The 72,089-nt window shown below is 40.1% G+C and overlaps 3 protein-coding genes across 4 annotated transcripts in view; 2 read left to right on the top strand and 1 right to left on the bottom strand.

Moving 5' to 3' along the window:
• furinb (furin (paired basic amino acid cleaving enzyme) b) overlaps positions 1-25,463 on the bottom strand; it is a 187,729-nt gene extending 162,266 nt beyond the window's left edge. Inside the window, exons 1-2 of the mRNA XM_061969958.1 lie at positions 24,832-25,463; positions 4,426-4,693 (exon numbers count right to left, since the gene is read on the bottom strand). Coding sequence (XP_061825942.1) covers positions 4,426-4,599 — 174 coding nt within the window. The 5' untranslated portion in view covers positions 4,600-4,693; positions 24,832-25,463. The remainder of the gene's footprint in view (positions 1-4,425; positions 4,694-24,831) is intronic.
• Positions 25,464-35,433: 9,970 nt separating this feature from the next.
• On the top strand, positions 35,434-53,931 carry accs (1-aminocyclopropane-1-carboxylate synthase homolog (Arabidopsis)(non-functional)). 2 transcript variants are annotated; one of them, XM_061969961.2, is made up of 16 exons: positions 35,436-35,597; positions 35,654-36,332; positions 41,484-42,223; positions 42,304-42,363; positions 42,444-42,514; positions 42,600-42,669; positions 43,796-43,862; positions 44,276-44,373; positions 44,698-44,769; positions 44,891-44,991; positions 45,413-45,502; positions 45,610-45,655; positions 45,786-45,927; positions 48,748-48,890; positions 49,047-49,200; positions 52,451-53,931. In XM_061969961.2, exons 2-16 carry the CDS (start codon positions 35,687-35,689, stop codon positions 52,867-52,869), a joined length of 2,919 nt encoding a protein of 972 aa, XP_061825945.1. In that variant the 5' UTR covers positions 35,436-35,597; positions 35,654-35,686; the 3' UTR covers positions 52,870-53,931. The 2 variants fall into 2 exon arrangements, with proteins under 2 accessions (XP_061825944.1, XP_061825945.1); XM_061969960.2 differs by having other exon boundaries at positions 35,434-36,332.
• Positions 53,932-60,175: 6,244 nt separating this feature from the next.
• Positions 60,176-71,327, top strand: LOC133612131 (uncharacterized). The gene is made up of 4 exons (XM_061969300.2): positions 60,176-60,310; positions 60,392-60,591; positions 65,505-65,696; positions 70,019-71,327. The coding sequence occupies exons 2-4, from the start codon at positions 60,405-60,407 to the stop codon at positions 70,351-70,353; spliced, it is 714 nt and encodes a 237-aa protein (XP_061825284.1). The 5' UTR covers positions 60,176-60,310; positions 60,392-60,404; the 3' UTR covers positions 70,354-71,327.
• Positions 71,328-72,089: the final 762 nt, after the last annotated feature.

The following is a 72,089-nucleotide window of genomic DNA, read 5'->3' as shown; positions in this document are numbered from 1 at the left end:
GTAAGAAGAAATGTTTTACCGTAGTTAAACTGTGAAAATTACAAACGTTGCTTGGAGTGATAAATGAAGAATCTTTTTGAGCAGAAACATTATGGATGATTTTACTTCTGGTTCAAGACATCAAAACAGGAATTATATTTTCAACACGCAATACCTGCAGTAAGTGAACTGGTATAAAAAGTGGCGCCATAGCAATACAAATAACACAATTTCAGTCCTAAGATTGGGTGTAATGCAAACAATTGAACACAAAACATTATGAGCGTTGACAGAAAAAAATACTATAAATTAGCCGTACCGTTTTATAAACCGCAGGATTAAAAGTGTAGGAAAAAAGTAGCAGCTTATAGCCCAGAATTTACGGTAATTAGATTTTTATAGACAGTATACACAGCACTTTCCAGGAGGTTTAGGGTTGTAGGGCATTGTATAACAAGCTGTTGTGAGGCAACATTTGTAGTAACAAAAAATTGTGTGTATTTATTTGATCAACCCAGAACCTTAGTTTGGCACATTCTACATAATGTAATGATATAGTAATCAATGTAGAGAGTAAAGCTTTTTTTGTGATGGATACCTTGACAAAATATACAGGCTTTTTTGATCAGTACCAATCAGATCGGCCAAAGAATTGCATAAATAAAGAGAGGAAAGGGAAGTGTTTAAAAGGAAGAGGGTCTCTTGATTCTCCTTGGAACTACCGCTTGCTATGACTCCAGCAAGTCAAAGGCTTGGCTGCACTGTTTTTGTGCATCTAGATCGCCGCTTTTAAGCCAAATGCCTTGCCTTTTCGTGCACTTTCAGGTACACTAACTGGGCTTGTGAATGTGCATCATGAAGACGAATGTAGATTACTTGTCCCTCAGTTGAAATGTGTACCTTGTAGAAAATTGGTGCACAGCTGTACCAAACCGAAGGCTGTAACTTTACATTACACTCCTAGAAACGAGTGAATTTGATACCACGTACCATTTACAGATCTGATCCAGCACTGTACAGTGCAAACATTTTAGTCGCGTTAATTAATGGTATCGGGACAACCCTAGAGGGGTTGTCCCGATACCAAATAAGATGCGGTTAAAAATGGGGGACATTAAGATCATGGTTGGTCTCTACCATGCCGAGTCTCTCAAACCCTAAGTGTCTAACATGCAATTTAAATTGATGAGTGGACAAGCAGGGGACAAGTTAGGAGGACTGGAGCCCCGTAGAGGCATCTTCATCCCACCCGCCATGCCTCCCCGCAGGACAATCCCTCAAAGTCTTATATGTGTGTGTGCGCTGTAAGTAGGAGGAGCAGAAGGCCTGGACACAGCAACCCCCCCCCCCCGAACCCGGCCCCCTTCCCCAGTCCATGCAGGAGGCAAACAAGATTTACGGCCAGGAGGCCAAACCCCCCACCCCAGCCCATGACAACGCAGGCGCTCCACACCAGGCCGACACGACGCCACGCGAGTCCGCCCCTTGCCAAACAAAGCCAGCGCCCGTCCGTCCCAACCTGACTCTGCGGGATCCACACCAACAACACCATGCAAAAAGACTGCACAGCCCCCATGCTCAATCATATTTAATTTCGTCCTTCGGCGGGTGGTACAAGTTAATAATCTATTCAATCACAGTAGGACAAGGGCGGGGGATAAATCACAGAGGGGTCCAATCAGAACTACTGCCTTTGTAATCCACTGCGTTTGGATTTTTCACTGGGAAAACAAGACAGTATATTGTAGGGATGTAACGATAAATGGTAATAATGATGACCGTGGCAAAACTCCCGACAATTAGTACTACCCTTTAAAATAAAAATGATCAAAAAACCCGAGACCGATAACTGCAATTTGATAAACTCACGGATAAACTTATTACTGTCTGAGCAACTAAGATATTCAATTGTAAACACTAAACAAACAAGCTGTGTTCTCTTGAACGGAATTATGATTGATCTTTCCTCTGAGGAAGAGAGATTAAGGTGTTTTTAAGCTGTGTTCGAGGACCACTGAACAGTGTAGAACGAAATGCAGAGACCAGAAAAAATATACATAATTATAATTGATTTTCTGTATAAAGCACTTTTCATTTTAATGAATCTTAAATTGCTACGGTACAAACCGATATTTAAAACAATAAAAATAATTCATACAAATAAAATACTAAGACTAAAACACTATCAGTGATGCAAAGAGAACACAAGACATGCAAAATAGTGGGTTTTCAAACAATGTCTATTTATTTTAGTTGCTGTATGTTTAAAAAAATATAACTTGATCAAAAAAGTTCAACTACTTTTTGAGCACATTCAACAATACCACAATAATAATGATAACCATGATAATTATGGTCAAATAACCGTGATATGAAATCCTCATATCGTTACATCCAAAATGAATTGTTACACACCTCAATACAATATGTCTTCTACACCTGGAAGAAAGAGAATCCATATGGACGCACTGTCTGCAGACTAACCAGCCGAACATCTACGCAACAGTAAGTAGGCCTTAACCAATGACTCATTCTGTACAGAATTACTTTTACTGTCAAAGACAGTAAGGCAGGATCAAGATCAGGATCAACTGCTTACTACTTTTGTTGTACACCATGGGCGACCTCATCCACCAAATAAATAAACAAGATACCTGTACAGTACACTTCGATCAATGTCCTTGATAATTGCACAAATAGACAACCCAAAAGACCAGATTTATAATTTTTCAAGCTATCACAGAAAGAAAGACAGCTATGTGAGATATATATACCTTCTAGATTATTTAAACAAGACTGTGGTCAAGATGCCAATTGTGTACCCCCAGTGTAGTTATACACAACATAGATTAAAAATAGTTTTTTTTTGTCATACAATGTGACCATTTTAGTCATGTACAATTAAACATTTGAAAACAATGCTTAATTTCATCTAAAATAATAAAACACACAATGGTTAGTGTGAAATATACTTACTGATGTATTCATGGAATGCAGGTCTTGTGAATTTATTAGTTTTTGAGAAGCTCTGCAAAAATCTTCATAGAAGTGGTTTCAAAATCACTTCAAAGATGCATTATCCTTAAACTTTATATTTTAGTCGACAAAATGTACAGTAATTTTATTCTATTAAAATGTTGAGGAATTTAGTTGACTAAAACTTGACAAACTAAATTAATTTAGATGTCTAAAATATGACTAAAAGTAAAATACATTTTCGTCAAAAGACTAAATGAAAAAACTATTGTCAAAATTAACACTGCTCCGCTCCAATCCTGTGTGCATTGCTTATGTCATCAGAACATTCGGTTTCGCTGTTTCGGTGATCAAATCTTTTCAGTGGCCGTATTTTCACTGCATTACTAGTTAATAGTGCGCAGATAATAGGTTATACATATCAGTGTTTTTCAACCACCTTTCCGCAGCACACTAGTGTGCCGTGAGATATAACCTATTTGGGTTAAAAATATTGTTTGCAAACCACTAAATATAGTCTGCAAATTATGTGTTGTTGTTGAGTTTCGGTGCTGTCTGGATCTCGGCAGAGTAACCGTGTAATACTCTTCCATATCAGTAGGTTACAGCCGGTAGCTAATTGCTTTGTAGATGTCGGAAACAGCGGGAGGCAGCGTGCAGGTAAAAAGGTGTCTAATGCTTTAACCAAAAATAAACATAAGGTGAGTGGCCCTAAGAAAAGGCATTGAAGCTTAGGAAAGGCTATGCAGAACAAAACTAAAACTGAACTGGCTACAAAGTAAACAAAAACAGAATGCTGGACGACAGCAAAGGCTTACTGTGGAGCTGAGACGGCGTGCACAAAGTACATCCGAACATGACATGACAATCAACAATGTCCCCACAAAGAAGGATAAAAACAACTACTTACAACAATTACTTTTTACTGTCAACTGAGTTTTTGTTTTTTAATGATTTCTGCCGGTGGTGTGCCTCTGGATTTTTTCAACGCAAAAAGTGTGCCTTGGCTCAAAAAAGGTTGAAAAACACTGATATATATCCATTCATACTGTAACGACCTGCTGGTGTTAATGTGTCGTGCCTGAAAGTGTTGTTGTGTGTCTGGTAGTGAAGCACAGAGATGGACGTGTGTGCATGGGAGGGAATGTTGGAATTGGGCCTGTTGTTAGCATAAGAGTGGAAAAAATCTAAAACACGTCTGACTTTGTGTGACTTCTTTTGGACCCTACATTATCTTACTTTAATTTCTTTTCACATTAAAAAAAAACCCTCAATTTTAAAGTGTGGCAGACTGCCACAATCAATTACACGTAGGGAAAACCCTGTTTGAAAAAGCTTTTATGACTGGTTATCTTGTTGAGGTCTCCTTGAACAGTGTTCATATTGAATCAAATTAAAAGGGAAATTTGAACAATATTCGCCTTGACGTCAAGCTCAAACATACTCTGATACATTGTAAGATTAACTTACGTTTCCATGGTTGATGAAACCGTGTTCTTTAGCGATGCGGTCAGCCTCCTCAGGGCCCCCATTAATATGGACAGCCCAGTCATTTGTGTAGACCTCTGCGGTATCAATCCAATTCAGTTCTGCTGTCAGGACAAGGAATGTCCATAAGTGCAGCAGAGCCACCCTGGAATCCATGAAAAGTAGAACACGGGGCAGTGCGTCCGTCCGTCTATCCAGTGTTCCAGGCAAATTGGAGCTCTCCCTTAGGGTGGTTAAGTGGAACAGTGGCCTAGAGATGACAAAACACAGAGCAAGCTATGAAAATAAACGTTTTTAATGGTCTCACTTCTAACAAACCCTGAACTAGGCAGCATAGCCAAAATAATTAAGGCCTTTGCCACCAAACATCAAATTGCCTAAGTAACTACAAATGCATGGTTGTAGATTATCAAATAGTATCCATCCTATTTATAACACATGTCCATGTATTATAAAAAATAAATTAGATATTGTTTATTAACAGTTTCCATGCTGATTTCTAATAAAAATACTGCCTTTATTTCAGCTAAATCAGTATTATCTCACATGGGACATTTAGGATAAAAATACACTATTACTCGTAGATCTATGTGCGTCATAGTTGTAATATTGTGGTAACATTAATTTCCCCAAACATCCTACTTTTTGATTACAATTGCTTGGTAGTTGTCAAACAAAGCAACATTCATAAACAATGGCGATTTGATATGAATCTCCATAAATGAGTTACAATACGATTCACTAACAATACTTGATTGGCAACACAACACTAAATTGGCCCTAGTGTGTGAATGTGAGTGTGAATGGTGTCGTTCTGTGTTGGTCCTGCGATGAGCTGGCGACTTGTCCAGGGTGTACACCGCCTACCGCCCAAATTCAGCTGAGATACGCTCCAGCACCCCCTGCAAACCCAAAATGGACAAGCGGTAGAAAATGGAAGGATGGATACTTTTTAAAACATTACAATTCGATGCGGGCAGCACGGTGGGAGAGGGGTTAGTGCGTCTGCCTCACAATACGAAGGTCCAGAGTAGTCTTGGGTTCAATCCCGGGCTCGGGATCTTTCTGTGTGGAGTTTGCATGTTCTCCCTGTGACTGCGTGGGTTCCCTCCGGGTACTCCGGCTTCCTCCCACCTCCAAAAACATGCACCTGGGGATAGGTTGATTGGCAACACTAAATTGGCCCTAGTGTGTGAATGTGAGTGTGAATGTTGTCTGTCTATCTGTGTTGGCCCTGGGATGAGGTGGCGACTTGTCCAGGGTGTACCCCGCCTTCCGCTCGAATGTAGCTAAGATAGGCTCCAGCGCCCGCGCGACCCCGAAGGGAATAAGCGGTAGAAAATGGATGGATGGATGGACAATTCGATGCAATTCAATGCAGATGTAAGCTTTAGATGGTGAAAAGAAAATCAAATGTACCATGTCAGAACAATGTCATGTGTTTATTTTTTAAATAGACAGAACAGGCGGTTCCTGTATTATTGGCAAATAGTAGAACTATCAACTTCAAAGCATTGCAATTCATAAACTTAAAAAAAATAAGATGCAAATTATAATTAAAACTGTAAATGTATTTTCTTCTGTTGATTCTTAGTTTAGTTGTATTTTTTTAATTTCATATTAATTGTTAAATGTTAGAGTATCAAATTTGATCAAACTACTCAAGGGTTGTGATATTCAAGAACAAACCAAATCTATTGACTGGCTCATAAACATGAACGATGGGTTTGTTTTTACTTGAAGCGTGACAGTGACGAAACATTTAACACAAACAACAAAATGTGTTATCAGTACAAGCTGTTAAAGAGCAGACATTCAGTAGACAGGGGACTGCCTGTGAGGAAAGACTCATAGCAGCACCGATTGTACGTTAAGGACATTAAGAGTGTTCCGTGCTTTCAGATCTACAAAAAAAATAAAAATAATTGCTAGATTGTCGCTGGTCGCTTTTAAGAAAGAAAGTCAGCAAGAGAAGTTGAAAAGATACTACATTAGCAAGACAGTGAAAGTGTGTTCGTGAAAAATAAAACTCAAAGACCAGCCTTACTTTGCTTTTGATTTGTTTACATTGTGTGGTGCCTTCCGTGGTTGGCTAGATTTATGGTCCAATAACTTATGGATTGGTCTGTGATTGCTTCTTTTGGTAAGTAAATCAGAATTACTCAAACTTCAGCAGGCCGCAAGGAAACAAGTTTATTATTATGAAAAAATAAATATAGAGTAGTAAAGGGGGAAATATAAGCGTGAGGGATGTCAAGTGTGGCGTGTGGCGGGAGAAAGGGTTCAATTGCGTGACTCGCGAGGTCTTCAGCACAATGAACAGTGTAGCAGATGCTGTGATTACCTCGCAGAGTTGTGGCTAAGATGGAGATGAAAGTCTTTCAAATCAGTGTCCTCTTGTCTTGGCAGTTGGTAGGTCTACTAACATTAGCGTCTTTAGCCCCCTCATCGCCGGCTTGAGTGTCTCGATGCCGTCACAGCAGTGCTCAGATTAGCCGCTACTTTATCACTGCTTTCCAAACGTTACACATGTACTGAATTTTTTCAACCGATCATTCTTTGAAAAAAAATAATCCAAACATTTACCACACTTTATATTTATATTCGGGGGTGCATTGTTTGTACATTATTTCGGTGCTGTCTGTTATGTTGCGCTGTGGTCAGTCGTAAACAAGAACAGTATTCTCGTATAATGTCATTACAAAAGTCTCGCAAGATTCGAGCGGCCATATTTTGTATCAGATCTACAATCAACCTATTGATGACCTTCCAACCGGACATCGACTGATCCATACTATATATAGATCGATCCAGAGGCTCACCAAACGATGTATTCACATTTCTAAAGTTAAAATCGGTAATCGGTCATATACAGTCGTGGTCAAAAGTTACACTTGTAAACTTGTAAAGAACATAATGTCATGGCTGTCTTGAGTCTCCAATAATTTCTACAACTCTTATTTTTTTGTGATATAGTGATTGGAGCACATACTTGTTGGTCACAAAAAACATTCATGAAGTTTGGTTCTTTTATGAATTCATTATAGGTCTTCTGAAAATGTGACCAAATCTGCTGGGTCAAAAGTATACATACAGCAATGTTAATATTTGGTTACATGTGCCTTGGCAAGTTTCACTGCAATACGGCGCTTTTGGTAGCCATCCACAAGCTTCTGGTTGAATTTTTGACCACAATTGGTGCAGTTCAGCTAAATTTGTTGGTTTTCTGAAATGGACTTGTTTCTTTAGCCTTGTCCACACGTTTAAGTCAGGACTTTGGGAAGGCCATTCTAAAACCTTAATTCTAGCCTGACCACAGAACTTTCCTCAATAAGGTCTTATCTTTGTCCATGTGATGTGAGATGAAACAAAAATGCAGCTGTTTGGCCACAATACCCAGCAATATTCTTGGAGGAGAGAAGCTGAGGCCTTTAATCCCAGGAACACCATTCCTACCGTCAAGCATGGTGGTGGAAGTATTTATTTATCTTTTTTTTTTTTTTTTAGCCTTTATTTAACCTTTATTTTCGTTTCAGCACTCCTTCCTCCCTTGTTTTACTTCTTGTTGGAACGCTGTTTCCACCTGTCCCAGCTTGGTGCTTAGTTTCATTTACCGGGAAGACTATTTAGGATGCTTTTTATGCCCAGCAGCGTCCTTCTGACATTGATGATTTATTGTTTCTCGTATGCCACAGTGAATGTATTGTCAACCCGAGTTCCTGCACAACCTGTGTAGTTATTTTTGCCTGCTGTTTCTAATGAAGGGACCATTTCAGCTGCACGTCACTTGCAGTCTTTTCATTCTGGGGTCAGGCCAACAATCGCAATGCACCACTTTGACACCATTTTTTTTTTTGATGCGTGATTATGTCTGCGTCCTGTGTTACTACCCTCAGTCCATCCGGTAGCATGGGAAAATGCAACTGTATTTCAGTTGATTAGCCACATGTGGAAAAAACAGCGAGCAGAAATCGAAAAAGAAAAGGGTACACCAAATAACAAGTCCAGCTCCAAAGCCCCGGTAGGTCACTCTACCAAACCCATTTATGTCCACGGTCGCTGTGAGCACAGTCTCCACTGGAGCAAATTTCACCCACCAGCTGCTCGCCAATGCAGAGAGAATCTTTCCACCTCGACAAAGGCATACCACGACATCAATGCACTGCAAAAAAATTGTATGTTTTTATTGTCAGTAGAAATGTGTCCATTTTGTGTTGAGCAGTTTAAAAAACGCATAATGCTTAATAAACAAACATTTGCTAGAGTAAACAAATCGTCCACTTCCACGTTGATAGTATTAAAAAATTGATATATTATCTGTCTAACGCAGTGTTTTTCAACCACTGTGCCGCGGCACACTAGTGTGCCGTGAGATACAATCTGGTGTGCCGTGGCGAGATGATCTAATTTCACCTACTTGGGGTAAAAAATATTTTTTGCTAACCAGTAATTAAAGTCTGCAAATGATGTGTTGTTGTTGAGTGTCTGTGCTGTCTAGAGCTCGGCAGAGTAACCGTGTAATACTCTTCCATATCAGTAGGTGGCGGCCGGTAGCTAATTGTTTTGTCGATGTCGGAAACAGCGGGAGGCAGCGTGCAGGTAAAAAGGTATTTAATGCTTAAACAAAAAATAAACAAAAGGTAAGTGCCCCTAAGAAAAGGCATTGAAGCTTTGGGAAGGCTATGCAGAACGAAACTAAAACTGAACTGGCTTCAAAGTCAACAAAAACAGAATGCTGGACGACAGCAAAGACTTACTGTGGAGCAAAGACGGCGTACACAATGTACATCCGAATATGACGTGACAATCGACAATGTCCCCACGAAGAAGGATAAAAACAAAGTAGATGCGGGAAATATCGCTCTAAGAAGACATGAAACTACTACAGGAAAATACCAAAAAAAGAGAGAAAAAGCCACCAAAATAGGAGCGCAAGACAAGAAGTAAAACACTACACACAGGAAAACAGCAAAAAACTCAAAATAAGTCATGGTGTGATGTGACAGGTGGTGACAGTACACCTACTTTGAGACAAGAGCTATATTGATGCATGCTTGGTTATGGTTTAAAGTCATATCCAACGATTGCGACAACAACTTTTTACTGTCAACTGAGTTTCGTTTTTAATGATTTCTGCTGGTGGTGTGCCTCCGGATTTTTTCAACGCAAAAAATGTGCCTTGGCTCAAAAAAGGTTGAAAAACACTGGTCTGATGTAAATAAAATAATGATAAATGGGTTATACTTGTATAGCGCTTTCCTACCTTCAAGGTACTCAAAGCGCTTTGACAGTATTACCACATTCACCCATTCACACACACATTCACACACTGATAGCGGGAGCTGCCATGCAAGGCGCTAACCAGCAGCCATCAGGAGCAAGGGGTGAAGTGTCTTGCCCAAGGACACAACGGACATGACTAGGATGGTAGAAGGTGGGGATTGAACCCCAGTAACCAGCAACACTCCGATTGCTGGCACGGCCACTCTACCAACTTCGCCACGCCGTCCCTAATACACTTATTAAAGATTAAAAACAACTATCTGCAATTATAGTAAATAAATAATTTATTTAGATAGATACAATGGATAAATAGATATATAGATAGATATATACACACTGAACCTAAGGACTATGCTGATAAATAGCACTTAACCAACAGCTGCTGGTGCGCAACTGCTTTTATCGACATATCTTGCGCAGTCATACAAATGTGTATTTTAGATATACTGTATTTGGAAACTATAACCATGAATACATGACAATAAATCCAGCTATAATCTGATCTTAAACTGGCATTTGAACCACTAAAAAGTAAACACGGGAGAGCACGTCACCTTTACCAAAGTACTTTCTTTCAATGCAACCTGAACAAGAAACCATTTACATTAGGAGCAGGATTCATTTCATGAATGACAATGGAACTTACCTACGTACATTCCATTCACACTTTCATGCAATTCTCAAATGTAGCAAACATACTCTTCATACAGTGGGAGGAAGTATTTGGACAAGTCCCACACAAAAAGGTGAACAGGTTCTAACCCAGAACTTTCTTGCATTAAGGCAACAGAGCAAACCACTTAGTTACTTAGTGGGTTGCTATTGCATATTATTCCATTGTGCTCAGTGATATTAATGCATATGCCTTATTGGGATAGTTTAAAAAAAACATTATCCTTCCAACAGACCTGCAAAGAATAGCTTTAAAAATATAACTTATTGGCTGAGTTTGAGTCAAATGCAACATTACCAGCACTCCAGTTCTATTTCAGGCTGCCCCCAAGTCAAATCAACACCCACCATGTGCTTTGGGCTGCCCTCTAAAAGGAAGCACAGCAGTGTATTGCAGCAAGTGTGCGGTACCCCTGACAGGTGAGCATTCTCTCAAAATGGAGAATGGCACTCAGTGTGACAGAAAAAACAAGTATTACATTTGTGCTGAGTCAGTGCACTGACACACAGCAGGAAAACACCTGTTATCGGATATGAACTGGAAATTGTGCATGAAAACTAAAAATTAATAGTTCCACAGTCGGCTCCATCTTTGCTCTTAGTGTCTATGCTGTCTGTGATGGAAACACTCGATATAAAGACTGTCTAGGGAAGTAGCAATGGTTCAATAGTAAATAATATCCCACACTGCGATTCAAAGTTTAAACAAACAGCACTCTAATGTTTGCATTTTTTTCTGTGTAAAACACAAACCACGCTCTTGGTCTTTGTGATTGATGACTTACTCTGACAACATTTTTATTATCTATGCGAGGTGGTTATGTAATCGCTGCCATAAACTATCTATTAATTGAGTAATCGGATAAAACGTATTTCCTTGCCTCAATGTGTCTTTTAGGGAAAATAATACATTTGTGGACCCGAAAACCATTTCCACTGTGCTGGATTCCATCTTCCACTCCTGGACCACCAGTGGTTTGGCCTTATACTGAGCATTCAGGCTTTCACATTTTTATCCTGCCGTTTTACTGCAATTTAACTTATTTTGACCCTTCTGACTATTTATTTTGTGCAAGTAAGGTGTCAACTGTCATTATTTGCTTGTGAGAATAGTGATTGCATCAATCAAATTACATGTCTTGACTTATTTGAGGTCTATTTACTTGATTTCTGTTATGAAATGTGTTGGTGATAATTACTTGCGAGGAGAGTTGTTCTATGACTCAGCTCGGGTTGCAACAACTATTAAAATCGATTATAAAAATAGTTGGTGATTAATTTGGTCATCGATTCGTTGAATCTATGCTATGCGCATGCGCTGCGGCTACGTCTCATGAGGTGGCAGTAAGCCAGCCAATGATGTGTCATGTGCAGCTCACGTGACGATGCCGTCTCCTTTACCTGGAAACATTTGAAAAATGGCGGAGGAACGCAGTACCGATAGTTCAGCAGAGAAACATCTGGAGGTTAATGCTTCAATGGAGAAAAGTGTACGACCTAAGTTGTCAAAAGTGTGGGAACACTTTACTTTAAGCACTTCAAAGAAGACAGTTTCCTGCAAAATGTGCGGCAAGGACCTCGCATGGCATGGGAGTACAACATCACTTCGGGAGCACCTGAAGAGGAAACATGTTGGAGCCATGGATGAAGGGAACTCACAGTATGTAACTTTTTAAGTCCATAGTCCGGGTACATTGAGCCGTTGTGTTTTTAATAGTGACCTACTCAGTGGCCGAGTGGGTAGAGTGTCCGCCCTGAGATCGGTAGGTGGTGAGCTGAAACCCCGGCCGAGTCATACCTAAGACTATAAAAATGGGACCCATTACCTGCCTACTTGGCACTCAGCATCAAGGGTTGGAATTGGGGGTTAAATCACCAAAAATTATTCCCGGGCGCGGCACCGCTGCTGCCCACTGCTCCCCTCACCTCCCAGGGGGTGAACAAAGGGATGGGTTAAATGCAGAGGACAAATTTCACCACACCTAGTGTGTGTGTGACAATCATTGGTACTTTAACTTTAACTTTAATCTTTTGTTAATGAGGAGATTTTTTTAAGGAAGCGCAGCAGCAACTGTTGTGTATTAACTTTCAGAGTGTTACTAACTTTTTAAAGCAAGATGGCGCCCCCCGTGGCTGACGTCTTTGTGTCGTCCTCCCGACAACAACTACGTTTTTTATTTATGATCGTCCTAAATGCAAAGTTATTGTACGCAACAATGAGTTATAACAGAGATGCACTTCTGGACATCGGAAAAGCTCACCATGAGCTCACTTATAGTCTGACGGACTTCAACTTTCTGCTACGACGAGACCCCGCTAACCACAGCCAGACCAAAACAACAACAAGGCGGTGAGGCAAGAGAGCGGGGCTACATGCTAGACTAAAGGCTAGAGCTACACGACCACCACTACCTAGCCTGCTGCTAGCTAACGTGTGCTCGCTCGACAACAAGCTGGATGAGCTGAGAACCAGGATTACATCCCAGCGTGAACTGAGAGAATGCTATGCTCTTACTTTCACGGAAACCTAGCTTTCGGACAGCATCCCAGACTCTGCCATCCAGCTAGCAACGCACTCAGTCTACCAAGAAAGGCGAGAGGCGGCGGCGTCTGTGTTTACGTGAGTAACAGCTGGTGCTCGGACGTACAGGTGGTTGAAAGACACTGCTCGGACAACATTGAGTTTTTGATGGTGAAATGCAGACCCTTTTACCTGCCAAGGGAGTTCAGTGCAGTGTTTATACTGTCTGTTTACATCCCGCCACGGGCGGTCTCCACAACAGCGCTGGGGCTGCTGCATGACATTATCAGTAAACAAGAGACCGCACACCCTGATGCTGCGTTCACGGTAGCTCGGGATTTTAACCACCGCAACCATAAGAGTGAAATACCATCAGTACGTAAACTTTCCTACGAGGGAGAAAAAACACTCTGGACCAGGTGTACTACAAAGTGAGGGGAGCCTACAAGGATGTACCCAGACCACACTTTGGACTCTGATCACATCTCAGTTTTTCTATATCCAGCTTACAGACAGCGCCTCAAGCAAGCCCCCCCAGTGAGTAAAATTGTTAAAGTGTGGAATGAAGACTCTGAACTAGTGCTTCAGGACTGCTTTGGCAGTACAGACTGGGACATGTTCAAAACTGCTGCTCAGAGGGATGACGGTACTGTGGACATAGAGGAATATGCTTCCTGGCTACATCAGCACATGTGTGGAAAACACTGTGCGCACAAAACAATACAAGATATACCCAAACCAAAAACCCTGGATTAACTGTGATGTTCGGTCCAAGCGACATGCCCGCTCCACTTTGTCTCAGGCAACGCTGAGGACTACAAGAAGGCCAGATATAACCTACGTAAATCCATCAGCGAGGCCAAGGGACAATACAGACTAAAGCAGATTCCCGGCGCATGTGGCAAGTCCTGCAACACATCACAGATTAGAAGCAGGGGAGCACGGGGGTCACAAACAGCCAGCCCTCACTGCCAGATGAGCTGAATGAGTTCTACGCCCGCTTCGAGGTCCTCAACACCAACCAACAGAGAGGGGTTCTGACCATGGAGCGCACGCAGGACCCACCACTCACTGTGACAACAGCAGAGGTACGTACAGTTCTGAGGAGAACAAACCCACGGAAGGCAGCCGGCCCAGACAACATCCCTGACCGGGCCCTCAGGGTCTGTTCATCAGAGCTGGCTGACGTACTTGCTGACATATACAACTTGTCGCTAGCACAACCTGTTGTGCCCACCTGCTTCAAGACCACCACCATCGTGCCCCCGCCAAAGAAAAACACTGTGACCTGTCTGAATGACTATCGCCCCGTTGCACTCACCCCAATAGTGATGAAGTGCTTCGAGAGGATATTCATGTCACACATCAAGAAGACCATCCCAGACACACTGGACCCTCTACAGTTTGCCTATCGGCAGAACCGGTCCTCTGATGATGCAGTCAACACCGTCATCCACACCACCCTCACCCACTTGGAGGGCAAGGACACCTACGCCAGGTCTGACACCGGCTCTCTGTGACTGGGTGCTGAACTTTGTCACAAACCGGCCCCAGTCAGTCAGAATCCGCAACCAGACATCAGGCACAAAGGTTCTAAGCACAGGGACCCCCCAAGGCTGCGTGCTGAGCCCCCTGTTGTACACCCTCTCCACACACGACTGTGTGGCCTCCCAGAACAACACTAGTATCAAGTTTGCAGGTGATACTACGGTCGTCGGACTGATCACCGGGGGAGCTGAGGCAGCGTACAGAAGGGAGGTAGCGGAACTGGTGGCCGTGTCACGGTAATGATCTCTCCTTGAACACAGACAAGACCAAGGAAATGATTATTGACCCACGGAGAAGGAGTGCACAGTACACACCTCTGTACATAGGGGAGACAGAGGTGGACAGGGTGAAAACCTTTCAATTCCTCGGGACCCACATCAGCCAGGACCTCACCTAGCTTCACAACACCCAAGAAACAATAAAGAAAGCCCAGCAGCGACTGTACTTCCTAAGAAGGCTGAGAAAATTTGGCATGCCACCCAAAATTCTCAGCAACTTCTATAGAAGTACGGTTGAGAGTGTCCTTACCAGCTCAATCACGGTCTGGTATGGAAACTGCGCTGCTAAGGACAGGAAGGCACTCCAGCGAGTGATTAAAACTGCTCAGTATATATCAGGAGCAGCCTTCCCCTCACTACAGGACATGTACTCTACCAGGGCCACCAGGAGAGCACACAACACCATAAAGGACAGTACACACCCCCAGCACAGTCTCTTCAGCCTCCTACCATCAGGCAGACGATACAGGAGCCTGAAAGCCAGGACTATGAGACTGACAAACAGTTTCTACCCACAGGCCATCAGGCTTGTGAATGCTAACTCGTGAATGCTAGCTGCCCCAGCTACACCCCACCCCCTCTTACTTTTATCTTTTGAACAAAAGACAGCTACCATAACCACCCCCGAACTGTGAACCATCACTGTAAACACTTTTCACCTTTGATCACTGAAGACAGTTTTAACTGCTGCTGTGACCCAATGTCACCTCCATATTTATACTGTTGACTGTGAATCAGAATGTTCAATAATGTTATGTTACTCACTGTGCCTTGTATATAATTTTTTTTTTTTTAGCTAAGTACCGTGTGACTTGTTGAAGGGTGGACTAGCAAAGTAAGATTTTTATTGTACGGCAAACTGTCTGTTTAACTGTGCATATGACAATAAACAATCTTGAATCTTGAATCTTGAGAGTGCGACGACTTCATTTTCTGTGTTGTTTTGAGTGGCAACAGGCATTCACTAAATTCAGCACGCCAGCTCTTTTATGTGAGTAATGTTAACGTGATCCCTTTGTTGCAAGGCGGGGCTGATAATGTGTCTCCGGCAGATTTGACTCCGTTTTGAGAGAGAAAACGCACGGTTACCAATTTCAAAATAAACGTAACGGACAGAAATATCTCACGTTCGTTTCATAATCGATCAATGTAAAAAAAAAGTTAAAGTACCAATGATTGTCACACACACACTAGGTGTGGCGAAATTATTCTCTGCATTTGACCCATCACCCTTGATCACCCCCTGGGAGGTGAGGGGAGCAGTGGGCAGCAGCAGTGGCCGCGCCGGGCCCAATAAAGCTATATAAGTCTATTTAGATTTGAGTGATGCTTTAGTATAACTAAACGTTATGAAGATGCTGAAATATTTCATGCCATTATTCAGAGGCAGCCTAAAATTAATCCTTTATTATTCACAACAGAAATGTGTACAATATCTGATCCAGTTCTGATCTGAGTTACATCTCTGTGTTATTATTTAGTGGTGCAAGGACAAATTGTGAAGCAAAATTAAAATTAAATCTAGTGGAAATTGATAGAGTATATGAAACTAAATTCTTGGGAATAATAATTGATCATAAATTATGTTGGAAACCGCATATTGAATATATAAAGGGAAAAATATCCAAATCCATTGCTATTCTTTATAAAGTAAGACACATGCTGAATAAGAAATGTCTGCATATGTTATATTATTCTTTTATCTTTCCATATTTAACATAGTGTGTTGAAGTGTGGGGAAATGTTTATAGAACAAACATAGACCCAATAATTAAACTTCAAAAAAGGGTCATTAGAATAATACACAAAGCTTGCTACTATGAACATACCAATCCATTATTTATAAGTTATAATGTGTTAAAATGTTCAGATATTGTGTTTTTAAAAACAATGGAAATTATGTTTCAAGTAAAGAACAACAGCCTTCCAGCTTGTATTCTTAAGTTATTTCAATTAAGAGGAGAAAACTATAATTTACGGGGGGTATTGATTTTTGAAATAGGTAAAGTAAGAACGAATATAAAATACAAATGTATTTCAGTTTTAGGAGTTAAATGGTGGAACAAGCTCAGTGATGAGTTGAAGACATGTAGTTCTTTGTTAAGGTTTAAAAAAACCTTGAAAGGTGAAATAATTGAAAATTATAAAATATAGTAACAATTACTTTCATCCCATTGATTTTTTTTTTTTTTACGTTGATGTTCTAGACAATCTTATTTTCAGTGGAGGTATAGGGTAGGCAAATATAAGCTTTGGCTTCAGAATATTCCTTTTTCGGTCATTCTTTTTATTTTATTTTAGTGTGTAAATGTGTATGATTGTTAAATATATATAATGTGTACTGTTAAACTGCTCACACAAAATGGTTAATGGTTGATTATATGACCGAAATAAACTTATTTCATTCATTCATTCATTATTGGTGTATGCTGCAGCCCCAATGTCCATTTATTTAATTTAGTTTTTTTTTTAATGTGGTGGCGTATTTGCCTTTTACGTCAGATATTATTAATTAAATCAACTAGGTATATATTGAGTTACATGTAAATGATGTTACTATGTACGTTCAATATATGGTTTATCTCATTCCAGAAAAAAACAACCCAGCATTAGCGGCTTCGTACAAAGGAAGGTCTGCACACCACAGCAAGCAGCTGCATTGACTGATGGTATCCTGAATATGTTGGTAACTGACATGAGGTCACTATCAATGGTGGAGGATGAAGGTTTTAGACAAATGATTCACATCCTCAACCCTGGTTACACTCTTCTGGTTACACTTTATTTAAAAAAAAAAAATTTTTGTAACATTTGCTTTGTTTTATTTGGCAAGTTGAAAGAACATGGTGCCAGTATGCTGTTTTGTTTTTTTAAATAAAATACTGGAAAGGATATAAATGTAGTTTGTCTCTTTTATCCAATTATTAATCGATTAATTGAAGTAATAATCAACAGATTAATCAATTATCAAATTAGTTGTTCGTTGCAGCCCTAGACTCAGCGACGCTGTGTGTGTGCATGTGCGTGATGGCCTCATGTGATCATAAGTGGGCCGACGCATGGTATGATTCTCCAAGTGTGAGTACGCCCTTAGAGTGAAACCTCAATCTACAAACCTAATTGGTTCTTCAACATGGTTCGTCAACCGAAACGTTTGTATAGTGAAGCAGAGTTTCCCATAAGAATCAATGTAAACATGAATAATTACTTCTACAGTAATGCGTTACTTTGTAATGCGTTAGTCCCAACACTGCTCATCACACAGCAAGCTTAAAGGGGAACATTATCACCAGACCTATGTAAGCGTCAATATATACCTTGATGTTGCAAAAAAAGACCATATATTTTTTTAACCGATTTTCGAACTCTAAATGGGTGAATTTTGGCGAATTAAACGCCTTTCTATTATGTGACGTCACATCGGGAAGCAATCCGCCATTTTCTCAAACACTTTACAAACACCGGGTCAAATCAGCTCTCTTATTTTCCGTTTTTTCAACTGTTTTCCGTACCTTGGAGACATCATGCCTCGTCGGTGTGTTGTCGGAGGGTGTAACAACACGAACAGGGACGGATTCAAGTTGCACCAGTGGCCCAAAGATGCGAAAGTGGCAAGAAATTGGACGTTTGTTCCGCACACTTTACCGACGAAAGCTATGCTACGACAGAGATGGCAAGAATGTGTGGATATCCTGCGACACTCAAAGCAGATGCATTTCCAACTGGACTGGACAGATCAGCTTTCAGGAAAAGAGAGCGGATGAGGGTATGTCTACAGAATATATTAATTGATGAAAACTGGGCTGTCTGCACTCTCAAAGTGCATGTTGTTGCCAAATGTATTTCATATGCTGTAAACCTAGTTCATAGTTGTTAGTTTCCTTTAATGCCAAACAAACACATACCAATCGTTGGTTAGAAGGCGATCGCCGAATTCGTCCTCGCTTTCTCCCGTGTCGCTGGCTGTCGTGTCATTTTCGTCGGTTTCGCTTGCATACGGTTCAAACCGATATGGCTCAATAGCTTCAGTTTCTTCTTCAATTTTGTTTTCGCTACCTGCCTCCACACTACAACCATCCGTTTCAATACATGCGTAATCTGTTGAATCGCTTAAGCCACTAAAATCTGAGTCTGAATCCGAGCTAATGTCGCTATACCTTGCTGTTCTAACCGCCATGTTTGTTTGTATTGGCATCACTGTGTGACGTCACAGGAAAATGGACGGGTGTATATAACGATGGTTAAAATCAGGCACTTTGAAGTTTTTTTTAGGGATATTGCGTGATGAGTAAAATTTTGAAAAAAACTTCGAAAAATAAAAAAAATCCACTGGGAACTGATTTTTAATGGTTTTAACCCTTCTGAAATTGTGATAATGTTCCCCTTTAAATGCCAAACCCTGAACATGCACACAGACATAAGTCTTGTTGGTGCCCTTAAAAAAAAAAGTAAAATGATTTTACCTTGTGTCTGGAAATATACGCATAAAGTACGAGCAGTGGATTCACGTAGTTGCCACTAGCGTTAGCACAAACAAGCAGTGTGAGGCAATCCCTCAGTGGCTTGAGTCCAGATAGTGCCTTCTTTTTTTGCTGTAATAGAGGTCCGCTGTGGCATCTTTTTTTGGTTTCATCACAATTAAAAACTTGCTGCGGAACAAAGCCCCCTTTGCTGATAAAATCTCCGAAATGAAGGCCCCGCAAGCCAAAGGACCTCTATTACAGCAAAAGAGAAGGCACTACCCGGACACAAGCCACTGAGAGATTGCCTCACACTGCTAGTTTGTGCTAACGCTAGTGGCAACTACGTCCGAAATGTAACAAAAATTGTGCATATATTTCCAGACGCAAGGTAAAATAATTTTACTTTTCGCACGCCGAGACATGGTCCATACAGAGAGGCATATCTGGCGCGATAGAAGCATTTGTGAATCGAGGATCCATTGTACTTTTTTTGTAGTTGGTCCCTCTCAGGAGAGATTTTGGTCCAATACTACTTTACAAATCCTAAGGGTTTTGAAGCCGTTGGTTTGGCAACTTGATCTTTCAGCTATTTCCATAAAATTTCAACTGGATTGCGGTCCGCAGACTGATTAGGCATATTCTTGAGCTACTCCTCTGAAATTATGTTGGGAACTTGGTCTTGCATTCTGGACCAATGTCATAAAGGAAGATTCATCTGTACTGTAACTGTAGGGATGGTGTTCTCTGGGTTTTATTAGGCATTCCTCTGCCTTCAACCATGGTGAGTCGAGTTGATGCATGGCTCAGTTGGTAGAGTGGTTGTAACTTGTCTCCCTTGCGTCATGTGGTCCCAGCTCCCTGGACATAATTAAAGTAGCAGTAGAGAGGAAAAAGAAGTTGCCTCTATATTGAAGCTATTATTATATGTATGATTTATGACACCAAAACACTTTCAAAGTTTGCAAATAAATAGATATGATCAAATTAGTATAAATCCTACAGATATTCCCTCACCATTTTGAAAGATAATGATCTTGTGACATCAAGCTAGGAACCAAAGATTCTCTTCCCATCAACAACAATGCTAATCAAGCAGACTTTGTGAGAGCCAACAACAATTGCTTTGGGAAAAACTATGAGAAAATAAACTTATATTTTAGAGCCCGAACACAAAGAAGATCTGCAATAGGTTTTTAGAAAGCCGACTGCTATGGATGCAGCTTTATTACAACACTCGCATCCGCAGCATTGCGAGATGCTGAACATACAAACTAACCACATTAAACCATAACCATATTAAACCATAATAAAACAAACACTTACTGTAATATTTCCACTCTCGCTGGGATGTCCACCGACAGGACGCTCCCACATATACCGTTAAGATAAAAATTCAATCACAATCCTCATGAAGGGTTACAAAAGTTGCTTCAACAAGCGCCTTTTTGTGTCTTTTTCGCCACTTCGGGGACGTGAAAGTCGATTGGCCTGTCAATCCATGACCACATTTGTCTACTACCAGGTGAGAGATGCATGAATTATAATCAAAAATTTACTTTTAGCAAGTTTAATAGGAAGCAAAAGCAGCCACCGGCTTATAGTGTGTCAACAATTAGTTCACGGTTACCAATGGCCGCTAAAACAGTCCGTCTGCGTTGGCGCTTATAATAACAATATCACTCATATTTGGTTAATTTTCAGGTTAGGACATGTAAATGGAGTATTGTTAGCAGTTTCTGGAAGTTTTTAGAGAGGGTATAATGAGCGCAATAGAGGACCCTCGATCTGTTGACTCAATTGTTAGCCACTTATTTATGATTTCGAATGCATAAAAAAAGCCAAGCATATGGGTTCTTGTCTTACATGAGGATTGTCAATGACAAACCACATCTCTTTCAAATGCTTGCATATTTCCAGCATGACTGATATGATGATACGGTCAGAGTGCAGAAGCGTTACTCGAATGACGTAGAATCTATGGAAAGTGCAGAAGGCGTTCGGAGTGGAATATTCAAGATGGCTAACTGAATTTGTGGCATTTTAGAAGGTATTTTCACATACTTTGCGGATTGTAAATACAATTGGATATGGTTTAATGGATACAATGAAACACAAATATGCATATAAAGTCAACTTGGTTTTCCACTCTACTGGAACCGTATTTTTCGGACCATAGGGCGCATCTGATTATAAGACGCACTGCCGACGAGCGGGTCTAGTCAGGTCTATTTACATACAAGAGGTGCAACAGATTATAAAGCGCATTAAATGGGTTGTATCATGATTTTTTTTCTCAATTTAAAACACTTTCTTGTGGTCTAAAAATGTTGCTCAGATTATGTTTTACAGGTCATCTTCAAGTCGCTTTCTGACCGTCGCTTTAGGATGCGCCGTTTTGTGGGCGGTCTTATTTACATGGGTCCACTTCGACAGTCTTCTTGACGTCATTTTTGTTGTAGCGGTGTAGCGTGCAAGGACAGGGGTCAAAGAAGTGTCAAAAGATGGAGCTAACTGTTTTAATGATTTGATTTGATTTCTATTAAGTATCCCCATTAGCTGGTGGCCTCAACAACCCACTAGTCTTCCTGGGGTCCACAATTCAATACAATTACAAATAAAAGCATATAATTATAACTACACAATACAGAAAAAAATTAAAAATAAAAGCATCAATAAGAAAACAAGCAAACAATTTACAGTCACAGAATAATAATTACCATATAAATATAACTACACAATATAAAACCAAACAAATCATCAACGAGCAAACTAATTTAAAGACTCAGATAAAATATTACTCTCTTTTTAAAAACCTGTTTACTTTCAATGCCGGTGAGAATTTGAGGCAGGTTATTTCAGAGCGATAAAGATCTATAAATAAAAGATTTCCGCAAAGCATTCTTCCTAGGACGAGGGAGTACAAAATGCCCCTCACTGGACGCCCTGGTGTTATGATTATGTATAGTGCCACTGTGAACTATTTGGGCCATGAGAAAAGCAGGAGTTTTACTACCGGTTACTGATTTGAGCAATATAAGAGTATTAGCTGACAACCTGTTCTGCACTGTTAGCCATGAAAGAGAAGCATGCATTTGGTTCACATTGGTTCTTTGTGAACAACCAAGAACCAGCCTTGCTGCCCTATTCTGGACAATCTGGAGCTTACTGATCTCACCATTTGCAGCAGACGTTGATATTCAGACTTTACTTAAAATCAATAACGGAGCAGCGTCTCCTCATCCGTGGCTCACTAGTGCAACAACAACGCCAGAAATGTGTCCCGTGAAAAACCGTGACAACTGGAACGTTCTAATAACTAAAGTTCCGTGGGTGAGTTATGTAAACCCCATATACCGGTAGTTTTCAGGGCTTCCGTAGCGAGTCTACTGACAGATATAAGTTAGAAGTTTATGTTACTTGCCAATGCCAATGCGGAGAACAGATACTTATGGTCTGGGAACTTAGCAGGTTAATTTATTGTTAAAATGTTACTTGCACTTTTATAGAAAATGTATTAAATATTGAAAATGTGAGCAGAAAGTGTTCCTCTTGTTAATTCAAAGTAAAGTGTTGGTTGCACTTTTTTCAAATAAGATGTAAATGCATTGGCCATCAATTGTTGTTTAGTTGCTTGTTTGTATTCATAATTAATTTATACCTAATTCCCTTACAATAAATAACAGAAATATAAGAAACTTTACCTATAGTATTTTTGTGGCTTGTGCAGCCCTTTGAAACATTTGCGATTAAGGGCTACATAAGTAAACTTTGATTGATTGATTGATGAGTGTCCACTATTTATTTCAGTTACATTGCTTGGTTATTTTGATAAAAAGTTACTGAATAGATCTTAACTAATTCAATTGTTTCGTATCATTCTAAAAAATATTGTCCCTGATTCATATTGACAACCACACATTTTGAAAAGAATCGGATCATTGTTAAAATGCATCGTTACACCCTTACTTATGTGTGATCATCAGATTTGGTTTGTTGGTTAACCCAGTCCTAGATCTTACTTTGTACAAAATATTTTGACCAACCAGCTCGAAGACCTCTATGAAAAATAAAAACACAGGGGCCCCCCTCTGGAGCCAGGAAAAAGCTTCTTCCGCCGGGTGGCGGGGCTCCCTTAGAGATAGGGTGAGAAGCTATGTCATCCAGGAGGAGCTCAAAGTAAAGCCGCTGCTCCTCCACATCGAGAGGAGCCAGATGAGGTGGTTCGGGCATCTGGTCAGGATGCCACCCAAACGCCTCCCGGGGAGGTGTTTCGGGCACGTCCGACCGGTAGGAGGCCACGGGGAAGACCCAGGACACGTTGGGAAGACGATATCTCCCGGCTGGCCTGGGAACGCCTCGGGATCCCCCGGGAGGAGCTGGACAAAGTGGCTAGGGAGAGGGAAGTCTGTAACCTGACTCTCGCCAGATCCTTGTAGTTCGCTGAGCTCCACAGAAGGATCTGGCCTCGAGGGCAATGCAAACAAAGACCCGTGGTGGACCTCTCATCTGTGAATCAGTTGGGGACGTCTCTGCGCTGCTGACCTGTCTCCAATCAAGATGATCTCCTGCTGGCCCCACTATGGACTGGACTTTCACACTATTATGTTAGATCCACAATGGACTGGACTCTCACACTATTATGCTAGATCCACTCGACGTCCATTGCACCGGTAGCCCGGGGGGTGGGGTCTCTACATCTGCGGTCCCCTCCAAGGTTTCTCATTGTCATCCCATTGGGTTGAGTTTTTTCTTGCCCTGATGTGGGATCTGAGCCGAGGATGTCGTTGTGGCTTGTGCAGCCCTTTGAGACACTCGTGATTTAGGGCTATATGAGTAAACTTTGAAACTCCTTCAAGATAGCAAAAAATAATGAACCAAACAGGATCGCCGGGCGGGATTTCATAGATGCGATATAGCGCAGAAGCGACTGTTTGATTAAAACAACAACGCAGCGAGGAGTCATGTGCTGACATTGATTCTGCATATTTTCTTTGCACAAACGACATCGATCGTCTACTGACATTGCTGCGTTGTTTCAGTGAAAGTTATCTAACTTTTCGCTCTGTCGTTATCCAATATGTCGGCTGTTCTGTTTTGGATTTCCCAGAGTCGCTCTCATCAGCGTCATGGGTTGATTTCGATGTGAGTGGTTGAAGTAGCACGTCATTCAAGATAACGGACAAGTGGTTTATCCAATCACATACAATGATTTTTCTACAAGGCCCCGCCTTCTGAAATACATCTCCTATTGAGAAGTCTCAGGTCCTTGTGTGGAGCTCAGCGAACTACAAGGATCTGCCGAGAGTCAGGTTAGGAAGTCTGGGCTTCCGTGCTTGGGCTGCTGCCCCCGCGACCCGACCTCAGATAAGTGGAAGAAGATGGATGGATGGATGTTGACCAACGTGGTTACTGATAAACACAATTCTGATTTTCCATAAATCATACCCACCTAATGTGCACTACTTTACACTGATAAATGTCTTTGATGAGATAGGTGGGGTGAATAAGGCGAATACCTATGAGCAATGCATGCATTGTGTGCGTACAGCTAAGTATTAGGGGGAAAGCAAACCCCTAAATCTAGGCGATTATACATGCAAAAAAACGTGCAAACAAGTCTTACCTCCGACAAAGTTCACAGAGAAGGTGCAGCGGACTCGAGCTCAGTCAAGTCCCATGGAAGAAAAGAGATCCACCTTCCGTGGGTCACATCGCCAGTGATCCACACCGGTGTTGGTATCCCTGACACCGGGAAAGGTTTCCGCTGACTGGGCAGAGTAGTGCGCGGCTTGTCGGCAGCGTTGACGGTTAAAATAGAATGGTGATTTTTGCTAACGCTTCAGTTGCTACCACCCACTTTTCCGTGCCTGCCCACCCCGCTGGGCATACGGTTGACTCGCACTTTCTACAAAGGGAAACCAATACGTCCCACCTTCTACTCTCCTTTTGTTGTCCCTTTGCCATTTCCGCTTTAAATTGAGCCTAACGCTTTGAAAGCACGCACCTTAAACGCCAGCTGGTCATCCACGGCCAACTTCCCCAGCATGGTTCTTACCCGCTGCTCAACTTCACCATTCCAAGAAAATATATTTTGCTCGGATCGAAGGACGTTCTTTTAACGTAACAGTCTCATGGACAAGAACACGCGTTTACGCAGCGTAGTGAAGGAGCGATAACATGTGGAGGAAAGGAGCAGTAAGAGGCGAGATTGCCTACGCGTGGAGTGTCGCGTGGACGACTGGATGAATGACAACAAAACAGCTCCTTTGTCCAGGAAATACGTCACTCTTCGAGCGTACGAGACGTCGAGCATGCTTTATCGTGGCTTTCGCTGCCGACGAAGGAACAAGATATTATATCCCTGGAAATTTGGGGGAAAAAATGTATATGTTTATTGTTGGAATTTTAGAGTTTTAATCAATTTAATTTCGCTGGCAGGCAGAAACGTGCACAGAGATATGGGGGGTGGCAGGTGCTCACACATCGCGTAATTATTCATAAAATTATTAAATCATTATTATTATTATTATGCTAAGTATTACAACAGGATGTAGCTGGGATAGGCTCCAGCACCCCCGCAACAAATAGAGCAGTGGTCCCCAAACTACAGCCCGCGGGCCGGATTCGGCCCAAGTTGAATTAATTTTTTTAATTGTATTTATTTATTTATTTTTATTTTATTTTATTTTATTTTTTAAATATCCATCCATCCATTGATGTTCTACCTCTTGTCCCTTTCGGGGTGGCGGGGGGTGCTGTAGCCTTTTAAATATGTCCTTTCTAATCCATTTTCTACTGCTTGTTACTGTCAGTGTCTCCGAGTCGCTCAGGCAAATCATATTGTCTTAAAATAAATTCTTCCATCGATAACGTGACATCAAGTGTGCACTCAGTCAATTAATGCGTGAGTAATACACCCACACATATATATATATATATATATATATATATATATATATATATATATATATATATATATATATATAATAGTGTGTGAATGTGAGTGTGAATGTTGTCTGTCTATATGTGTTGGCCCTGTGATGAGGTGGCGACTTGTCCAGGGTTAAAGTTAAAAGTTAAAGTTAAAGTATCAATGATTGATGATTGATGATGATGATTGAGGTGTACCCCGCCTTCCGCCCGAATGCAGCTGAGATAGGCTCCAGCACCCCCCACGACCCCAAAAGGGACAAGCGGTAGAAAATGGATGGATGGATGGATGGATATATATATATATATATATATATATATATATATATATATATATATATATATATATATATATATATATATATATATATAAGCAAAGGGTGGCTATTTTGAAGAAACTAGAATATAAAACATGATCTTAATTATTTCACCTTTTTTTGTTAAGTACATAACTCCACATGTGTTCATTCATAGTTGTGATGCCTTCAGTGACAATCTACAATGTAAATAGACATGGAAATAAAGAAAACGCATTGAATGAGAAGGCGTGTCCAAACTTTTGGCCTGTACTGTACATATACCTATATATATGTATATATATATCTATATATATATAGATATATATATATATACAGCCCGGCGCCCTGGCCAAATTGTTTTAACCCAATGCAGCCCCAGAGTCAAAAAGTTTGGGGACCCCTGCCCTAGAGGGACAAGCGGTAGACAAGGGATGGATAGTTCCAATTCAGTAACAAATACTAAGTCAAAACAAGTTTGGAAAAAAAAAAAAAAGTGTACAGTCAGATCGTTTCTTATTTATTGCGGTTAATTGGTTCCGGTGGAAACAAAGTGGGAATCTTGGATAACAAATTTATAATTTTTCATAGTTCCAGCATTAAATGCACGTTTAAGACCTTCTAATTAAGTTTTTCAACATTATGAGAGCCCTCTAGACATGAAAAAACACCCTTTAGTCACCTTTACGCTCTCTTATGCCAATAAAGCAGGGCTATTTGACAGGCGGCCGGAGAAACAAGTCCAACCTGGGAATAACACTATAGCTTCAGTTCTAAACTTGGGAGACAAACATCTTTGTAGCAAATAAAAAAAAAACATTACTGTGCTCCTGTTGTACCACTGTAAACACATTGGCATTTCACCTTACGAGCAAACTAGACACCCGGGCTGAGCCACACTTTAATAATTGAGGCGTTCCTTAAAGGAGAACTGCACTTTTTTTTTAATGTTTCCTATGCTTCACAATTACTATGAAAGACACAACGACAGATGGATTTTTAATGCATTCTAAATATTAAATAAACATAAATAAAGTCCGCTTACAGCGGAGCCAATGGGGGATCCTCTATTCCGCCCATAAAATCCAATAAATAACCATTTAAAAACCGCCGACATTACACAATTTACATTTTGTGACTTGAATGTTAACCAAGTATTAGTGATATTGGTAGTATAAGCGCCAATGTAGACAAACTAGGATTATGAGACATTCTTCATCTTGGTATCTGTCATTAGACAGCAGACATTGTACAGTAAGTGATATTTTATTATGTTTGTTAGCTCTTATAAAGTCTGCAGTGAGTAATAATCAGTGATGGGGAAAAAGCAAACGCTGTTAATGTGCTGAGTATGCTTAAAATTATCAAAATACGTAAATATGAAATGTTGCTATACATGTGCCAGTTGCTACATTACATATATACATACATCGTGTATATAAAACATTAATGGAGGATGCTTTTTCAAGGGCTTTAAATGCAACATTTAGCGGCTACCGTAGGCTCCATTGTAAGCAGACTTTTGATCGCATTTATTTAATATTTAGAAAAATAACATCCGTCATCATGTTTTTCATAATTATTGTGGACGATAGGCAAAATATTTTTAAAAAGTGCAGTTCCCCTTTAATGTACACCCTTAAAGTACCAGTAGAATGAAAAAACTAGTTGACTTTATACGCTTAATAATTTATATGCTCCTGCACATCGGAGGAGCAAATGTGGAAACGGTCCTCAGCTTCAGGTATTTGGAGTCCATCTATCCAGTGACCTCACCTGGAGTCTGCTCACGAAGGAACACTGCAGCATCTCTACTTCTTCAGGAAGCTGCAGTATGCTGGACTAGGTATGTAGCTCCATTCTTAGAAGCTTCTACAGATTTGTAGTGAAGAACTGGAGACTGAAACTATTATTGTTGTTGTAGTTATATGTTGCCTTATATTTACTCATTAAAACATTTAATAATACATACATAAGTTACCAATGTGATAATGAATGCCATAATAGAACATTCAATGTGACAAAAGTTAATGTGGAAACAAAATATTAATAATAAATTGTATACTAATTGTCTTCCTGATGCATAACACCAAGGTTTCGCATTGTCATCCCACCGGGTTGAGTTTTTCCTTGGCTTGATGTGGGATCTTAACCGAGGATGTCGTTGTGGCTTGTGCAGCCCTTTGAGACACTTGTGATTTAGGGCTATATATAAATAAACATTGATTGATTGATAGAGCATATCTATGTGGAATGTACATGTTCTCTCATGTTTGTGAGTTTTCTCAGGTACTCCCACATCCCTCAAAACATGCATGACTTATACATGAGACTGTAAATTGTTAATGGGTGTGAGTGTACAGGTTTGTTTGTCTTTGTGTACACTGTGATTGACTGATGGTGACCACTACAAGGTGTAATAGGCTCCAGCTCATCAGTGACCTTGTGTATGGAAATGGATGGATATTAAATTGTTTTAACCATTAAATAGACCTAAAATATTATTTATTTTTGTGTAGTCCTTCTGTTAATCAATGGATACAGTGTGTTGCGAAACTTATGAGATGTAACGCAAGCCACTGTGACACTATTGTTTTTTTGTTTTTTATTAATGGCTGTAATTGCGATGGAAATGATAAGTGATAATAACAGTGATTTGTTTGATTGTTGTTGTTTAATTTTTAATCAATTATGTTGGTATTCTTATTATTATTGATACTGTTGTTGATAATATACATTTTTGTTTGAATTGTTTGTTATTTGTGTTTTGTTTGTGTGTCTTTTCAATTGCTGTGTGGATTGCTATTTGTATTGTTATTGTTTTATCATGTATTATTTTGTTGGAGTGATTCATTTCCTGTGTGTTTTTTGTACATACAATAGAGTAATTAAAAAAGAAAAAGAAAATGGATGGATAGATTTTCTATATCTGGAAAGATTTGTGTGTTATGTGTCTGTTTTTTATTTAATAACACATCTATGAGAGTTTTTGTATTCATCGGGTGTTTCTATTAGAAATAATTAAAAAAAAAATTAATGTATGGATTATATGACGCTTATTTCTACTGCAGTGGGAGAGTGCCATCATCTGGATTTTGGTGATTTGTTTGATAGTTGTTGATGTTTAACTTTTTAATCACTATTATGTATGTATTCTTATTATTATTGATACTGTTGTTGATAATATTCTTTTTTGTTTGAATTTTTAGTTTTTTGTGTTGTGTTTGTGAGCCTTTTCAGTTGCTGTGTGGATTGTTATTTGAAATGTGGCAGGGCTAAGATTCGTTTGGAATTGTATTGTTATTGTATTATTTTGTTGGACTGATTAATTTCCTGTGTGTTTTTTGTAATTAAAATAGAGTAATAGTTAAAAAAAAGAAAATGGATGGATAGATTGTCTATATCTGGAAATATTTGTGTGTTATGTGTCTGTTTTTCTATTTAATAACACATCTATGAGAGTTATTGTATCCATCGGGTGTTCTTATTAGAAACAATTTACAAATTAATTATGTATGGATTATATGACGCTTATTTCTTCTGCAGTGGGAGAGTGCCATCCTCTGGATTTTGGTGATTTGTTTAATTGTTGTTGTTTAATTTTTTAATCACCATTATGTCGGTATTCTTATCATTATTGATACTGTTGTTGATAATATTCATTTTTGCTTGAATTTTTTGTTTTTTGTGTTGTGTTTGTGTGTCTTTTCAGTTGCTGTGGGGATTGCTATTTGAAATGTTGCAAGGCTAGGATTCGTTTGGAATTGTATTTTTATTGCATTATCATGTATTATTTTGTTGAACTGATTCATCTCCTGTGTGGTTTTTGTAAGTAAAATAGAGTAATTAAAAAATAAAGAAAATGGATGGATAGATTTTCTATATCTGGAAAGATTTGTGTGTTATGTGTCTGTTTTTTATTTAATAACACATCTATGAGAGTTTTTGTATTCATCGGGTGTTTCTATTAGAAATAATTAAAAAAAAAATTAATGTATGGATTATATGACGCTTATTTCTACTGCAGTGGGAGAGTGCCATCATCTGGATTTTGGTGATTTGTTTGATAGTTGTTGATGTTTAACTTTTTAATCACTATTATGTATGTATTCTTATTATTATTGATACTGTTGTTGATAATATTCTTTTTTGTTTGAATTTTTAGTTTTTTGTGTTGTGTTTGTGAGCCTTTTCAGTTGCTGTGTGGATTGTTATTTGAAATGTGGCAGGGCTAAGATTCGTTTGGAATTGTATTGTTATTGTATTATTTTGTTGGACTGATTAATTTCCTGTGTGTTTTTTGTAATTAAAATAGAGTAATAGTTAAAAAAAAGAAAATGGATGGATAGATTGTCTATATCTGGAAATATTTGTGTGTTATGTGTCTGTTTTTCTATTTAATAACACATCTATGAGAGTTATTGTATCCATCGGGTGTTCTTATTAGAAACAATTTACAAATTAATTATGTATGGATTATATGACGCTTATTTCTTCTGCAGTGGGAGAGTGCCATCCTCTGGATTTTGGTGATTTGTTTAATTGTTGTTGTTTAATTTTTTAATCACCATTATGTCGGTATTCTTATCATTATTGATACTGTTGTTGATAATATTCATTTTTGCTTGAATTTTTTGTTTTTTGTGTTGTGTTTGTGTGTCTTTTCAGTTGCTGTGGGGATTGCTATTTGAAATGTTGCAAGGCTAGGATTCGTTTGGAATTGTATTTTTATTGCATTATCATGTATTATTTTGTTGAACTGATTCATCTCCTGTGTGGTTTTTGTAAGTAAAATAGAGTAATTAAAAAATAAATAAAATGAATGGATAGATTGTCTATATCTGGAATTATTTGTGTGTTATGTGTCTGTTTTTCTATTTAATAACACATCTATGAGAGTTATTGTATCCATCAGGTTTTTCTATTAGAAATAATAAAAAAATGAATTAATGTATGGATTATATGACCCTTATTTGATTTGATGATTTGGCTTTGATTCATATCTGTATTCCAGTGACGTGCAGTCACTATGGGTTGTACTTGTATAGCGCTTTTCTACCTTCAAGGTACTCAAAGCGCTTTGACACTACTTCCACATTTACCCATTCACACACACATTCACACACTGATGGCGGGAGCTGCCATGCAAGGCGCTAACCACTAGAGGCAGGTGAGGCCCCGCCTCACCTGCCATCATAGAAAGAAAATTTTTTTTATAAAATTAAATTGTTATATGTATCCAGTGATTATACTATAAAGTTATTTTCCATTTAACTTCACCAGTTTTAGATTATTTTTATTCAAAATCGCTGAATTTTCACATTTGCCGTTCAAATACTGAGAAGAGACGGTTGTGGGAGTACCTGAGAAAAGTGACACACATTTAAAATTACTTTTAAATTGTCTTGATGACATACAAGCATGGTTGGCAGTAAACTTTCTAAACTTAAATGAGAACAAGACGGAAATTATTTTATTTGACTCAAAAGTAAAACAGACTGCTCACCCCAGTGACCTGGACCCCCTGATGCCTTATTTAAAACCAACAGTCACAAATCTTGGATTTAAGTTCGACAAAGATGTTTAATTGGAGCAGCAGGTTAACTCCTTTGTACGATCTAGTTTTTATCATCTAAGACTCTTAGCAAAAATTAAATCAGTTTCATCTTTTAACGACTTTGAGCGGGCAATCCATGCTTTTATTTCATCACGTTTGGACTACTGCAACTCCCTCTACGCTGGAATGAACCAGGCCTCAATTGCTCGATTGCAGTTAGTCCAAAATGCTGCTGCTCGCCTTTTAACTGGCACTAAAAAAAACATGAACACATTACCCCAATTTGAGAATCCCTTCACTGGCTCCCAGTTCATTTTAGAATTCATTTGAAAATATTGTTGTTGTTTTTTTTTAAATCTCTTAACGGATAAGCGCCACAATACATGTCAGACCTTTTAAAAATGCCCCCCCACAAGGTCTCTGAGGTCAGCTATGTACCATGAATTGATTAACGTGGACCCCGACTTAAACAAGTTGAAAAACTTATTCGGGTGTTACCATTTAGTGGTCAATTGTACAGAATATGTACTGTACTGTGCAATCTACTAATTAAAGTTTCAATCAATCAAGCTGATCAGTTTCTTCTTGTCGTCCCAAAAACCTGTTTAAAATGCAGAGGTGATTGTGCTTTTTCTGCCGTGGCTCCAAAACTTTGGAACAATATCCCTCTTGCTATTCGGATGGCTCCCTCTTTAATTACTTTTTTAAATCGCGTCTTAAAACATATTTTTACTCTTTGGCTTTTAAACCAGCATGAGAGTTGTGTGCCCATCCATCCATCCATTTTCTACCACTTGTCCCTTTTGGGGTCGCGGGGGGTGCTGGAGCCTATCTCAGCTGCATTCGGGCGGTAGGCGGGGTACACCCTGGACAAGACGCCACCTCATCACAGGGCCAACACAGATAGACAGACAACATTCACACTCACATTCACACACTAGGGCCCATTTAGTGTTGCCAATCAACCTATCCCCAGGTGCATGTCTTTGGAGGTGGGAGGAAGCCGGAGTACCCGGAGGGAACCCACGCAGTCACGGGGAGAACATGCAAACTCCACACAGAAAGATCCTGAGCCCGGGGTTGAATTTAGGACTACTCAGGACCTTCGTATTGTGAGGCACGATAGTTGTGTGATTTTAGTCTATTTTGTTTTCTCTGATGTGTTTTCTGTAGTTACTCTTTTATATTTGGATGTTTTGTATTGCTTACTCTTCTAGTATGTTTGTCTTGACTTCTGTGCAGCACTTTGTGAAACTTCTATTGTTTTTTGAAATGTGCTATGTATATATATATATAAGCATTCACTGCAGCGCATCGTACGTGCTGCTGAGAAGGTGATTGGCTGCTTACTATTATGTTGGATCCACTATGGACTAGACTCTCACAATATTATGTCAGACCCACTCGACATCCATTGCTTTCGGTCTCCCCTAGAGGGGGGGGGGGGGGGTTACCCACATATGCGGTCCTCTCCAAGGTTTCTCATAGTCATTCACATCGACGTCCCACTGGGGTGAGTTTTTCCTTGCCCGTATATGGGCTTTGTACCGAGGATGTCGTTGTGGCTTGTGCAGCCCTTTGAGACACTTGTGATTTAGGGCTATATAAATAAAGATTGATTGATTGATTGAAGCTCCCATCCCTCCAGGACTTGTTCTCCTCCAGGACCAGGAGGCGTGTGGGTCGGATCACAGCTGACTTTTCTCACCCTGGACACAAACTATTCTCCCCTCTGCCCTCAGGCAGGAGACTATGGTCCATTGCAGACCCACACCTCCCGCCACCTGAACAGTTTTTTCCCCTCGGCCATCAGGCACATGAACAATAACTCCTAACAGTAGCTCCTTTGAATTCCTTCTTAGTCTATAACACAGTGACGTGCAGTCAGGGGAGGCAGGTGAGGCGGAGCCTCACGTGCCATCATGGAAAGAAAAAAAATGTAGAAAGAAAAAAAAAAAAATTAAATTGTTATATGTATCCAGTGATTATACTATAAAGTTATTTTCCATTTAACTTCACCAGTTTAATATTATTTTTATTCAAAATTGCTGAATTTTCACATTTGCTGTTCAAATACTGAGAAGAGACTTGCGGTGAGTCACCAGCCAGTTGAGGCACCACTGAGTTGAGCCTCACCATGGATTGCGCAATGACTCGGCTAACTGCAGGCCTGCTGTGCAGTGAGACCGTATTGCTATATGAATTATATTATACATTTCCATAGTTTAGTTAGCTGAGGTATATAATGTACAGTGTATTTTGTCAACAACTGTATATGTGTAACGTATTTCTTGTGCTGAGCAATCATAAAACTGCTGCAAAGACACACTGTGTGAGGCTCGCAGTAATCCCGCCTCCTGGTGGTAGAGGGCGGTAGTGATCCCAGAGATCATTCTTGCGACTACTGGGCTGCAGAAGAAGTGACAACAAGCAGCAACAGTTAGCAGCGATCGTTTATTTTTTCCTCTTGCCTGGACTTTTAACATGGAGGATTACATATCTAAAATAAAACAGTTTTCTAAACTGGACTTTCAATCGAAGCAGGAGGTAATATTTAAAGGAAGATCTCCATCGAGACAGAGAGACTTTTAAAACTGAAGAAAGATAAGGAAGACTTCTATAAACAAGTTATCGATGCTTTTGCTCAAAAGGAGCGGCGCATGGACTTCATTTATAAGTGAAGGTAAGACCATAATCAAGTTTTTTTTTAAATTAAATGTGCTTTTTTGTGTGCTACAGTTTGTATGTGTAAAGTTAAAGTTAAGTTAAAGTACCAATGATTGTCACACACACACTAGGTGTGGTGAAATTTGTCCTCTGCATTTGACCCATCCCCTTGATCACCCCCTGTGAGGTGAAGGGAGCAGTGGGTAGCAGCGGCGCCGTGCCCGGGAATAATTGTTGGTGATTTAACCCCCAATTCCAACCCTTGATGCTGAGTGCCAAGCAGGGAAGAATGCTGGTATGAGCTTTTAAACATAACCCGTTAACTGCTGCCAAACAAATGGTGAATAAGATACTCTTTAGGGTTCATATGTTTGTAAATCTGACTGTGATGAAGTCAGTGCCTCACCAGCCATCAACCTCACCGCACGTCACTGCTATAACAAGATCTGATAGCTCAGTTACAGCTCTTGTTATTACCAAATCTGTGTTATATGTGTTTTATGTTGCACGATTGCACCAAGAAAAAATCCTAGTTTGTGAACCCGTTCTCAAACAATGGCAATAAAACTATTCTGATTCTGATTCTGATAAACAAAGTGGATTGGATTGGATTATTTCTACTGCAGTGGGAGAGTGCCATCCCCCGGATTTATGGTGTAATTACATATGACTTTAATCACTCGCTGCGCTAGAGGGCGCTGTAACGCAGCTCAGTGCTCTGGCTTTACTTTGACTCGCATGCGTGCGCCTCTACCCTGTTCTCAGTTTAACACGGGCCAAAGTTATCCCGGAATAAGACAAGCACGCATGTGCAGCCAACCCGGATGTGGATCCCCCTCAGATAGTAAACACCGAACGCAGGGTTAAAAACGCCCCAAAGCCCATTTTACATGTTATGTTGGCGAAGAGGAAGTACTTGTACATCTATGCGTAGTCACGGTGAGAAGAAGCACAGAACATTGTTTTTTTTAAAAATTTATTTACCCCCCTTTCAGGACCGCCGAGTGAGCCAGTCTAAGTAGCGGACTATGGACCCTCGAGGCCGGAGACACGAGCGAGGCAGCAACTGGACCGACCCGGAGATCGTGGAGCTCCTCCAGCTGTGGTCCGACGAGTCCGTCCAGATAGAACTGGAGAGCTCGCTGCGCAACCAGCGTGTGTTTGACCGCATCGCGCTGGTCCTGCGCGAAAAGGGCATCTACCGCTCAGGCGACCAGTGCCGGGAGAAGATCAAGAAGATGAAACTGGAGTACCGGCGCATCAAAGACAACCACAAGTTGAGATCGTGGAAATTCTACGACGTCATGGACTGGGTGTTGGCTAATCGGCCGGCGGTCACGTACTCAACTTTAGGTGGAAGCGTGGTGGCTCAGCAGGTGTTTCAGAGCCCGTGTGGGAGTGACTCGTACGTGCCAGGGAGTTCCTCCGCAGGCGCCTTCGGTCCGGCTACTTCTGGGGGGTTTCTGTTCGGTCAGCCGCCCAAAATGGGAGATCCACTGGACGTGAAGTGTGAGGATGTTGAGGAAAGTCTGCTGAACACTGATGTTCCACCCCCGGAAATGTACTACAGATCAGGAGATGAGCAAGAAACTGATGGTCAATCCTTACCAGGGACAGAAGACACGTCGGGTCAAGGAGAACATTCTCATGGTCATGCAAGGATGTCACCTTCAGGTTGTTTCTTTTGCATGAAACACACCGATGACTATACAGTCGCACTCGAAATAATATTTGACTTGGCAATAGAACATGAAGAAGAAGAAAATAAATAGCCCAATAGATATTGTGACAGATGTTAATATTAGGATAACATCTGAGTAATAATGGATTAGATTTATATAGCATTAGTGCGCGTGCCTCACTATATAAGTGCTGCACAGAAGTCAAGACAAACATACTAGGAGAGTAAGCAATACAAAACATCCAACTATAAAACAGTAACTACATAAAACACATCAGAGAAAACAAAATAGACTAAAATCTCACAACTATCGTGCCTCACAATACGAAGGTCCTGAGTAGTCCTAAATTCAATCCCGGGCTCAGGATCTATCTGTGTGGAGTTTGCATGTTCTCCCCGTGACTGCGTGGTTTCCCTCCGGGTACTCCGGCTTCCTCCCACCTCCAAAGACATGCACCTGGGGATTGATTGATTGATTGAATTATTTATTTCAAACCTGCACAGTACAACAACACACATTTTTTTTAAACATTTTGGCAGGGACATTTATGCAAGCCTTGAAAAGGGGTTGGGTGAAGCAGATGCTTATAATATCCCAACCCCTCTCACTCACTCCACATTTAACATAAACACTATAATACAAGAACAATACTATACAAACAAAAACAAGAAAAGCTCCTGTACACTAACAATACAATAGTACCACTGTTACTATGAGACAAGACAAGACGAGACAAAACACACACACACATACACACACATACACACACACACACACACACACAGGCCCAAACACTCTCTGACCATACACCTCTCTCTCATCGCTCTGTGCTGAGGGCATCACTCTCTTTCCTCCTCGTACTTCTTCAGTACTTCTTTTTTAAACAGTCTTTTAAATTGAATCATGTTAGAACATGTTTTTAACTCGTCCCCTAAGTTGTTCCACAGACTGACTCCACGCACTGAAATGCACATTGATTTTAAAGTTGTTCTAAATTTAGGAATATATAATTTGTTGTTTCCTCTTAGACTGTAACTATGGTGAGCATCTCTATCCTGGAATAGGTTTTGTATATTGGATGGTAGAGAGTTTGGGATGCCCTAAACATAATTTGAGCAGTTTTAAAATTGATCACATAGGTTGATGGGATAGGTTGATTGGCAACACTAAATTGGCCTTTGTGTGTGAATGTGAGTGTGAATGTTGTCTGTCTATCTGTGTTGGCCCTGTGATGAGGTGGCGAAAATCTTTCTGTGTGGAGTGTATGTTCTCCCAAAAACATGCACCTGGGGATAGGTTGATTTGCAACACTAAATTGGCCCTAGTGTGTGAATGTTGTCTGTCTATCTGTGTTGGCCATGTGATGAGGTGGCGACTTGTCCAGGGTGTACCCCGCCTTCCACCCGAATGCAGCTGAGATAGGCTCCAGCACCCCCCTTGACCCCAAAAGGGACACGCGGTAGAACATGGTAAATGGGTTGTACTTGTATAGGGCTTTTCTACCTTTTTTTAAGGAACTCAAAGCGCTTTGAAACTATTTCCACATTCACCCATTCACACACACATTCACACACTGATGGCGGGAGCTGCCATGCAAGGCACTAAACAGGACCCATCAGGAGCAAGGGTGAAGTGTCTTGCTTAAGGACACAACGGACGTGACTAGGATGGTAGAAGGTGGGGATTGAACCAGTAACCCTCAGATTGCTGGCACAGCCATTCTCCCAACTTTGCCACACCGTCAAAATCGATGGATGGGTTTTTCTAAACACTCAAAGCGCTGCACAAATAAGTGAAAATCCATCATTCATTCACTCACTTTCACACCTGGTGGTGGTAAGCTACATTACAAGCTGCTTTGGGGTAGACTGACGGAAGCGTGGCTGACAGTTTGCGCCTACGGCCCCTTCAACCACCGCCCATCGTTCATTCACCAGTGTGAGCAGCACTGGGGGCAAGGGTGAAGTGTCCTGCCCAAGGACACAACGGCAGTGATTTGGATGGCAAGAGGTGGGGAGCGAACCTGCAACCTTCAAGTTTCTGGCACTTGCCGCTCTACCCACTACGCCATGCCGCCCCAAAGAGAGTAGTGATTAGATTGTGATTTAGAGCAGTGGTGCCCAACCATCGGTCCGGGGACCATACCGGTCCGTGAAGCATTTGCTACCGGGCCGCAGCGAAAAATCCATCCATCCATTTTCTACCGCTTGTCCCTTTTGGGGTCGCGGGGGTTGCTGGAGCCCATCTCAACTGCATTAGGGCGGAAGGCGGGGTACACCCTGGACAAGTCGCCACCTCATCGCAGGACCAACAGATAGACAGATAACATTCACACTCACATTCACACACCAGAGCAATTTTTAGTGTTGCCAATCAACCTATCCCCATTAAATAATTAATAAACAACTGCATTTAGTCCGACATAACTTTTGCCTGTCCCACTAGACACACCATTAAGCTTGTTTATAGATGTACATTAAAAAAATTGCCATTCGATACAACTTTGTGACATGATACAATGCACATTAATGAACATATCAAATATAAATGTGACAGATTGTAGCCAAAGGCTGATTTCCATCTGCATCTCATTGCAAAGGAACAAGCCCAGGGCTCCCACTAATTCAGCGTTATAGTGAGTCGTATTTTTCATGCACTTATTTTTGCTGTATTTATCTGGCACAAGTGGAAAGCCGGTCCCTGAAAATAATGCCTACATTAAACCGGTCCGTGGTGCAAAAAAGGTTGGGGACCCCTGATTTAGAGTGTCCAAACTTTTTTTCCACTGAGGGGACGCACATGGAAAAATCAAAGGGTACAGGTACAGCGTAGCTCGGTTGGTAGAGGGGCCGTGCCAGCAACCTGAGGGTTCTAGGTTCGATCCCCGCTTCTGCCATCCTAGTCACAGCTGTTGTGTCCTTGGGCATGACACTTCACCAACTTGCTCCCAGTGCCACCCACACTGGTTTAAAAATGTAAATTAGATAATGGGTTTTCACTATGTAAAGCGCTTTGAGTCACTAGAGAAAAGCGCTATAGAACATGAAGAAGAATATACTTTACTTCACTACTATTTTGATAGTTTTCATTTTCAAATACATAATTAAATATAAATCTATGTTTTTAATAGAAAATGGATTGATGGATATATGGATTTTTTAACACTAAAAACTGCCTGTATGTCAGCTTTGTGTTATTTTCAACATTTCAACTATTTTCATTACAGTAATCCACTTTTTATGTTTTTTTTTTTGTAACATCCATCCATCCATTTTCTACCGCTTGTCCCTTACGGGGTCGCAGGGGGTCCTGGAGCCTATCTCAGCTGCACACAGGCGGAAGGCGGGGTACACCCTGGACAAGTTGCCACCTCATCGCAGGGCCAACACAGATAGACAGACAACATTCACACTCACATTCACACATGAGGGCCAATCGATTGTTGCCATCCAATATATCCCCAGGTGCATGTCTTTGGAGGTGGGAGGAAGCCGGAGCACCCGGAGGGAACCTACGCAGTCACGGGGAGAACATGCAAACTGTGCCCCGGGCACTTTGGACATCCCGTGATTAGATGCGTATTAAGTGTTATGATGATTACAGGGATTCTGTGATATCATGGCTGTAAAACAGGGCGTTTTAACTAAATTGTTCAAGGGGCCACTATTCCAGAAAACTAAGGACCAGGCACTGGACTTCTCCCTTCACTATTGTTCTTGCTTTGAGAACCAGCATCATATGTAGCTGACATTGTTTTTTTCTGTATTTCTTTTGTCAGTTACAAATTTCAGAAAAATTATCCAGTTTATGGAAAACACACTGGTTTTTAGGAGGTTAAAATGCCATCGCGAGGATGCCAATGTGTTTACACTGGATAAGTTCAGGAGCTATGTAGTGCTTTTAGCCGTGCCATCAAATGAATAATCTGATGTAAAAGATTAATCACACTTTTAATTTTGGATTATTCATGATTAATCATAAGTTTTTACTTACTTGCATAATTGAAATTTATTTAAAGAAAAAACCCAATATTTTGACACAAATGCAATCGTATTGTCATGTTGTCATACAGGGCCTTTTTAAAATGTTTTACTTGAATGCATTTAATTTAATTTAGCTAAAATCAAATTAAGTATATTTTGAGGGGAAATCACCAGCCAGCTTACCAGTAGGAGTGTCCTCACTCATCTTTGCACTGACGTTTGCATTGACCTGATCACTGACTGTAAAGCAACCTTCTCCGCCTTTCAGATAACCATCCACAGTTAAGACAAAGGAGCATGTAGAGTAAAACATATTGTGTGATTAATCTGCATATATATATGTTTAAAGCAATATTTTGTGATTAATCACATAAGAGAAGTCGTTTATTTGATAGCCTTAGTTGTTTTTATGGTAGTAGTGTTTCTGGAATACATAAAACAATTAGCTGTGGGCCCCTTGATAAAATGCTTATTATGAGTTATGATGATTACAGTAATTCTGTGATATTATTACTGTAAAACAAGTCCAACAATCAATACATTATACAATGAACTGAATTCTTGGTTTTAGTCTGTTAGGAAATACCTGTGCTATCGTCCCCCCATTTAAAAGATTGATCATTTTTGAAAATGATTGTGATGATGAAAGGACTAAATAATAGTTTGACCATGCAGTGGGAAAATGGTTGTGATTTTTTTTAGTGCTGTTAATTGATTTTTTAAAATTTTTTAAAATCATATCACATTTGTTGCTAGCATAATTAAAATTAACCTTTAAAAAATACCTCAATATTTTGACACAAATTACATTTTATTGTCCGAATGTCATACACATTTTTTTTGTTTTACTAAATATACGTAATTCATTTGCTCAAAACATGGTAACAGTATTATCCAAAGTACCAACGGGGTGTATTTTGAAGTGAAATTTGTCACAGAATTCTCCTTACTCATCTTTGCACTGACGTATACATTGAACTGATCACTGACCGTAAGGAAGTACAGAAGCATGTACGGTCAAAATCAAGTCAAAATAAATGGGGTAATTAATCTGCATAATACGTGATGTATGCAATATTTTGCATACATTTTTCATAACTTGATATACAGTAAATAGTGTGCATAATGTAATGTCATATTCTTTCTCATCTCCACAACAGGTTTGACGGACCTGAACCTTGCTGGGTCTGCCTCCCAATCTGGCAGTGCACCTGCGCCACATGAAACATTTAAGGAAGCATCCCCTCCCTTGGCTTCCGTAAGACAGAGAAGGCGCCGGCGTGCGGGCAAGACCACATGCGGCCACGGGAGCGGTAAATGTGGCAGCAATGGGCCTCTGGACAAAGCTCTGGCCAGTTTCCTTATCTGGCAGAGGTGCGCTGAAGATCGCCTCCTCTCCTTGGAGGAGGCGCGGCTGGAGAAGGAGTTGCAGGCTGATGAGCGAAGACAACAGCAAGAAGAGAAGAGAGCGGAGCAAGAGCGCCAGCATGAGCTGCGCCTGTTCAGCATGCTTACCGGGGCTTTGGTTGCGGTCAGACAGGGTGATGCGACGACAGCAAACGCATCCATGAACATTTCCGTCTCTCCTCTAGATCATCAGTCAGCTTCAGTGGTGACACCAACGGCCTCCACTGCGCCGTCCTCGTCTCAAACACATTCTCCAGCTCTCACTGCACACACTGTTTGCACTAAGGGGACAATAAAGTCAGGTCAGTCCACCTCTGTCAAGTTCTGCACAATACCCGTGGGTGGATTGGCAACCGAGAGAGGTGTGAAGTCTACTAAACTCAGCGTGTACCTGTCCAATCGTGGTAACAGTATCCGACAGCACCAAGCCGTTCTCCAGGAGGGCTTTGCTCAGTACGAAGCAAACAGATATCACGACACGGACAACCCTAATGTGAGATTTACATTTCTATTTGTAGAAAGATGTAATCCCAAACTTCTTTTTATTAAGATACAACTTTTCTGTGATCCTAGGGTTTCATTAACATGGGTACAAGTGAGAATAAGCTCTGCTATGATCTTCTGCATAAAAGGGTGAGATGCGTTGCAGCCAATGAACCATGAATACTGGTGGATATTTGAATAACAATATTGTCAAACTACTTACATTACAGTTGACCCAACCTGATATGCTGCATGTTGACCCAGTGCTGTTGCAGTATGGTGACTGGAGGGGACATGCATTGTAAGATATTTGCTTCATTTCATATGTGAACATATGACAACTTTTGTCATGTTTAATACCATCTATTTCCCTCTTGTTCTTTCAGTTTGAGAGAAGAGGTTGCCAAGTTCCTGACTTACTTTTGCCATTCTCCAAAGCGACTGAAAGCTGACAATGTGAGTAAAGAGTAATGTCAGAATCTAGTAGTAGCTCTCTAGTGTCTGTGGGTGGATCGGCAACTATGTACTGTTGTGTAATCAATAGGGATGGGTACCAAATTCGGTAATTTTATTATCGCTGACCAAATTCCGTCGGTACTGCCGGGTATCGATTCACGTAAAATCAAACCGTGCCACATTTCGATACTTTTGTTGCATGTGACATCACTTCCGGTTGCAGACTCGGCCGGCTCTAAGACTTGACGTGGAAACAATCACTAAAGCAGCTCCCAGAGCAGACTCAGTTGGACTGCCTTCATGTCAACTAAAAAATTACAGTATGACTGATGGAAAACATTAAACTTAAAGTAAGGCTTCACTTTTCCAAAATGCGCTAACTTGATGCTAATTCACATTAGATTTGCCATATACATGCAACTGATTAGCATTAGCCATTTTACATGGCGATTTCAACAACTCCAAATTTGGTAATGAGAACTACAACTAAGATTCATGTTACAATCAAACAGCAAGTGTGTAATGAATACAATACTTTCAGTATAAACACTTTGTAGGACGCATCATAAGACAAGACTGGTACATCATTCAGCTAAATGGCGAAGACTACATCCAAGCTAGACAACACACCGTAGCCTATACCCTACTGACATCTAACGTCTTGGAATTGCAACTGTATGCAAAGTGTGCTATATAATACTTGCAATTAAGACTCCAGACGGATTTTGGTCCACACCTCTTTGGTCCACACCTCTCTTCAGATACCAAATACTGGTTTTGTGGCTGTTGCTTTGCAACTCAAAGTTTCTCTCTCTCCACAGATTTAAATGTGATAAAGAGCAAGCACTCTAGGATCTTTATGTGCTTTTTTGGCACACTATGTAATCGCACTTATTGTGCTTTTTCAGACATGTTTCTTTCATGTTTTATCAGTAAATTGTTTAAATGTTTACTCAATATGGTTGGATATGCACCTCCTCGGGGGCTAGTCTCAATTTAATGTACAATATTTTTGAGCAACTAATTTAATTTTAGTAACTTGTTCATCATCAGGCCTGGCCTCTTTATTACGTCCACCAATGAGACTCTTTCAGGCTCTAAAATATCTATGTGTGTATTTATTCAGGTTGTGGTGATGAATGGTTGTAGTTCCATCTTCTCCTGCATTGCAGCAGTAATTTGTGACCCAAAAGGTGAGTAGACAAATAAACATTGCTTGCTTTTTTTTATTAAAGTAAATGTTCTATAGGGAGAGTGGGGAAAAAGGGTGAGGTAGAAGAAGTTAATTTGGGTCATTTTACGTAACTTGTCATACTGTATGGGTTTTGAATTCAATGGTCCTCCCTTTTAAAACAATACTGTAATCATTTTGGGATATAAATAAGACTGATATTTGGTTAATCAACCTGGCAGGTAATAAAAAAACATGATTTCTGTCATTGCTAGAACTAGTGTTTGTACCCCACTTAACACAAACATGTGCATACTAGTATACAACAGTGGCTTATACTTAAAAGTAGAAAAATAAAGAAAAACATCCCTTTTACAAAATTAAATGATGGTTCCATTATCTGGCCAATCATGGTGTGTTTTTTCATTTTTGTAGAGGCCATTCTCATTCCTAGTCCATTCTATGGCGTTATTACAGAGGACCTGCAGCTGTATAGTGATGTCCAGTTGTTTCATGTTCCTCTGGACTGTGAGGTACAGTAGGAACAGATATCTTGTATGCATTTTAGATCATATTTGCTCTAAGTAATAATAATTTATAGTGCCTTCTTAATTAAAGTTGCAGTTAGATGTGTATATGCAATAGGCATCAATGTCATATTACTTTTGGACTTGTAATGATTAATATGAACAACTATTGTCCAGGGTGGAGTTATAGTAGAACTTCTACAATGTATTTGATCATTTTTAATAATGCAATAATTGCAGTTTGTGGCACTTAAGTTTAGGCTGTTACCCTGTAGGCGTTCTGTATTTAGAGTTGATGTCCGCTTTATTTTCTTCTATAAATATTGATAGGATAAAGAAGGTCGAATTTTCCACCTCACAGTAAGCAAACTGGAAGAAGGTCTACTGAGGGCTAAGCAAGAGGTAATACATTCATGTGTTTGTTCTGAGTCAGCATTTGAATGCAACCCCATCGTTTCCCAGATTTATAGGTGTGCTATGTTCCAAAGCTGTTACTAAAAAACAACTGTTGCTGTCCTTATAGGGGGTAAATATCCGGGGTCTTATACTGATGAACCCACACAACCCTCTTGCTGAGATCTACACCCCAAAGGAAATGCTGGCCTTTTTAGAGTTTGCCAAAAGGTGTGTTCTGCACGTCTGCTAACTCACATCATCGTCTACTATAGCATGTAATCCTCCTGGCCTGCAATCCTGCAGCTCACATCTTGCTGAAACGCCGCGTACAGCTTTGTCAATTTACAAGACAGATTCGGTCTCACGTAGGGAATCAAGTGTACTTGGATGGACTTTTAGCACCCTCCTTAAGTATTAACATCGTGCTTCATGCAGCAGTTTATTCTGGAGTCCCCTGCATTTCACTTGTTTTCTAAATGGCCATGCCATCTTTATAGCCATTGTTGACCTTCACAGGCACTGAGCTCTCATAAACCTAAACCAGTACTTCACTGAAGTAGCTATTATTTATATATTTTATTTTACTTTTATCAGACATAATTAACTTTATTCTGTACATTAAAATAAATACACTTGTCTCCTGCTTTAGAAATAAGCTCCACGCCATCATAGATGAGGTGTACATGCTGACGGTGTTTGATGAATCAGTAACATTTCACAGTGTCCTCAGTCTGGAAAGGTACGGTGTTAACCTATCCTCTGCATGATTACTCTTGTAGGCCCTTCATCATGACAATTACGGCTGAAGATCGCCTCTTTACTGCTAATGATGTGCCCTTATTTCAGTTTGCCCGACCCACAGAGGACACATATAATGTGGGGGCTGAGCAAGGTACGTGTCGTGCTGCACTGCATTATGTGGAGGACTTTTTTTTTTTTTTATCACTGCTGACAGTACTGTTAATTCTCTGGGTTTGCTGTCACTGCTCTTTTACTTGTTGACTTCACCTTGTCCTTTCCAGGACTTCGCAATGGCTGGAAACAGAGTAGGCACACTGTATACTGAGAACCAAGACCTTGTTGATGCTTTGGCCAAGCTGGGCTCATTCCATGGCATCTCTGGGACCACGCAGCACCAGGTCACGCAACTTCTTCAAGATAGAGGTAGGGATCAATGAGCTTTGTGTATTTTAGACTATCATGCTTCTTGCAATGTACAAAACGATCCTTTATTGCAGGGGTGTCAGACTATTTTTATTGAGGGGCCATGTTACAATTATGGCTGCCCCCAGAAGACCGCATGTAGCAGTAAATATATATGAATGCAAACTATATTATTTATTAACATTAAAGTGTAGAACATATGTAATTGCATTTAATATATTTTTCTCTCAGAATTGGAAAAAAATAACACATCTAGCCAGAAAGTACTTTATTATTTCCAGCCTTTAGCAGGCCACATTAAATGACGTGGAGGTCCATTTAAATGTTGTGGCAAGCCACTTAAAGTAATGTAATAACATGACGTGGCGGGTCGTTTAAATTATGTGGCAGGCCACATAAAATGGACTGTCGGGCCACATTAAGTGATGTGAAGGACCATATAAATGATGTGGCGGTCCACTTGAAATTATGTGGCCGACCGCATAAAATTACTTATTGGGCCAATTAAAGGCCTACTGAAATGCGATTTTCTTATTTAAACGGGGATAGTAGGTCCATTCTATGTGTCATACTTGATCATTTTGCGATATTGCCATATTTTTGCTGAAAGGATTTAGTCGAGAGAACATTGGCGATAAAGTTTGCAACTTTTGGTCGCTGATAAAAAAGCCTTGCCTGTACTGGAAGTAGCAGACGATATGCGCGTGACGTCACAGGTTGTGGAGCTCCTCACATCTGCACATTGTTTACAATCATGGCCACCAGCAGCGAGAGCGATTCGGACCGAGAAAGCGACGATTTCCCCATTAATTTGAGCGAGGATGAAAGGTTCGTGGATGAGGAAAGTGAGAGTGAAGGACTAGAGGGCAGTGGGAGCGATTCAGATAGGGAAGATGCTGTGAGAGGCGGGTGGGACCTGATATTCAGCTGGGAATGACTAAAACAGTAAATAAACACAAGACATATATATACTCTATTAGCCACAACACAACCAGGCTTATATTTAAAATGCCACAAATTAATACCGCATAACAAACACCTCCCCCCTCCCGTCCATATAACCCGCCAATACAACTCAAACACCTGCACAACACACTCAATCCCACAGCCCAAAGTACCGTTCACCTCCCCAAAGTTCATACAGCACATATATTTCCCCAAAGTTACGTACATGACATGCAAATAGCAGCACGCACGTACGGGCAAGCGATCAAATGTTTGGAAAACGCAGCTGCATGCGTACTCACGGTACCGCGTCTGCGCAACCAACTCAAAGTCCTCCTGGTAAGAGTCTCTGTTGTCCCAGTTCTCCACAGGCCAATGGTAAAACTTGACTGTCATCTTCCGGGAATGTAAACAATGAAACACCGGCTGTGTTTGTGTTGCTGCAGTCGGCCGCAATACACCGCTTCCCACCTACAGCTTTCTTCTTTGCTGTCTCCATTGTTCATTGAACAAATTGCAAAAGATTCACCAACACAGATGTCCAGAATACTGTGGAATTTTGCGATGAAAACAGACGACTTAATAGCTGGCCACCATGCTGTCCCAAAATGTCCTCTACAATCCGTGACGTCACGCGCTGACGTCATCATACTGAGACGTTTTCAGCAGGATATTTCGCGCGAAATTTAAAATTGCACTTTAGTAAGCTAACCCGGCCGTATTGGCATGTGTTGCAATGTTAAGATTTCATCATTGATATATAAACTATCAGACTGCGTGGTCGGTAGTAGTGGGTTTCAGTAGGCCTTTAAATGATGTGGCGGATCACAAAGAGGACGTGGCGGGCAACTTAAAATAATGTAGCGGACCACATAATGTGACGTAGCGGGCAGCATAAATGATGTGGAGGACCACATAAAATTATGTCACAGGCCCCCAGGCCAAATGAGTTTTAGACCGGTGCTTTATTGTTTGGAACACATGACAGTTTTTTCGGACTTGGCAATTTAGATTTGTGTCTTGTTTACCTAGACAAACATAGTGCACTAGATGCCAAAGCCTGTTTTACAAGCACCAATTACATAGGGAAATGTGTATTTTAAAAAAAGCAGGTAGGGTTGGCAATCATGCCTTGAAAAACAGAATCGGCCTGTAATTAGAAAATAAGGTATGTGTACCATATTGAGCCTAAAAAACACTTTGTCACTTTTGTACTGAAAAACAAAACTAACTCAAAAATGGTTACTAAAAGGTAAATGGAATTAATACAGTTTTACGGCAAACTTATTTCCTGTTTTGTGGAATTCACTAACTCTTCTTAAAATTCCTGGTGGTGTAACTATTTTGCAAAATGGTTCTGCATTTTGTGGCCGATTGTGCAGCTTAGGTCCCTGGCCAGGGTGGCATAAGAAAGGTGTAAACATTAAGCCAAATAATCATCAACTGGAATAATGTTTATTATATTCTGTCAATTTTTTTTATTTTACACTAAAAAAATAATTATTGAACAATGTGTTTCCATTGTGTTCATGTTACTCTGAAACATGTATCTAATTAAATTCAGGTTTCAAACAAATGGTGAACAAATATTTTCACTCAGATTAAAAAAAGAAAAGAAAATCACCTCTTTGCCTGTGCAGCATGTGAGTGTTCGCTTGATCAATAATAAAGGGACTAATCAGTATTGTAGTTTAAAATGTTTGTCAAAGTAATTCATATCATGTGGATGACACCAAAGGGTACAGTTTACCTAAGCTGAGCCTTGCATCTGAGCGACATTTTACTGCATTTCCGTTTCTGATGCGCAAAGCTTTTTGTCATTGAATGTACTCTATTGCTGGGAAGCTATTGACACTTGACACTGTCATGCTGCAGAATGGATCAGCAAGGAGTTTTTGCCCGAGAACAGATGTCGATTGAAAGGTGCTCACCGCTACGTGACAGATGAGTTGCAGACAATGGACATCCACTACCTGGACAGGCCTGCTGCTTTGTATGTCTGGGCTGACTTCAGAAAGGTAACGTGACCAAGGTCACATTGCAATGTTAGATGCTGGGGTTGATAATCTAATGCTAATTTGTGCAGAGGTAATTGAATTGCAGGGGTAAAGTCATTGTCATTAAAGTCATTTTATTCAGGAAGCTTGATGTTGATTCCTTGTGTGTCTTGTCAGTTCCTCAGAGCCCCATCATTTGAGGAAGAGTTGTTGATGTGGCGCTGCTTCCTCAAACACAAAGTGGTATTGAGCTGTGGCCAAGCCTTCTGCTGCTCTACACCGGGCTGGTTTCGAATAGTCTTTGCTGACAAGCAGCACCACCTTCAACTCGGTCAGTCATTTCTTATACAGTAATATATAGTGCAGTCTATAAGCAGGGGTCTCCAACATTCTTCACTATGAGAGCTACTTTCACCAAAAGAAGGGAGAAGAGACATTTATGTTTTATTTATATGACTGGCAATGTTTAAATTATACTTTATTTCTGAAGCAGATATCTACTCAAACACTTGTCATTGTTTTTTATGCTATGTGGTAATTTGTCATTATATAGAGTTATGAAAATACTAAGAGTTCAAGCAAATATTATTTAAACCTTTGGTGACCTACTTAAAATCAGGTGGCAAGCTACTCGGAAGCTCATTAACTACCTGTGGGAGACCCATGGTCCATACCTGTCAACATTTTGCAATTGAAAGATTGGCTGAACCATGTCAATCTTTACCACATCTGTGCTCCAATATTTACAGTACATGGCTAAAGGTTGTACTGACATGAAAGATTCCTTCCAAAGAGATGCATGCTCAGGGAAACACAATTACATTTATGGATTCCTTGTTACAACATGCAAGAGTTAAATGTTTAGCCCGAACACCGCCTCAAATTGGAGCGCAAGTGTGAAGCCACTTATAAGAAATTAATCTTCACCACCATGACACAAAATAAACTAGGTTTAGAGCAGTGGTTCTTAACCTTGTTGGAGGTACCGAACCCCACCAGTTTCATATACGCATTCACCAAACCCTTCTTTAGTGAAAAACAAAATGTTGGTTTTTTTTCAAATTCAAGACAAAGTTATATGTTTTTGGTAACACTTTAGTATGGGGAACATATTCTAAGTAACAAAGACTTAATTTAGAGTTTTTTGGACACTAGAGGAACATATTCTAAGTAACAAAGACTTCATTTAGAGTTATTTGGTTAGCGTGAGGGTTAGGGCCATGCCGAATAAGGCATTAATAAGTACTTAATAATGACTAGTTAAGAGCCAATATGTTACTAATTTGCATGTTAATAAGCAACTAATTAATGGTGAATATGTTCCCCATGCTAAAGTGTTACCATGTTTTTTTTACTGGTGCACAAAATGAACCGTGCATGAACATCACCTTGTTCAAAGGACAAAACCAACACAATGCATAAATTCACAACAAATTACACACCTGCAAATCAGTGTGACTTCTGCTGTTGCCGTATCCGTAATACGCCGATAGGGAGAAGTTTTTATTTACACGATGAGTCGGTGTGTCTTGACCTCCGCCGAACCCCTGAGCCTGACTCACCGAACCTCTAGAGTTCGATCGAACCCAGGTTAAGAACCACGTTTAGAGGAATAGAGGAAAAGGAATGGCTAAGCATGCTACACACACACACTGAGCAGGACAACACAAGAAGCTAACTGCTAAAGCTTCAAAAGTAAAGGTGATCAATTCAGCTGTCGGGACTATAGATACCTACTTTATGATCAGCATATAAACGATACTAAAGTGATTAGATTGTGATTTTCCTTTTTCTTCTTTTAATCATTACAAAATATATTTTTTGTGTCATTTTTGTTATTGTCTACACACTCAGGGAGTACTTTTAAGTCTCTGGATACAGGAAGGACTTGAGGGGATAATCCAAATGATTTAAGAGGGAAACAATAGTAGTTTTTGCTTTTGTTTAGTTATTGTGCCACAAGCCACTTGATTTTGTTTAAAAAAAAATATAGCATTTAAAACCACAAATGTAATACATATGATTTACAAAAATATTAGCAAAGTGTACATTTAATAAAATAAGCTTCATAAAATCAATTGTCAAAAATCAGGTTGGGACTCAAAATCGGATTGGATCCAAGACCAAAAAATCGTATCCGGATTGAAGGCCAAAAATGTTGATCAGAAAATCCCTATATGAAATGAAAGTAAGGGACATTTCCCAGTTAATCTGTGAAAATAAGAGATAGAGACATTAATTTATTTATTATTATAGTACGGTAAACATATGGAAACAAGAAGGCGCTGAGAAATAAGTGCAAAATACGGACATTTCCTGGGAAAAGTGGGTGGGTTGACAGGTATGCTCTGGCCTATAAGTGTGTCTGCCAGGGTTTTCTGTGCACACACTTAACTAGTACTAGTAACTAAGGGTATCCCAACCAATATCTGATATCAGCAAAAAACAACAACAAACAATCGGATTATATCGACTTGCATCTAAAACCTCCGATATAAGCATTCTGATACATGCAGTCCTCCAAAGCGTTTACTTGTGAAAAGTTGGACAGCCGGTTAACATCTAAATGTCCTACAATAAACAAAGAAGGTGGTATTTTCTTCTGTTTTAGTGAAGCCATTTACAAAAGGTAAACATGGTAGGCTACAGGCTACCAGGAGCAACAACAAAGCACACACAAATGGAACAGTATTGCGGTCTAAAGCATGACATTTGTCGTTATAAACAAGTATCAAATTGTTATAGTTGCATATTACTTACACATACAAAGTTCTCCTAGGCATAGGAGTATTTAAAATGTATTCACTAATAAAATGTATCTGGATCATTCAACTTACTGCATCATGAGCTTTACTTAATGGCCCCTAGATTTTGCCAATTAAACATTTCAACTTAAAGACAACATAAGTCTGTCAGATGGTTAAAAATAAATAGTTCAGTGTTTTTAATTCCTATCACTCTTTTCCATTTGAGTCATTTCACTTGATTAAGCCTTTTCTAACATTCCAAACTACAAAATAACAAAAGTATGCAAGAGTCATTCTGATATCGTATCATATCAATAGAGGTATTGGGCAATAACCAAGGCTCCAATATCTGTATTGTACCGGAAGTGAAAAAGTTATATTGGGACACCTATTAGTAACAATGTAACCTTATTGTATATTAATACCAATGTATCAGTTTCATTGTAAATGCATGGACAAAGTGCAAAAGGGTTATCGCTCTGTCTCTTAAGCTACAGTACCTTTTGGACAATCCAAATACTTTTATTAAATTGTGTCATCTTGCAGTGTGTATGGTTCTATATACTATATTCTATATGAAGATGTAACTCTTTTTGCCAAATATGTATCTGTCTGTGTTTTATTTGCCTGTTAAAGGGAGCTAAATGTTTCTGTTTTCTTCCCTGGAGAGTCCAGTTTAAAGCATCACGTTTACAGCTTCAGTTTGGCACAGTATTTTCTGTGGAGACATTGCTGCAAAACATGTAGCTGTATAAAAAGTCACCTGGGTGAATAATTATAAGCTTAACGGGTGAATAACATTTACTGACTTGCTTTGTGTTTATTTTGTGTTAGGCCTAAAGAGAATTCGAGAAGCTTTAAAAGAAATAGAAGAAAGAAGTGCCAACACGGAGTCATTCGTGACCAAAGAAGCCGGAGAGGAGAGCAAGAGATCCGTGAAAGAGGACAGTGCACAGTCAAACAATGCTGCGATTGAAAATTCTACATCATCCCCCCAGAGCAAGTCATCGGGACAGCTGAAGAAGAATGCGAGCCCTGTTCCTGTCACAGGCTTCCTGGGCCCTGAAGAGTTTGTGCTGCAGGACTACCAAGCTTATAAGCCTGCAGAGAGCTTGGACTCTCTGATTGGTACTCTCAAGCATCAAATACGCTCCTCTGATTGGCTGGAAAAAAACACTCCAGAGCAGTCTGCAGGAGAGGACCCAGAGAGTTTTGATGTGTTTAAGGCTCTGCTGGAGCGTGTACGGAAATAAGCTTAGGATAGTGGAGTTGCAGTATGTTCACTGCCAAAAGTTTGACATGAACACCCGGCAGGAGGATGTATTTTTTTTGTTTTTTTTGCAAATCCCAGAGAAGGACAGAAGAAAAACACAGCAACTTTGAGATAACTTTCTCTGCTTTAAAGTTTGGTGTTGAAGGGAGATAATTAAATGATCTTAATATGCATAATTAATTGCTAAATATACTTAAACCAAAATCACTGTCTGCTCTCCAAATTCTCATCATGATCTTCATTAAATGTAAAGTACATGTTTTTTATTTTAATCTTTACTATAATGAGTCCTTGTGGTATAATTTTACACGCTGCTGCATTTCGTGCCAGGGCCCTAACACCCAGCCTTTGGAGATGTCCGTTGCCAGGAACTTGCCACAGGAAGTGAATCTGGGGTTAAAAACAAAGACAAATTAAATCACTTACTGTGGTGACCCCTAACTGGAAATGGTGAAAGACAAAAAAACCCAAAACTTTTTTATGGGCCTTATTTTTCCTGTTGCATTTGTGTTTTAGTTTCTTCTTCTTATTCGTATTCTCCCATCCAGTCTGCAGACACGCCCGCACAAGTAAGGCAGAAGTGCTTAAGTCTGGAATGAAGGTGGGCACATTATTAATGTGGCAACCTGTCTTTTTTTCTTGGCTTTGTAAAATCATGGAAGATGGAGTTTTACTTACACTTGTGAATGTCATTGGAATCAATGAAAAAGTTAACACTTAAAATTTGAAAAGGCCTTATCAATCCAGGTAGTTGTAACCATGTGTAGATGTGTCGCCATGGTAATGAGTGTATGCACGCTACGACAGCTTCTTTAGCTTCCCTAATGGTATTTGTGATGTTAAGAGTTCTGTTTAGTACACATGTTTGTGAAGCAGTGACGCGCCAGAGGGGCTGAGTAGACAACGGTTTGTGTGTTTGTGTATGTGCACAGCGCGGAGGAGCATGACAGTTTCATATTATCTTTGAAAATATATCTCGAATCAATTGATAGACGCTACATTATATATGTATTTTCTATTAAATAATAACTGTTCAATGAAAGTGTTTCATGCATTGAAAGTCTGTTAGTCCCACCAGGATGTCCAAACTCAGATGATATACACTATATTGCCAAAAGTATTTGGCCACCTGCCTTGACTCGCATATGAACTTGAAGTGCCATCTCATTCCTACCCCATAGGATTCAATATGGTCCACCTTTTGCAGCTATTACAGCTTCAACTCTTCTGGGAAGGCTGTCCACAAGATTGCGGAGTGTGTTTATAGGAATTTTCGACCATTCTTGCAAAACCGCATTGGCATACTTGCCAACCTTGAGACGTCCGATTTCGGGGGGGGGGGGGGGGGGGGGGGGGGGCGTGGTTAAGAGGGGAGGAGTATATTTACAGCTAGAATTCACCAAGTCAAGTATTTCATATATATATATATATATATATACAGTATATATATATATATATATATATATATATATATATATATATATATATATATATATATATATATATATATATATATGTCTTAATAAGGTATAAGGTTATCCAAAAAATAGTGCTCGGTACCGTAGTAGAGCGCAATATATGTATGTGTGGGAAAAAAATCACAAGACTATTTCATCTCTACAGGCCTGTTTCATGAGGGGGGGTACCCTCAATCATCAGGAGATTTTAATGGGAGCATTCGCATACCATGGTTTATATAGGGCACAGAGTGGGTGGGTACAGGCTGGCCTAGGGGCGTGGTGATTGGCTCATGTGTTACCTAGGAGGTGTTTCCGTCTATGGCGGCATGTTGTTACAATTTCGCTGCGCTTGTTGAGGGATGACAGGTCTGGACGGTAAATAATAAACAGTTTCTCTTTCAAGCATAGGTTGCATCTTTTATTACCACTATTGTAAGGTGTGCTGGATGCAAGAATTTGCCATGTTATTGAATATTCAACATTATTGTCTTTGAGGTCCCAAATGTGTTTGCTGAGTTCTGTGGTATTTCGCAGGTTTTTGTTCCTGAAAGAAGCCTTGTGATTGTTCCATCTGGTTTTGAATTCTCCCTCGGTTAATCCTACATATGTGTCGGATGTGTTAATGTCCTTGCGTATTACCTTAGATTGGTAGACAACTGGTGTTTGTAAGCACCCCCCGTTGAGAGGGCAATCAGGTTTCTTTCGACAGTTACATCCTTTGTTGGTTTTGGAGTCGCTCTGTCTGGGGGCCGACGGCTCATTTGCAATTGTTTTGTTGTGGTTTGAGATGATTTGTCGTATATTGTTCATGCAGCTGTAGCTCAATTTAATGTTGTTCTTGTTGAATACTTTTCTTAGGGTGTTGTCTTTGGGAAAGTGTTTGTCAATCAGATTGAGGAATTTGTGTCCAATGTTCGTTGAGACGTTTTTGCTGTATGGGGGGTTGTACCAGATGATGTAGTTTCGTGTCGCTCCTTGGTGAGGCGCGACACACTGCCAGTCCGACACACTGCCAGTCGGCAGTGTGTCGGACTGGCAGTGTGTCGCGCCTCACCAAGGAGCAGCGAGAATACCAAGAAGCGCATATGCCAAATTTTCAAAGAGAACGGCCTACGGATCACGATTGAAGCCAACAAGCAAACCGTCAACTTCCTTGACGTCACTTTCAACCTGAGAAATAACAGCTACCAACCATTCACGAAACCCAACACAACACTCCAATACGTGCACCATGACAGCAACCACCCACCCACCACCACGAAAAGAATACCTACCGGAATCAATAAAAGGCTATCGATGCTGTCATCTAGCAAAGCTGAATTTGACCAAGCAACCCCCCCGTACCAAAAAGCCCTTGATGAAAGCGGATACAATTTCACCCTCACCTATGAACCCACGCCAGGAAACCAGCCAAAAAAGAACAGAAAACGAAACTACATCATCTGGTACAACCCCCCATACAGCAAAAACGTCTCAACGAACATTGGACACAAATTCCTCAATCTGATTGACAAACACTTTCCCAAAGACAACACCCTAAGAAAAGTATTCAACAAGAACAACATTAAATTGAGCTACAGCTGCATGAACAATATACGACAAATCATCTCAAACCACAACAAAACAATTGCAAATGAGCCGTCGGCCCCCAGACAGAGCGACTCCAAAACCAACAAAGGATGTAACTGTCGAAAGAAACCTGATTGCCCTCTCAACGGGGGGTGCTTACAAACATCAGTTGTCTACCAATCTAAGGTAATACGCAAGGACATTAACACATCCGACACATATGTAGGATTAACCGAGGGAGAATTCAAAACCAGATGGAACAATCACAAGGCTTCTTTCAGGAACAAAAACCTGCGAAATACCACAGAACTCAGCAAACACATTTGGGACCTCAAAGACAATAATGTTGAATATTCAATAACATGGCAAATTCTTGCATCCAGCACACCTTACAATAGTGGTAATAAAATATGCAACCTATGCTTGAAAGAGAAACTGTTTATTATTTACCGTCCAGACCTGTCATCCCTCAACAAGCGCAGCGAAATTGTAACAACATGCCGCCATAGACGGAAACACCTCCTAGGTAACACATGAGCCAATCACCACGCCCCTAGGCCAGCCTGTACCCACCCACTCTGTGCCCTATATAAACCATGGTATGCGAATGCTCCCATTAAAATCTCCTGATGATTGAGGGTACCCCCCCTCATGAAACAAGCCTGTAGAGATGAAATAGTCTTGTGATTTTTTCCCCAAACATACATATATATATATATATATATATATATATATATATATATATATATATATATATATATATATATATATATATATATATATATATAAATATATATATATAAATAAGAGAAATACTTGAATTTCAGTGTTCATTTATCTACACCTATACACACACATAACACTCATCTACTCATTGTTGATTTAAGGGTTGAATTGTCCATCCTTGTTCTATTCTCTGTCACTATTTTTCTAACCATGCTGAACACCCTCTCTGATAGTGCATTCTGCTTCATCTCCTTGTTGTGTGCGCAGTTGTGCACTGCACTCTCTAAAAGCCCTAGATGTTATTGTCACATATGCATGTACAGTAGATGGCAGTATTGTCCTGTTTAAGAGTGTCACAACATTGGTGTTTACGGCAGACAAACTGCTTTACGGTAGACGAAAACGTGACTGCTGTTGTTGTGTGTTGTTACCGCGCTTGGAGGACGTTAATGAAACTGCCTAACAATAAACCCACATAAGGAACCAAGAACTCGCCTTCGATCATTCTACAGTTATAACGTGATTGGGCAGGCACACAGTTTATATTGTGGGAAAGCGGACCTGAGTCCGCCTGAATTTCGGGAGATTTTCGGGAGATAATTTGTCCCGGGAGGTTTTCGGGAGAGGCGCTGAATTTCGGGAGTCTCCCGGAAAATCCGGGAGGGTTGGCAAGTATGGTTTAAGGGTTGCTCCACCCAGAGTGTGCATTTTGGTTGAAGGCGTGCAGTGACAGATTCAAGTCCAATGGGAACATGTTGCACAGTCAGAATCTGCGCCACGGTGCAGCTTTTTTCACCTAAGCTCATGGGAGAATATGCCCCTTTATGCATTTTGAAAGTGGGGAACATGGACAATAATAGAGTTGTTCCCAAGATGTTTAAGAGTGTTAATGTAGATTTTTTTGTCCATTTGGGAGAGGTCACTCCTGTTGGAAGGGCCTCCAAATGTCATCCATCCATTCTTTCATGAACATTGCTTTGTGCACTGGGGCAGAGGTTTTGATCAAATTAATATATCCTCTTGTGGGCTCTAATCCATGCCCAAATCGATTAATTAAGAGATTAAGCATGGGGTGTGTCTCAATAATTTTGTCCATGCTTTTGTTTATTTCAAAATTCAGTTTACGAAAAAAAGCTACTTTTCTATGTAACTAATAGGCATGTCAATAAACTTACTGTATGTTTTTTTTCTTTATCTTTCAAACTTTGCGTGGGCTGTAACTGGAGTTCCAGTGCAGAAAGGGAAAGCAGTTACAGTAGTTGCACAACATCGTGATGTTCAAGGAAATGTCTTTGTCAATACTCGAGAGTGGGCTTTCCTTATTGTTCTACCACACGTAATGGTCCATTCGTACCACCCGACACCTACTCAGTTTCTTTATCTCCCACAAATATGTGCACAGCTGCCTTCTTCAAAGTCAAAGTATTATTTCTCTTTACTTACTCTGTACAGTCACGATCAAAAGTTTACATACACTTGTAAAGAACATAATGTCATGGCTGTCTTGAGTTTCCAATAATTTCTCCAACTCTTATTTTTTTGTGATAGAGTGATTGGAGCACATTCTTGTTGGTCACAAAAAACATTCATGAAGTTTGGATCTTTTATGAATTTATTATGGGTCTACTGAAAATGTGACCAAATCTGCTGGGTCAAAAGTATACATACAGCAATGTTAATATTTGGTTACATGTCCCTTGGCAAGTTTCACTGCAATAAGGCACTTTTGGTAGCCATCCACAAGCTTCTGGTTGAATTTTTGACCACTCCTCTTGACATACTTGCCAACCTTGAGACCTCCAAATTCGGGAGATTTGGGGGGGTTGAGGTGGGCGGGGCCGGGGGGCGGGGTTATATATATTTATAGCTAGAATTCACTGAAATTCAAGTATTTCTTATATATATATATATATATATATATATATATATATATATATATATATATATATATATATATATAATAGAATAAATACTTGACTTTCAGTGAATTCTAGCTATATATATATATATATATGCATTTTATTATATATATATATATATACATATATATATATATATATATATATATATATATATATATATATATATATATATATATATATATATATAAATAACATAAATACTTGAATTTCAGTGTTCATTTATTTACACATATACACACATAACACTCCTCTCTACTCATTGTTGTATTTGACAGTGCAATGCTTTGCAGCCAGTAGCACGGCCTTTGAAAGAGCATAGGTATGGGCAGTGTAATATTCTGGGTTGGAGTCAATAACCAGGCGAGGTGATGAAGTTACGTCTCTTTACTTCATACTTCAGAACCGACTCCCACACTTGCCGTCAGGGTGCGCAATACAACGTAAATCGTTGGCCAACCAAAAAGTAACCACAGAACAATAGTGTTCTGTGGTTAGTTTTTGGTTGACCAAGCGGACGTGACGACAGGCTGTTCTCACTCAGGTCCGCACGGACCTGGAGGGGGCGTGCCTTAAGTCCGGCTGGAAATCGGGAGAAATTCGGGAGAATGATTGTCCCGGGAGATTTTCGGGAGAGGCACTGAAATTCGGGAGTCTCCAGGAAAATTCGGGAGGGTTGGCAAGTATGCCTCTTGACAAAATTGGTGCAGTTCAGCTAAATTTGTTGGTTTTCTGACTTGTACTTGTTTCTTCAGCATTGTCCACACGTTTATGCCAGTACTTTGGGAAGGCCATTCTAAAACCATAATTCTAGCCTGATTTAGCCATTCCTTTACCACTTTTGATGTGTGTTTGGGGTCATTGTCCTGTTGGAACACCCAACTGCGCCCAAGACCCAACCTCCGGGCTGATGATTTTAGGTCGTCCTGAAGAATGTGGAGGTAAGCCTCCTTTTTCATTGTCCCATTTACTCTCTGTAAAGCACTAGTTCCATTGGCAGCAAAACAGGCCCAGAGCATAATACTACCACCACCATGCTTGATGGTAGACATGGTGTTCCTGGGATTAAAGGCCTCAGCTTTTCTCCTCCAAACATATTGCTGGGTATTGTGGCCAAACAGCTAAATTTTTGTTTCATCTGCCCACATAACTTTCCTCTAGAAGGTCTTATCTTTGTCCATGTGATGTGAGCTTGTGGATGGCTACCAAAAGCGCCTTATTGTAGTGAAACTTTTCAAGGGACTTGTAACCAAATATTAACATTGCTGTATGTATACTTTTGACCCAGCAGATTTGGTCACATTTTCAGTAGACCCATAATACATTCATAAAAGAACCAAACTTCATGAATGTTTTTTGTGACCAACAAGTATGTGCTCCAATCACTCTATCACAAAAAAATAAGAGTTGTAGAAATTATTGGAAACTCAAGACAGCCATGACATTATGTTCTTTACAAGTGTATGTAAACTTTTGACCACGACTGTAGTTACTCTCCTAGTTGCACAAGTGCTTCCTCAAGCCCATACATGGCTGTTGTTACAACTTTAATTTTCACAGTGAGAGAGATGGTTGGCCACAGATGCCACAGAACTATCCGACAGCTGGGGGAGTTTCCACTGCAGTGGAGGCGGAGTACTAACATTTGAGAGGGAGATATGGGGGATAGCACTGCAAAGTGTGAGAGTGCATCAAGAAATGTTCGATGATTTCATTTGGCTTTGGTTCTGACCAATATCGTTACAAGGTAAGGCATTTGGTAATATTGCACAATGTTTACTTTGAGTGTCTCCGCCTGCAAAGTTCACCTATGTTTCTCCCTTTTCAGCTGCTTTGTGAACATGAAGCTGCCAGAATTAAAAGACACAATTAGTCGCTTCAGATTTGCACAATCCTGTGTGGGTCTAAGTGGTTGCCTGTGTGTGTCCTACGCCGTCTGGACACCATTCTGGTTCAAGCATGAGGGACTCTGGAGGGACTGGAATACCACAAAGGATGACCGAGGCAGTGACGGTGTGGCCTTTGACGGTGAGCATGGAGTCACAAATTTCACTCATGATGCAACTGTCGGAAAAAAAATACCCATTCTACCGCGAGTAAGGCTTAGAGAGTTGGACCGCGAGGTTGCAGTATTGCCTCTTTAGAATATGTAAACAAGTTTGAGCTTGTTGATGTGCAAGCGAGGTACATTCTTTTTACCTGCTTAAGTGCTCACATTTGGTGGAAATGAGACATTTATTTAGCCAGCTGTCATTTCATGTACCATAATAATTTGTAATAATGTGAGTTTATATGAATTTATCAAAGAGAAGTAGTTTGTTCTTGATTTTATTCTGACTGGGAAAAGGAAAGACATGGCCTATTTCCTCAATATCTTCCAGCTGCAGGCATACTGTAAGTAGGGTTGTACGGTATACCGGTATTAGTATTGATTGAAAATTTTGATTGATTGAAACTTTTATTAGTAGATTGCACAGTTCGGTACATATTCCGTACAATTGACCACTAAATGGTAACACCCGAATAAGTTTTTCAACTTGTTTAAGTCGGGGTCCACGTAAATCAATTCATGGTATAGTATAGTACCGCGATACTATTGAATAATTTTCGGTACTGAAAAGTACCGGTCCGCCAACGCCCCCGTCGTCGTCACGTCGTGTCATTACTGGTTTACGAGCAGAGGAGCATGTCCCGCAGTGCACAATCACGGAGTACTTACAAGCAGACACAGTGTGTAGACAGAAAAGGGAGAATGGACGCATTTTGGCTTAAAAACTAAAGATAAAGGTGAAGTTATCACACTGAAACACCCTTAGGAAGAGGTGCTTTAAGACATGGCTAGCAAGCTAGCGGCTGAAGTCCAGCTGCAGTCGGCAGTGTTTTAGCTACTTCTAAATCACTAATCCTCGCCTCCATGGCGACAAATAAAGTACGTTTCTTACAAGTATCATCCCTGCAGGACGAGGAATAACTAAACATGTTTCACGACACACCGTAGCTCACCGGCTTCAAAATGTAAACAAACGCCATGGGTGGATCTACACCTAACATCCACTATAATGATACGAAGTACAGTAGCGTATCTAGTCGATAGTACTATGATTACGTCGATATTTTTTGGCATCACAACATCTTCTTTTGTTTTTTAAAAATGTATATCATGTTTATAAACTCAGGAAATATGTCCCTGGACACATTAGGACTTTGAATATGACCAATGTATGATCCTGTAATGACTTGGTATCAGATTGATACCCAAATGTGTGGTATCGTCCAAAACTAATGTCAATAAGTAATAAGTTATTATAACATTTGAACAGAAATGTAGATAGAACATGTTAAAAAAGAAAGTAAGCAGATATTAACAGTAAATGAACAAGTAGATTAATAATACATTTTCTACCACTTGTCCTTAATAATTTTGACAAAATAATAGAATGGAAAATTACACAATATGTTACTGTATATGTCAGCAGACTAAATTAGGAGCCTTTGTTTGCTTACTTACTAATAAAAGACAAGTTTTCTTGTATATGCACTATTTTATTTAAGGACAAACTTTCAATAACAAACATATGTTTAATGTACCCTAAGATATTTTGTCAAAATAAAGCCAATAATGCCATTTTTTGTGGTCCCCTTTATTTAGAAAAGTACCGAAAAGTATCGGAATAATTTTGGTTCCGGTACCAAAATATTGGTATCGGGACAACACTAACTGTAAGTGGGTGTTCTCGTGCTGACGGAGGGTCCCATTTTCATAGCCCTTCTTAACATCCGTCCAAATGTTATAAATAATATCTTCAGTCCCGACAGGTTGCGGAGAACTAACTAAGCCATTCAAAGAACATTAGTCCAAGTAAGGAGTTGGTTAGGGTGAGGGAAAAGGGAAAGGTTATAAAAAGAGAACGTTTGGTGTATCATGTTATATACTAGCATACTTTTTTTTTTGAAGGCTAGACTGGATTTACTGTGTTGTATGGAACTGACCTCGAGCAAACAAGACTTGCATTGTAGAACAAGCATTGCTGTCTGTGTGAACGCACATACATAGAAAATATTACAAAATATTACTAATAAACAATAGCCATAATCTATTATCAAAGCTTTTCTCCTGACAACATACCACAATGTAAAATTGCCAATATGGCATGGGAAATTACATCATATGATGTAGATTTCGAAAATATACGTGATTGGTCAATGGAACGCTATCTGCAAAGCCCTCTTGGTCATTGATGAAAAAGCCCAAGCCGCATCTGGACGCTTCTCCCCTCTCTCTCTTTCACACTTACTTTCTCCATTTCAATGGTTAGAAAATAAAGTTACGTCGTTAACTAGTTCAAAACTATTACAGGGGAACCGCACTTTTGAAACGGCATACTTTGTGACAGTGTTATCATGTAGCATTATTGCTTAAAGTCTCAAATAAGAACATAAAACAGTGACTTACAATCAGTGTTGGGACTTACTGTAACGCCGTTATTTTCGGTGGTAACTAGTAGTCTAACACGTTATTTTTTATATTCAGTAACTCAGTTACCGTTACTACATGATGCGTTACTGCGTTATTTTACATTATTTTTTTTTATATAGAAACGGCTAGAAACTGAGAAGATCTGAGTGTGTTTTATTGCTGCGGTGTCGTCCTTCTGAATGTTCCTGTGTCACAAGGAAGAGGCGCGCCGCACACTCTGTGTGGGTGTGTGTGTGGGGCTAAGGGCGTGTCTGTGTTTACTAACAAGACATGGCATAGCCAAAGCCGAGTTTCTTAACATGGAGATATTCTCACTACTTTTCTTTTGTCAAGCACAAAGAAAATAACATTTTAGTTAAATGTAAGTTGTGTCTTGGATCAAAGATCCTATCTACTGCCCAAAACAGCAATTCAAATCTGCTGAAACACCTACAAACGCAACATGCTTCGACGAAGCTAGTAAAGAGAGACACACAGCGGCTGGATTTTAACGGAGGGACTGCTAGCCAGGACAACATTGATAGAGCCATTGCAGCGTGTGTGCTAGAAGACATATAGGCTATTTCTACTGTTGAGTCACCCGCTTTCAGGCAGCTGGACACAGTGGACAGTGAGTACATAAACATGGAAAGCAAGCTAAAGAAAACACTCAAAACTCTGCCTCTGCTCATCATTCATCACTGAAGGTACACACTGTGTCAATTCTCTTACATACTCTTTCTTTCTAGACTCCTACAGTGTTTGATTATCACATCACTCTAAATGTATAGACTATAAAGTTCACAAACATAAAGAGGAATCCAAGTGGGCCAGGCCAATCTTTCCTTTTCTCTTAACTAAAACTGGGGAAATGGGTAGATTGTTCTGGGCTTCAGTACAGTGTTGAACTCATGAAGACATGATTTTATTTCACAATTCCTTGAGAGAAAAAAACGCCTGTTTCGGCGTGTGTATAGCAGTATGCTCACTTTGAGCTGCTAAATTCAGAATAATCCTCACTCCTCAGACACGAACTGCTTTCGAATGATTTTGCAATAGTTGAGCCAAGTTAAGAGCCATATAGTATCGAGTTGGTAGTGTGCGGATTTTCAAGTTGACCAACTTCTCGTCTTGGTGCCACAACCTTCCACTACACAGGTGAGATGCATGATTTATAATCTAGCATTAACTTTTACAATCTCGAAGGCAATACAGCAGTGGCAGGACCAACTCAAGCTCCGTCTTTATTTTTGGCAGGTCTTAACCAACATTATTAGCAGCTCAAACTATCTCGTAGCTGGCCAGTAGTTTGTGGTCAGAGGAGCAATGTGAGCAAGGCGATGTGTTACAAAGCCAGAAAAATAGTTCCTTGGTGTTATCTCTTACATTAACAATTTCGCTATAGCTTGGTTAATATGCAGGTCACGGCATGTAAATGGAGCGTGGTTTTCGGATGTTTTTTTTAGATGAATCCTATCAGCTGCATTGTTAGCCACTTCTGACCAGCAGTTTTTTTTACTATTTAGAACGCACAGAAAAGGGAAAGTATGTTCTTGTCTCATAAAGGTATTGTGGATGATGGGTTATATTCCAAAAAAGTGCAGTTTTCCTTTAAGGTCGGATGTTTTCAGGCGGATCTTACGGTTCATTCTGACAATCGCTATGCCAACGAGCAGCGGGGAGGCTCGTAACTCAAAATACTTGTAAATTGAGGCACCACTGTACATAGTATATTTATAATACTGTTAAGTTTAAACCAGGGGTGTCAAACTCATTTTAGATTGGGGGCCACATGGAGAAAAATCTACTCCCAAGTGGACCGGGATTGTTAAAATCACGGCGCGATAACTTAAAAATAAAGACAACTTCAGGTTTTCTTTGTTTAAAATAAGAACAAGCACATTCTGAAATTGTACAAATCATAATGTTGTTTTTTTTTCTTTTATAATTACCTGTTGCGGTTAATAATATATAGTCATTATTTATATTTTTTACTGAATAAATTATGTGATAATGTTCATCAGTCAAGTCATTGGTGTTAATTTTCAATCCATCTAGATACAAAAATTATATCAAAATCAAATTACAGTATGTTATTTATGTAGTTTGATCATTTCCCTCGACTGATGTACTAGCATCATGTGGTTCATTTTGGACATATGTAGCATCATCTACAAAGATACAAAGAATTGCTATTGCGACATCCAGTGGACACATTTAGAACAGCTGTTTCATCAAAAATTTCAGGTTAATTTTTATACTTAGCAAACTCATCCTACGGGCCGGATAAAACCTGTTTGCGGGCCTGATCCGGTCTGACACCCCTGGTTTAAACAGACAATGTTCTTTATTTCACAAAAAACTGAAATGCACTGAAAAAATACCATCGACAAGACCAAAGACAAAAACAGCCTTTTTTCCGTTGTAGCTCCCTCAATGTTTACTTATTTGTCTTATCTGTGGCGACATTGTCATTGTGACGCAGCCCTGGAAGCAGAGAGAGTATTTGGGGTTTTGTCCTTCCTGTTGGCCCTGAGCACGGGGGCTCTCTCGCTGGTCTTTGCTCTCTGTTGGACATCTAAGACGGTGCGCTCCTACTCCAACACCCGCTCTCTCCTCATGGTTGGCCAGGCACTCTACCCCACGACCTTGCTCCTCCTCACCATGTTCTCCACAGGTAACCACAGACCACAGAAGACTATCTAGTTTTAGGAGGTTCTAGTGCTTACTTTGTTCCTTTAAAGTACAACGTACACACTAATGCACTTTAAGGTAATAACTGATTTGTAAGGTAATTAACATACAAATGTCATTTGTCATATTTATTTTGCATTTTGTGTAACTTTTCTTTCCTGGTATGCAGCACAGCACCATCAGCCCCTCGTTTGTCATTCAAGTGTAACCTTGTGGACGTTACTTCAATGTAACAATTTTTTCCATTGCCATATGAAACAGTTATTATTGGGTTTTATTACCACTGCCGAGCAACCAGTGGCTATGAAAATGTGTCGCGTAACCAGGTAACTCAGTCCATCTTTGTTACAGATTATCATGCCTTCATTTTGTATATTTCTACCGCTTATCATGTTCATGATCACGAATGAAATGAAGCCTATTCCAGGCAGTGACGTGCAGTCAGGGGAGGCAGGTGAGGCGTGGCCTCACGTGCATTCATGGAAAGAAAAAAAATGTAAAAAAAATAAATAAATATTAAATTGTTATATGTATCCAGTGATTATACTATAAAGTTATTTTCCATTTAACTTCACCAGTTTTAGATTATTTTTATTCAAAATCGCTGAATTTTCACATTTGCCATTCAAATACTTAGAAGAGACTTGCGGTGAGTCACCAGCTAGTTGAGCCTCACCATTGATTGCGCAATGACTCGGCTAACTGCTAGCCTGCTGTGCAGTGAGACCGTATTGCTATATGAATTATATTATACATTTCCATAGTTTAGTTAGCTGAGGTATATAATGTACAGTGTATTTTGTCAACAACTGTATGTGTAACGTATTTCTTGTGCTGAGCAATCATAAAACGGCTGCAAAGACGCACTGGCTGAGGCTCGCAGTAATCCCGCCTCCTGGTGGTAGAGGGCGATAGTGATCCCAGCGACCATTCTTGCGACTACTCGGCTGCAGAAGAAGTGACAACAAGCAGCAACAGTTAGCAGCGATCGTTTATTTTTTCCTCTCGCCTGGACTTTTAACATGGAGGATTACATATCTAAAATAAAACAGTTTTCTAAACTGGACTTTCAATTGAAGCAGGAGGTAATAATTAAAGGAAGATCTCCATCGAGACAGAGAGACTTTTAAAACTGAAGAAAGATAAGGAAGACTTTTATAAACAAGTTATCGATGCTTTTGTTCAAAAGGAGCGGCGCATGGACTTCATTTATAAGTAAAGGTAAGACCATAATAACGTTTTTTTTAATTAAATGTGCTTTTTTGTGTGCTACAGTTTGTATGTGTAAAGTTAAAGTTAAGTTAAAGTAGCAATGATTGTTACACACACTAGGTGTGGTGAAATTTGTCCTCTGCATTTGACCCATCCCCTTGATCACACCCTGGGAGGTGAGGGGAGCAGTGGGCAGCAGCGGCGCCGCGCCCAGGATTCATTTTTGGTGATTTAACCCCCAATTCCAACCCTTGATGCTGAGTGCCAAGCAGGGAAGAATGCTGGTATGAGCTTTTAAACATAACCCGTTAACTGCGGCCAATCATAAGATACTATTTAGGGTTCATATGTTTGTAAATCTGACTGTGATGAAGTCAGTGCCTCACCAGCCATGAACCTCACCGCACGTCACTGATTCCAGGTGACTTTAAAAGAGAGGCTGGACAGAACACTGACAATCACACCTGTGGATAATTTATAGTTTTTATTGACGGTTACGAGGCTGATCAGGAATGAGAATGTTGGGACGAGACTGGCACAAGACAAGAGTGAGGGGATATTTATGGGGCTTGTGATGACCCAAGATAGGGAACACCTGGGCAGACACCGACAGACAATAATTAGGAACACTTTGGCGCAGACAGACAAGCAGAGGGTGGTCCCAGAGGAGGGCGGAACTACCAGATCTGAAAGATGGCAGACATAACACTTTCATCTCATTCGTATTTCATTGGGGAGTTCCAATTAAGCCGGCATTTTACGTTTCCCTAGCTACCTTCTTCAATAAATCTCAGTTTATTTTCTACCGTCGATGCACTTCAAAATGTTCTGTTCTTTTAATTTGTGAAGCAAATAAACAGTCTCCTCTTTATTACAATTGTTGCAATGTTTTTATTAAATGGTATTTGTTCCGGGTAGGTTGTATCCCGGGCGTTGAGACTGGTGTATGCGCGATACGAAGGGTCGCACACACCCCCTCGAGAGATCTGGTTTTACCCATTATTGAACACTTATAAACACAAAGCTTCCACTGATCCACAACATCCTGAGTAGAGGTCAGCAGCACACCACCCCCACCATATACGGTGTTGACAGTGTACTGCTTACCCCCTTCTGAGGCGGCTGATGGTGGTCCAGAATCATTTCAAAGCCGTCCGGAAGTCGTTTTCCATGGCTTCCCCGAATTCCTCCCATGTCCCGAGTTTTTGCCTCCGCGAACCGCCGAAGCCGCACACCGCTTGGCCCGTCGGTCCCTGTCCGCTGCCTCCGGAGTCCCACGAGCAAGAAGAACCTGGTGGTGCTTTGTTATTCATTACCATAAAGCGAAATCTTAAAGGGGAACATTATCACAATTTCAGAAGGGTTAAAACCATTAAAAATCAGTTCCCAGTGGCTTATTTTATTTTTCGAATTTTTTTTCAAAATTTTACCCATCACGCAATATCCCTAAAAAAAGCTTCAAAGTGCCTGATTTTAACCATCGTTATATACACACGTCCATTTTACTGTGACGTCACATAGTGATGCCAACACAAACAAACATGGCGCATAGAACGACATTAGCTCGGATTCAGACTCGGATTTCAGCGGCTTAAGCGATTCAACAGATTACGCATGTATTGAAACGGATGGTTGTAGTGTGGAGGCAGGTAGCGAAAACGAAATTGAAGAAGAAACTGAAGCTATTGAGCCATATCGGTTTGAACCGTATGCAAGCGAAAACGACACGACAGCCAGCGAAACGGGAGAAAGCGAGGACGAATTCGACGATCGCCTTCTAACCAACGATTGGTATGTGTTTGTTTGGCATTAAAGGAAACTAACAACTATGAACTAGGTTTACAGCATATGAAATACATTTGGCAACAACATGCACTTTGAGAGTGCAGACAGCCCAATTTTCATCAATTAATATATTCTGTAGACATACCCTCATTCGCTCTCTTTTTCTGAAAGCTGATCTGTCCAGTTTTGGAGTTGATGTCAGCAGGCCAGGGAAGCTAGGGTCGATATTCTTCTCTTGATCATCTTCGGTGGCATAAGGGACGGTGTGAGCCAAGACATCCAGGGGGTTTAGCTCGCTCGTCTGCGGGAACAAACTGCCGCCATTGCTTGCCGTGCTACCGAGGTTTTTTGTCCCTGAATTGCTCACACACTTCGGCAGATTCAATGGGGGTCTGGCGGCAGATTTCTTTGACTTTATCGTTGGAAATGCATCTGCTTTGAGTGTCGCAGGATATCCACACATTCTTGCCATCTCTGTCGTAGCATAGCTTTCGTCGGTAAAGTGTGCGGAACAAACGTTCAATTTCTTGCCACTTTCGCATCTTTGGGCCACTGGTGCAACTTGAATCCGTCCCTGTTCGTGTTGTTACACCCTCCGACAAAACACACCGACGAGGCATGATGTCTCCAAGGTACGAAAAACAGTCGAAAAAACGGAAAATAACAGAACAGATTTGACTCGGTGTTTGAGAAAATGGCGGATTGCTTCCTGATGTGACGTCACGTTGTGACGTCATCGCTCCGAGAGCAAATAATAGAAAGGCGTTTAATTCGCCAAAATTCACCCATTTAGAGTTCGGAAATCGGTAAAAAAAATATATGGTCTTTTTTCTGCAACATCAAGGTATATATTGACGCTTACATAGGTCTGGTGATAATGTTCCCCTTTAACAATTTAAAGCAGAGAGTGGTAATCGAACTGTGAATGCTGAACTGCAGTTAGGAAAAGAATGAAAGAAAGAAAAGAGAGGCTGATCCACCTGATGCTGGACCTGTCCAAAAGTGTTCTTGTATTGTTTTGTTCCTTTCAAATATAGCATGCACACCCTAAAATGTGCTTTTAATTAATGTTTTAAGCCTTTGTTGTGCTGGTTTTGGTTAAATTCAAACTACAAATACAAGCAGACTTTTATGAGCTACTGATTTACATACCCTCAAGGGTGGCATGTTTTTAAATAGGCTTTTTATTTTTCTTGTTCATTAGCATAAAAACCCTTTTGTAATGCTTTCGGCATTCAATAATAGGCCTTAAAGACCTTCTTTTTTTGTGTAACTCTTGGTTTTAATGATGTTCTCTTCCATATACAGGTTTCTTCTTCCTCCTCAGCTGGTCAATATTCACCTATCATCATAGGGAAGAAATCAAGCAGCATTTCTCCTCCTTGGGCTCCTCCTATTGGTTCGGGGCTTTAGGCTGGACCCTGCTATTAGTTGTGGAAACGATCATCTTTGTGGCTGAGCAAGTGATCGTGCCGGACATTTTGGAAGACCTGGAAAAAGCAGTGCAGTCATGGCGGGTCACTTCTCAGCCTAGTCGCTGCTTCAGCGATGGTTATTGTCATCCTGCACGCAGTCACAGTAAACTAGCGCCAAAGAGGTTCATGTCAGCACCCGGACAACTTCACATGAACACACAGACTTAGAGGGAAATATACAAACATAAGGACTAGGGATGTCCGATAATGGCTTATTTCCGATATTGTCCAACTCTTTAATTACCGATTCCGATATCAACCGATACCGATATCAACAGATATATGCAGTCGTGGAATTAACACATTATTATGCCTAACTTGGACAACTAGGTATGGTGAAGAAAAGGTACTTTTTTAAAAAATTAATAAAATAAGATAAATACATTAACATTTTCTTGAATAAAAAAGAAAGTAAAGCAATATAAAAACAGTTACATAAAAACTAGCAATTAATGAAAATTAGTCAAATTAACTGTCAAAGGTTTGTACTATTAGTGGACCAGCAGCACACACAAGCATGTGTGCTTACGGACTGTATCCCTTGCAGAGTATTATATATTGATATATAATGTAGGAACCAGAATATTAATAACAGAAAAAAACAACCCTTTTGTGTGAATGAGTGTAAATGGGGGAGATAGGTTTTTTGGGTTGGTGCACTAATTATAAGTGTATCTTGTGTTTTTTTATATTGATTTAATAAAAAAAACCTAAAAAAACCGATACCGATAATAAAAAAAACGATACCGATAATTTCCGATAATACATTTTAACGCATTTATCGGCCGATAATATCGGCCTACTTGCCAACCTTGAGACCTCCGATTTTGGGAGGTGGGGGGTGGGGCGTGGTTGGAGGCGGAGGCGTGGTTAAGAAGGGAGGAGTATATTTACAGCTAGAATTCACCAAGTCAAGTATTTCAAATATATATATATATATATATATATATATATATATATATATATATATATATATATAGTCAAGTATTTCATATATATATTCCATCCATTTTCTACCGCTTATTCCCTTTGGGGTCGCGGGGGGCGCTGGAGCCTATCTCAGCTACAATCGGGCGAAAGGCGGGGTACACCCTGGACAAGTCGCCACCTCATCGCAGGGCCAACACAGATAGACAGACAACATTCACACTCACATCCACACACTAGGGCCAATTTAGTGTTGCCAATCAACTTATCCCCAGGTGCATGTCTTTGGAGGTGGGAGGAAACCGGAGTACCCGGAGGGAACCCACGCAGTCACGGGGAGAACATGCAAACTCCACACAGAAAGATCCCGAGCCCGGGATTGACCCCAAGACTACTCAGGACCTTCGTATTGTGAGGCAGATGCACTAACCCCTCTGCCACCGTGAAGCCCATATATATATATATATATATATATATATATATATATATATATATATATATATATATATATATATATATATATATATATATATACAGTGCACAACTGCTATACTATATATATATATATATATATATATATATATATAATAAAATAAATATATATATATATCTAGAATTCACTGAAAGTCAAGTATTTCATATATATATATATATATATATATATATATATATATATATATATATATATATATATATATATAAACATCTAGGGCTTTTAGAGAGTGCAGTGCACAACTGCTATACTATATATAGCAGTTGTGCACTGCACTCTCTAAAAGCCCTAGATGTTATTGTCACATATGCATGTACAGTAGATGGCAGTATTGTCCTGTTTAAGAGTGTCACAACATTGCTGTTTACGGCAGACGAACTGCTTTACGGTAGACGAAAACGTGACTGCTGTTGTTGTGTGTTGTTGCCGCGCTGGGAGGATGTTAATGAAACTGCCTAACAATAAACCCACATAAGAAACCAAG

Source organism: Nerophis lumbriciformis, linkage group LG10 (assembly GCF_033978685.3).
Source record: "Nerophis lumbriciformis linkage group LG10, RoL_Nlum_v2.1, whole genome shotgun sequence".
Classification (NCBI taxonomy): domain Eukaryota; kingdom Metazoa; phylum Chordata; class Actinopteri; order Syngnathiformes; family Syngnathidae; genus Nerophis; species Nerophis lumbriciformis.
This window is presented reverse-complemented; position numbering and strand designations above follow the sequence as displayed.

Coding starts and splice junctions, on each gene's coding strand:
- accs (XM_061969960.2), top strand. CDS start 35,687: ATGGACCCTCGAGGCCGGAGACACGAGCGAGGCAGCAACTGGACCGAC. Junction 42,364..42,443: donor ATGATCTTCTGCATAAAAGG/GTGAGATGCGTT, acceptor CTTACATTACAG/TTGACCCAACCTGATATGCT. Junction 45,656..45,785: donor TAATGTGGGGGCTGAGCAAG/GTACGTGTCGTG, acceptor TGTCCTTTCCAG/GACTTCGCAATGGCTGGAAA.
- LOC133612131 (XM_061969300.2), top strand. CDS start 60,405: ATGAAGCTGCCAGAATTAAAAGACACAATTAGTCGCTTCAGATTTGCA. Junction 60,592..65,504: donor TGACGGTGTGGCCTTTGACG/GTGAGCATGGAG, acceptor ATTGTGACGCAG/CCCTGGAAGCAGAGAGAGTA. Junction 65,697..70,018: donor CCTCACCATGTTCTCCACAG/GTAACCACAGAC, acceptor TTCCATATACAG/GTTTCTTCTTCCTCCTCAGC.